The following is a 72,089-nucleotide window of genomic DNA, read 5'->3' as shown; positions in this document are numbered from 1 at the left end:
ACCTACACTGATCTGCCTCATTTTCCTCTCCTCAACAGGCAAATAGTGCAAAATGATCCAGAAATCATCAACCCTCAAGCCCTGTCTGTTCCTTCTTGTGCTAAACACAATGTTCTTCCCTTTGGTACGAGGGAGGTGACTTAACCTTCATGACCTGGTCATAGCTCACATCTTTCTAAAAGTCCTTCTAATCTCCTAACTACAGAATCACCAATTATCTTTTTTACTTTTCCTTTGTCCCAACTGCCTCTCACCGATGCCCCACTTGGGATGCCCTCCTTGATATCTCACTGTTGTTCAGGAAGACCCTGCTTTGAATCTCTACCTTCAACCACCTTCCAGTCACCATCTGGACCGTTGCAGTATTCAGGAGCTCCCCTCCACCTGTGACTGTAATAGCTTTCAATATAGAATCATACAGCGGACAAAAGGCCCTGGGCCCATTGTGTCTGCACCGACATAACTACCACTAAAAAGTGCACTAATCCCAATTTCCTGCACTTGTCCCATATCATTGAAGTGCTTGTCCAAATATTTTTTAAATGTTATAAGTCTTCTGGCCTCTATTACCTGCCCAGACAGTACATTCCACTTTCCAACCATCCTCTGAGAAAAAAGGCTTTTTGCTTCAAATTCCATCTGACTCTCCTGCCCCTTACCCAAAACTATGATCTCCTTGTGACTGAACCTTCAACCCAGGGAAGCAGCTGCTCTATATTCACCCTGGCTACATTCATAATCTCAGTCTTCGCTGCTCTAAATAAAACAACTCAAACCTGTATAGACTGTCCTTACACCATAGTTGCTCCATCCCAGGCAATATCCTGGTGAATCTTCTCTGAATCCCCTCTAGAGCGATCACATCTTTCCTGTACTCCAGCTGTGGCCTAACCAACACCCTGTATAACCCCCACCATTATCTCCTTGTCTTAACTATTGAAAGCTAGTACCTGGCATCTTAACCGTCCTAATCACGTGCTCTGCCGACTTCAGGGATCTCTGGACAAATACCCCATGATCCCTCTGTTCCTCTAAGCTAGCCAGTGTCCTGCCATTCGTTAAACACTCCCTTATCTTGTTGTTTCTTCCAAAGTGCATTGCTTTGCTCTCAGCAGGGTTAGATGTCATCTGCCACTGATCCGCCCATCTGACAAATCCATCTATATCTTTCTGCAACTGTGACCATCTCCTTCACTATTAAACACCCCATAAATCTTGGTCTTGTCTGCAAACTTGTTTAACATTTCCCCAGATATTCATCTAAACCATTTATGTATATAACGATCTATAAAGGGTCCCAGTACTGATCATTGCGACACACTGCTGGACACCATCCTCCAGCCTTCTACCACAATTGTCTTTTGTGTCCTATTACTAAGCCAGTTTCTGATCCATCTCGCCACATTTCATGACTTCCGCATGATTTAACCATTTTCCAAATCCCTGTTTAAAACTTTGGGGAAATCCATATAAATTACATCAACTGTACTTCTCTCATACACACACTTGATCATGTTTTTCAAACATTGTAACAAACTTGTTAGGCCTGACCTCCCTCTGATAAAGCCAAGCTGACTATCCTAAGTTAAAATATGCCTTTGCAAGTGGATATTCATTCTTTCCTTTTTTCAAATACCTTGCTACCAGTGATGCGAAACTCAATGGTCTATAATCTCCTGGTTCTTCTTTATCACTTCTTGAAAAGTGGACCATATTAGCTATCCTCCACCCCTCTGACACTGCTCCAGTGGCAGGACAGGAATTAAAATTTTGTGTCAGAGTCCATGCAATATCCTGCCTCGTTTTCCACAGCAACAGATTTGTCTGTTTCTAAGCCTGACAGAGCCTCCAATACCTCCCAGTTCCTATGTAAAACTGCGCAAATTCCTCAGAGTCACTTTACCTGAATTCCATACCTCTGCCCTTCCTTTCCAGAGTTACTCACTTCCCCCTTTCTACACAGCTCATCTTGTTCCCTCTTTCTGCCTGTGCTGCAAGTTCTTGTGCAGGTTCAGGGCCCTTTTTAAAAAGGTAAAAATGACATGTTATAGCAGCTTATGGGCCTACCTGCGTCCATTCGAACACTTTGTGAGATGTTGGATCTTCTTCCCTGTTTAAACATTCAGCAATGCTGGTGACAAGTGTTCCCAGATTCTGTAACAAATATATATCAATAGGAGAGGTAGACAGAGAATAATGCAGTGAGAATATTGCCGTGTTAAACAATAAAACATTCCTTCCTTTCCTCTCAGTAAATCAGTTAAACTTATGATGAACACTTTTGATCAGATTTTGTTTTGCATTCATTCACAGGGTGTGGGCATTGTTGGCTAGATCAGCATTTACTGCCCGTCCATAACTACCCAGACGGCAGTTAAGAGTCACCCGACATTGTTGTGGGTCGGGTGTCATGTATAGGTCAGACTGGATAGGATGGCAGCTCCCTTCCCTAAAGAAGATCACTGATCCAGATGGTTCTGACAAACAATAATGTTTCATGGTCACTAATAAGACTCTGAATTTCAGATTTTTATTGAATTCAAATACCACAAACTGCAATTGCAGGATTCAATTCAGAGACCCAGGACATTATCTGGGGTCTCTGGATCAATAGTCTAGCGATAATGCCACTTCCTTTTCTGTGACAGCGACAGTTTCATTGTGAAATCCTGTCAGTCCTACCGATCTCCACAACCCAGTTCCATGAAACAATGATGATCGACTAATGAAAAACAAAAGTTGGATGAATCACGTGACATTGACTGAGACAATGGAAATGAGAGCCAGCTGTCGAGCCAAACCTGCACAGTCCTCTTCAATTCAAATTAGGAACTGACAAGTGGAGACAAAATCCTGACTTCACTTTGGGGGCACCCTCCATTGTGCTGTGTGGCACTATCACTGTAGTAAGTAGGTTGGACTCAAAACAAATCCAAGAAATGAAACCTGAGAACCTAGAAGGCTTGTTATAGGTCACAGCATAGAAGAACTGCATTCAACTGTAATCTATAATGTCATGAACTGACAGATCTCTCACCATTCAGCTGTGGGACTAACACAAATGGAATGGAATGGAAACTCTACAACAAATCCACACCGACCCTCTGAATAGTAACTCACCCAGACTCATTCTCCTTTCCTATTATCCTATAATTTACCCCTGACTAATGCACTTAACCTACACATTCTTGAACACTTTGGGTAATTTAGCATGGCCAATTCACCTAACCTGGATTGTGGGAGACACCGGAGCACCTGGAGGAAACCCATGCAGACATGAGGAGAATGTGCAAACTCTACACAGACAGACAGTCACCAGAGGCTGGAATTGAACTTGGGTCCCTGGCGCTGTGAAGCAGCTGTGCTAACCACTGAGCCACCGCGATGCCAGGAGACCAGATCAGGAGACAAGAAACAGTAGTGAGAAATGAGATGCAAATCTGTTGAATATGAACCACACAACTCTATATCAAACAACAGCGCAGACTCCAAAACTCACATGTGTTGGATGAGCTCCACCTCAGTCTCATTGGTATCACCATCCTGCCAGGTCACACGCTGTCTGATCTCACTGGGATCTCCATCCTTCCCGGGTCACACTGTCTGATCTCACTGGGATCTCCACCCTCCCCGGGTCACACTGTCTGATCTCACTGGGATCTCCATCCTCCCCGGGTCACACTGTCTAATCTGACTGGGATCTCCATCCTTCCTGGGATCTCATCCTCCCCAGTGACACACACTTTCTGTTCTCATTGGTCACAAATCACACCACACCAGGTTACAGTGCAACAGATTAATCTGTAAATACCAGTTTTCGGAGCTAGCCAGCCACCTGATGAAGTAGCAGCAGTCCAAAAGCGTGTACTTGCAAATAAACCCTGTTGGACTATCAGCTGGTGTTGTGATTTTTAACTTTGTCCACTCCTACACCATCTCCGCAATAAATGCTAAAGATGCCCACACCCCTGAAAAGGGACGGTCGGTACTTTTTTTCCCTCCAGAGTTGAGAGTGTGGTGCTGGAAAAGCACAGCAGGTCAGACATCATCCGAGAAACAGGAAAATCAACGTTATCATCAGGAAGGACTTTTCCCTCCAAGCTGCAGTCGGACTTCCCGGACCAGTCTGTGTTTATGATACCATTATAGTATGACCACGTAGTCTCACTATAATCCTCTCAGAAAGAACATGAATCCCATTTCTCACCGTCTTCACGATCCACCCAAAAAACTCTAACCCACAGCAGCTCACACCAGCTCCCGGGTCTATGCACCAGCCCACGGTGCATGGGCAGGGCTTAGGTCAAGACCTTTTCTGTTTGGTCCATTATGCTGCCAATTACTATTATCTAACCAATTAAGAGTTAGAGGTGGGCCTTTCCCGTGCTCGACCTTGTGTTCTAATGATCTAATTGGTCATTGTTTGAAGGAGCGGGTCGGGGATTGGTTAACAATGTGGCCCCAAAACTTTCCTTTTTTATTCTCCGCAGATGGTGCCGCACCTGCTCATTTTTTCCAGCCATTTCTGATTTTGTTTCTTACTTCCAGCGTCTGCAGGTCTGAAGTTGTTTTTGTTGTGGGTTCAGTGGAGTCCAGAGTGAGGTCGAGAAAAGGATTGGCTTTGAAATTAGAAAATGAGAGATGGAATCATAGAGTTTTATTTTCAGCACAGAAACATGATATTCAGCCCATCACATCTGTGCCAATCATTAAATATCCTATAGTTTTCTTATGCTGTGATGCTGTAGGATCAACTAAATGATTTTGAAGTGGTCGTGATGGTTCACACCTGTACCATCCTTCAAGGTAGTGCATTCCAGATACTCACCACCCTTCAGGGGAAAGACTACTCCTTTAAATCTCCTGCCCCTTATTACTGATTCCACTGACCCACAATGGAAAAGTTTCTTCCTTTCAACCCAATCTATACCCCTCATGTTTTTGCAGACCACAATCTGGTTCTCTCACTGCCTTCTCTGTTCAAGGAAAACAACACCAGACTATCTGTTCAAAGCTGCAACACTTCAGCCTCATCAACATTCCGGTGAATCTTCTTTAGTACCTTCCAGTGCAATCCCATCCTTCCTATTGTGTGGCGAACAATACTTGCACACAGTGCCCCAGCTGTGGCCTAGCCATTATCTTATACAATTCCCTAGGGCGGCACGGTGGCACAGTGGTTAGCACTGCTGCCTAACAGCGCCAGAGACCTGGGTTCAATTCCCACCTCAGGTGACTGACTGTGTGGAGTTTGCACATTCTCCCCGTGTCTGCGTGGGTTTCCTCCGGGTGCTGCGGTTTCCTCCCACAGTCCAAAGATGTGCAGGTCAGGTGAATTAGCCATGCTAAATTGTCCGTAGTGTTAGGTAAGGGGTAAGTGTAGGGGTATGGGTGGGTTGCACTTCAGCGGGGCGGTGTGGACTTGTTGGGCCGAAGGGCCTGTTTCCACACTGTAAGTAATCTAATCTAAAAAAAACATCGTTGCAATTGTATTCAGTGCCTAGTCTCATAAAGGTAAGTATCCCATGTAGCTTTTTCACCACCTTCTAGATTAGAGTGGTGCTGGAAAAGCACAGCAGGTCAGGCAGCATCTGAGGAACAGGAAAATCGACGTTTCGGGCAAAACATGCTTTTCCAGCACCATTCTAATTTAGACTCTGATTTACAGCATCTGCAGTCCTCACTTTTGCCTTCTTAACCACCTTGCCTACCTGCCCTGCTGACTTCCTGAGGTCTTGCCATTTATTGTACACTTCCTTCCCTTGTTAGTCCTCACAAAATGCATTCCCCCACTTGTTTCAGGGTGAAATTCCATTTGCACAGCTCTGTAGTCTCAGGCTTTTGTCCCTGTTAATTACTACACTAATTTTCATGTCACCAGCAAGTTTGTATCAAAACCATTAATGCACATTTAAAGAAATTATGACTGGGGAAGCACAAGCAACCAGAATTAGAGGAACACAGAAATCTTGGAACACAAAAAATTGAAACCACTGGAAAATCTCAGCAGGTCTGGCGTCATCTGTTGTGAGAAATCAGAAACATTTCTGGTCCACTATCACTAGATTTTTAAAACAAGTATCCATACTTCACAGGAATCAGTCGATTGATTTTTTCTGAACTATTTCCAATGCAGGGAACTGGCCACTTCAATCAAGCTGGGGAAGGTGTTGTCCAAGTACCACCAGAACATTATCTGCCTCACCAGGTGCTCGAATGTTTTAGACCACTGCTACACCACTGTGAAAGATGCCAACCGCTCCATCCCCCGCCCTCATTTCAGGAACTCCAACCACAATGCCGTGTTTCTTCTCCCGGCTTACAGGCAAAAGCTCAAGCAGGATTCAAGTTCAGTGCTGGTCGGAGGAGGCAGAGAATCAACTCCGGTGCTGTCTGGAATCGGCTGATTGGGCTGTGTTCAAACAGTCCACATGTACCTTGGACGAGTACACCACCACCGTCACAGACTTTATCAGCAAGTTTGTGGCAGACTGCATACCGAGGAAGTCAATCCGGGTGTTCCCCAACAGGAAACCTGGATGAATCAGAACATACAGAACCTGCTAAAAATCAGGTGTGAGGCCTTCAGGTCAGGAGACCCACTCAAGTTTAAGGAATCCAAGTCTGACCTTCGCAGAGCCATTAAGACAGCCAAGAACCAATACTGATCTGAACTAGAGACCCAGACAAACACCTGGCAACTATGGCAAGGACTGAATGACATCACACGTTCGAAAAAGAGACAGTGCAAGATAGCAGGCGATGGCCCATCCCTCCCAGATCGTCTCAATGCTTTCTATGCTTGTTTTGAGCAGAACTTCAGCGGAGAGGCAACACCTATTCCGACAAGTCCTGACAAACCATCTCAACAATCACTGCATCAAAGATTAGAGCAGTTTTCCTTCGTGTGAATCCAAGGAAAGCGATGGGACCAGACTGAGAACCAGGCCGTGCACTCAGAGCAGGCGCAGTTCAACTGGCAGAGTTCTTCTTGGATACCTTCAACCTGTCCCTGCAGCAGGCCATGTCCCCGCTCTTCCAAGAGGGCCAACATCATCTCTGTGCCTAAGAAGGCTCATGCAGCATGTCTCGATGACTACCGTCCAGTGGCCCTAACTTCGGTGGGTCATGAAGTGCTTTGAAAGGCTGGTCATGGCATTAATCAACTCCAGCCCCCTTCGACTACTCTTGACCCACTCCAATTTGCCTACCTGACCAACAGATCCATGTCAGATGCCGTATCACTTGCCCTTCACTCCTCCCTAGAATATCTTGACACCAAGAACAGCTACGTAAGAATCCTACTCATTGAAGGCTGAACTGTAGTCAACACTATTATCCCCTCAAGGCTGATTACTAAACTTAGTGATCTTGGAGTAAGCCCCACTCTCTGCAACTGGATCATCAGTTTCCTGACACACAGGCTACAATCAGTGAAGTTTGGGGACAATATTTCATTGTCACTAACACTCAACACTGGAGCCCCTCCCCCCTCCCGCCCGGGGTGCATACTCAGCTCCCTACCATATCGCCATTTACAAGTTCGCTGACGACACCACCATAGTCCGTCGAATCTCAGATGGTGATGAAACAAACCACAGACGAGAGGTGGAAGACCTGAAAAAATGGTACACTGAGAACAACCGAGCTCTCAATGCTGGCAAAACTAAGGAACTTATTATTGACTTTCGGCAGGCTGTTCCTCATGCCCCCCCCTACACATTAACAGCACAGACATGGAATGAGTAGAGAGTGTTAAGCTCCTGGGAGTGGTCATCAGCAACAAGCTTTCTTGGACTCTTCATGTGGATGCACTGGTTACAAAAGCCCAACAACGTTTCTTCTTCCTCAGGCAGCTGAGGAAATTTGGCATGACGGCGAATACCCTGAACAACTTTGATAGGTGCGCCATCGAGAGCATTCTGTCTGGATGTATGGCAACTGTACCATTCAAGATCGGAGACGATTACAGAGAGTGGTGAACTCAGCCCAGACAATCACAAAGGCCAACCTGCCATCGAAAGAATCCATCTACCAGGCACGCTGTCAAGAAAAGGCCTCCAGCATTCTCAAAGATCCATCCCCCCCGGCAATGTTTTTCTACAACCTCTACCATCAGGGAGAAGGTACAGAAGCCTGAACACACACACCACCCGGTTTTGAAACAGTTTCTACCCTACTGTTGTTAGAATACTGAATGACTCACAAACTCTTAGCATTCACCTGTACCTGTGTTTTTGTTTTTGTTTTTGCAGCTGTTTACCTATTATTTATTTTTCTATGCTACTTAACTCTGTGACCTGTCTGTATTTCTTGCAAGACAAAGCTTTTCATTGTGCACGTGACAATACACGTGACACGTGACAATAAGTTCAAATTCAAATTCAGACACTCACCACCCTCTGTTTGAAAAAATTGCCTCTCTGGACCCTTTTGTATCTCTTCCATCTCACCTTAAACCTGTGCCCTCTAGTTTCAGGCTCCCCTACCTGGGGAAAGTGCAGTATTTCCCTTATCTATGTCTGTCACGATTTTATAAATCTAGATAAGGTGAGCCCTGAGCCCCCTACGCTCCAGGGAAAAAAGTCCCAGCCAATCCAGCATCTCCTTCTAACTCAAACCTTCAGTCCAGATAGCATCCTAGTAAATCTTTTCTGCACTCTTTCTAGTTTAATATTATCCTTTCTATTATCGGGCATTCAGAATTGCATGCAATACTCCAAATGTGGCCTCACCAACGTCCTGTACAGCTGCAACAAGATATCCCAATTCCTCTACTCACTGCTCTGACTGATGAAAGCAAGCATACCAAATGTTTTCTTCACCGCTTGGTCTACCTATGACCCCACTTTCAAGGACCTATGTACTCCTTGGTCTCTTTGTTCTCTAACACTACCTGTGACCCCACTTTCAAGGTGCTATGATCCTGTACCGCTCAGTCTCTTTGTTCTATAACACTCCCAAGGCCCTATCATTGACTGATTAAGTCCTGCCCTGCTCTGCCTTACCAAAATGCAACACCTCACATTTATCTGAATTAAACTCTATCTGCTACTCTGCAGTCCATTGGTCCAGTTGATGAAAATCTCGCAGCATTCCCAGATAACCTTCACTGTCCACAATGTTGGTGTCATCCACAAACTTACTTACCAGACCCTCCTAAATTCTCATCCGAGTCATTTTATGTAAATGACAAGTAACAGTGGACCCAGCACCAATCCCTGTGGCACAGGGCTCCAGTGTGAAAAACAACCCTCTACCACTATCCTCTATTTTCTACCATCAAGCCAATTTTGTATCCAATTGGCTTGATGGATCCTGTGAGATTTAACTTTACTCAGCAACCAACCTTATCAAAGATCTTGCTAAAGTCCATGTAGAGAACATCTACCACAATGCCCTCATCTACTTTCTTGGTCACCCTTCTACAAAATGTAAATTCATGAGACATGATTTCCCACGCAGAAAGCCAAGCTGACTATCCCAACTGAGTCCTTGTTTCTGCAAATTCATGCAAATGCTGTCTCTCAGAATCCCCTTGAATAACTTACCCATCACAGACTTGAGGCTCACCAATCTGTAGTTCCCAGGCATTTCCCTGCAGCCTTTCAGAAATAATGGCACAACATTAGCCACCCTCCAATCTTTGGGCACTTCACCTATGGGTCTCGATGTTACAAATATCTCCGTTAGGGGCCCAGTAATTTCCTCCCTAGCCTTCTACAATGTCCTGGGACACACTTCATCAGGTCTCAGGACTTAACTACCTTAATGCATTTTAAGACTTCCAGCACCTCCCCTTCTGGAATGCACTCTCCTTAAGACTTCGCTATTTATTTCCCCAAATTCCCGAGCATTCATAACTTCTTCAATGGTAAATACTGATGCTAAATATTCATTTAGGATCTCACTCAGCTCTTGTGGCTCTGCACATAGACAGCCTTGTTGATCTTTAAGAGACCCTATTCTCTCCCCAGTTACTCTTTTGCTTTTCATGTATTTGTAAAATCTCTTTGGATTCCCCTTTGCCTAGTGTCCTCTTTATGATCTCCTGATTTCTCTCTGAAGTGTTCTCAGACACCCTGTATACTCACTCAATCCCAGCTGTCTACACATGTCATATGCCTCCATGTTTTTCAAGACCAGGGCCTTGATAACTCTAGTCACCCAGGGTTTCCTATTGCTGCCATCCTTACGCTTCACTCGAATGCTGCCCCTGAACACTCATTAACTCACTTTTCAAAGCCTCCCACTTACCTGACATACTTGAGAGACAGCCTTTCCCAATCAACCTATTCAAGTTCCTGAGTAAGATCATTAAAATTGGCCCTGCCCCAATTTAGAACTTTAATTTGTGCACCAGATCTAACCTTTTGCCATAGCTATTTTAAAACTAATAGAATTATAGTCACTGGTCCCGCAGTGGTCCACAGCTAACATTTCCATCACTTACATTGATGTAGAGCCATCCAAATATTGCACGAGAACTTCTTCCAGAACACACTTAACAAGTTTCTCTCCATCCAGGCTCTGAACACTATGGCAGTCCCTGTTGATGTTAGGAAAATTAAAATCTCCTCCTATTGCAACCTTTTATTCTTGCGGCTATCTGTGATTTCCTTATATAATTGCTCCTCAATCTCCTGCTGACGATTAGGGGGCCTGCAGTACAATGCTATCAAAGCAATCTCCCCCTTTTTTATTTCTCAATTCTACCCTCATACAATCAGTGAATGAACCCTCAAGAATATCTCCTCTCAGTCTTGCTGTGATATTCTCCGTAATCAAGTTTTACCCTCTCTGATATTTGTAATATGTCCTGCCCAAAATGTTGATACAGAGCTAAAATCCCAGATAATGTTGGTGTTTATATCATCGTGATTTATAAAGGTAATGTAATTTGTCTATTTGATGATAATGGTGTATGTACCATGGAATTATTGGGGTTTATGTATGTTAGAAGTGGGAGCTTTAGTCTGGATCACAATGCAAATGCATCAATATGCTCTGGTTACATTTTCCATGTGGTTGAGCTGATCCTGGTGTTAATCTTCAATAATTAGTGTTGCATTCTAAATATGATTGTGTTGGGATTATATCTGGTACATTCTCAGGGTACTGGGAATGAAGGCGTCAGTCCATCAATTGTGCAGCATTCCTGTTTGGATGGGTCTCCTGAGAATCAGCGTTTGGGATATGTTGTTTCCATTTTCAGCACCAGGACTGATCCCAGCACCGACAGCCAAGGTCTATGGTGTGCAGAAGGCAAATGCAATTGATTGCTTGTAGATACATGAGAAGCAGATCTGAGTGTCACTCTCAACAGTCAGGAGATGCAGTCACACACCTAATCAGTCAGGGTTAATGCCCTGGTCATGTCCTGGGGATCTGGGTTTGAAACCTGCCATGGCAAATTAATTTGTAAAAAATAAAACTCTAGAATTCAAAGTCTGATGATGATCATGAATCCATTGCCTATTGTCAGGAAAGTTGGTCCAGTTCACTACTATCCTTAAAGAAGAATACCTGTCCTTACCTGGTCTGGCCTATATGTGACTCCAGGCTCACAGGAACATGGTGGACTCTTGACTGCTTTCAGGGCAATTAGGGATGGGCAACAAATACTGCTTCATCCAGCAACACCCACATCCCATCGCAAGTTTTGTAAAAATCCATGTTCACGAACAATTTGGATGTTCACGGCCAAGGAATCAGGAGCGGGATTTGCTGAGCAAACCATTCACATGTTCAGTCAAACGATCCTCATCCCCACTTACAGGTAGCTCTCCTATAATGTGGTGGTTGTGTTCCTGTAGAAATGGAAATAGAATAGAAATAACGGGGCATATGGGAAAAACAGGGTTGGGGCAAACCACCAGAAATATCAGTAAGAATCGAAACAAAATCAGTTAGCTCAGTCTAAGTTAATCTATAAATCATATATATTAATAAAACAAAACAGTAAATGTCACACTTTAACGCTAAAATCGCTGACTACAGCACTGTAGCTTTCACGAAGCTCTTCACCAGAAAGTGTGGGAGCCGATGGACTATGTGATCTCAACACGGAATTCCAGTCCTCCTCAAGGTCTTCCCGGTTTGAAATAAAGTTCCTTCTAAACATACATAGCAATTCCCAGTTGCAAGCTAAGTTGCAAGGTTTGCAGAGCTCATTGCATGTCTGTTTTAGCTGAACACTGAATTTGCATTTTGCAGACAGAGGATCCTGAGGCTGGATTTTGCTGTTTAGGTAAATGCTGGGGATGGGAATCGTGTAGCAGCGAATGGGAGCTCGCTTTATTAGAAAAAAAGCCCAGAGTTCACAAATCGCACTAAAACTAACTCGTGTTTAATAAACACGCGTTATAGGAGAACTACCTATATTACAATTACAATCCCCTCCTATTCAAACAACCTGGAGTCAAAATAACCAAAAGAGAAAATGCTGGAAAATCTCAGCAGGTCTGGCAGCATCTGTAAGGAGAGAAAAGAGCTGACGTTTCGAGTCTAACTGACCCTTTGTCAAAGCTAAAAAAAAGGAGAAATAGGGAGGTATTTATACTCGGCAGAGAGAAGGTGAATCATGGCTCCAGAAGCAAAGGTAGCAATAAAGCGGTGATAATGACAGTGCATAGAGAGATTATAGGGAGATTAGGAGCTGTGAATGACCAAGGCTGAAGCCTATGTGACAAAATATATGGGGGATTGGGGGGGGGAATAGGTGAAGCAGAGGCAAAATGGAAAACGGGGGAGAAGGGTAGCAAAAGGGGAAGAGGAGAGGAAAAAGATGGTGAGAGAGTGGGGAGTGAGAGAAAGAGAGACAATCAAGAAATAAGAGGTTATTATGGAGTCAAAATAATATGTACCACCATTAAGTAGTGAAGGGGATCAGCAAGAGATAAGAAAGTGAGAGTCCAAATAGAAAGTATAGGAAGAGAGGCAGTGGGAGAAAGAGAAACAAGGAAATGGGCTTCAGAAATGGAGAGCAGGAGTAAATGAACACGAGTCATAATAGACTCAAAATGTTCACTCTCTTTCTCTCTCCACAGAAGCTGCTGAGTTTTTACAGCAGTCTCAGTGTCTCTTTCAGATTTCCAACATCCGAGGTATTTAGAGTCATAAAGTCGTAGGGATGTAAAAACCGAAAGAACTGTGGATGCTATAAACCAGAAATAAAACAGAAGTTGCTGGGAAAGCTCAGCAGGCCTGGCAGCAACTGTGCAGAGAAATCAGAGTTAACGTTTCAGGTCCCAAATATTCCGCTTTTCTTATAGCAGGAGTGGAGGTACTACAAGGGAGGGAAACTAAGACGGAGAGAGATTCCAGAGGGAAATTGGGATAAATAGAGACTGAAAGAGAAAAGAGACAGAGGGAGAGAGAGAAAAAAGCAATGGCGACCTGTGAAATGTTTTCAGCAAGCAAACTGATATGTTCGAAAGCAATATTTTCAAGAGCTAATTTACCTCAATACAATGAGGAGGGGGATAAGACACGAGATTAATCGAATGGCTTCAGACATGTACAGCATGTCAGTATTGCAAATGCCAGTTCCATGTCATCAGAAAAGGGAGAGAGTGCAGGTGAATGGAGAAATGGAGAGATGATTCACAAAGAGAGCAGGAGTGTGACCGAGAGATGGACTGCCACAGACCATTGGGAGGTTAAGGAGAGCGGTGACTGAGAACAGATGAGACAAAGGCAGGAGGAGAGATTGAGAGAGTGAGTTATAGCGGGAGGGAGACAGAAAAGCAGCAAACAGGGAGGGAGGGATGGAGAAGTGAATTAAAATGTACAGAGAGAGAAATTGAAACAGGAACAGAGACAGAGGTTTTATTAAAAGCAAAGTGACGCTGGCTTGAAATATGACACTATTTCTTTCCATGATTTTTTCCCCGGAATGTTCTGCTTTTTAATTCCAACAGAGTCTTTAAAGAGATTCATCAACGGAAAATCACTCCTTGAAAGTTTTGCAGAAAATGAAAGATTCTTTATTTATGCATGACTCGATTCAGAGAGACACCTGCTTTAAGCAAAATTCAATCAGAAACAAATCCTTTCGTCTTCTTAAAAACTGTGTACTTTATCTTTCCAACTTAATTTTCCAGACAGTAAGCTGCCCGTGTCACTGAAATAATTGACATTAATTTGAAATACTCACTACATCCAGCACTGAATTTAATGAAGTACACAGATTTATGGCCAAACGTCCTTCCACTCTGCTTTGAATTCCTGACCTTATCAGAATTCCCAACAGTCAGTGACAGTACACTTTGCCTCAGGACTAACCTATGAGTGAACAGAGTCGACATTCTTCACTTTACTGAGTTTACAAACAGCAAACTCAGCAGCTTGCTAATAGGTCCATTAGCACTGACTCATGAGGGCAGTACATTTCAAAATGACGGCGCCATCACGGTCGGTCATGTTCGGGCTTCTGAACCATTCTGGTCCAGGGCAGCAGAATTCTTCTCTCTCTCTCCTCATCTTTTCTCTGTTTCTTTTCTTTCTTTTCTTTCTTCATCTTTGAGGCCAGAGCAGTGTTGGCAGAGTGATGGCTGCAGTGTCTAAGATGTGGATCAGGACACCTGGCGACAGCTGCAGTGCCCAGAGCAGTAGGCCGAGCCTGGACACATGGCGATGCCAGGAATGGGGATGCCTGACTGTGGTAGGCCTGAGGCAGAGACTATTGGAGGTGGCAGAGCCCAGAGCAGGGATTCCTGATTGTGGTAGGCCCAGAGCCTTGGTTGCTCGGTGATGTCTGGAGTGGGGACTCCTGGCTGCGGTAGGCCCAGAGTGTGGATTCTTGGTGGTGATGGTGCCCAGAATGAGGGCTCCTGACTGCAGTAGGCCCAGAGCTTTGCCTTTTGGTGGTTACAGTACCTGGAGTGGGGACTCCTGGCTGTGGTAGGCCCGGAGCCTGGACTCTTGGCAGTGTCAGCAGCGAGGCCAGGGTCTCCTGAGGCACCAGCGTCATCGTTACTGTACCTGAATCAGGGACTCCTTGAGGTGAGGAACACCTTGCAGCGACCTTGCAGAATTCCTGGAGTTGTGTTCAAGACTCAGTTTGAACAGAAGATGAACTCTATTTAAAAAACTGTTTTCAATTCTTTTTGTACCTCAAAATAACAGTGGATTATAGCAACAAAATGCTTTTCACTGTAATTTCCGAGATATATATGACAATAAATCATTCGGATTCAGACAGATGATTACTTTAACACCCACCTGTTCCCTGGCCAGCATCTCTGTCTCAGGTTTGTTGCAGTGTTTCAGTGAAGCTCAGCATCACATGGAAGAACTACAACCTTATTTTCTGCATGGGGACCCTGCAGCCCTCCAGACTCAATGTCAAGTTCAAAAACCTTACCTGAAAGATAATAGTGTGACAAGCTACACTGCACTTGCTTGAACGAATACAGCTCTAATAACTTTGTCATGACCTGCAAAACTCCAAACATGATCAGTAATTCTTCTACAACCGTAAAAACATCAGATTAAGCTCAATTATCAACACTAGGCCCAAAGCCTTGAATGTTATGACACTTCAAGTGTTCATCCACAAGCTTTTTCAAGGTTGTGTAGTTTTCCTCCTCCACCACCCTCCCATTTTACACACTCCAGTTTTGAGGGAAAATGTTTCCCTCAAATTACCTCTAAATCTCCCACGCTTGACCTTAAAATGATGCCCCTTGTTGTTGATCCTTCGACTGTGAGCTGCTGCCCATGTCCCTCATGATGTTATACACCTCTTTCAGATCCCCACTCAACTGTCTGTGTTCCAAGGAAAACAACCTGAGGTTATCCAACCTCTCTTCATCTCTGAATTGTTGTATCTCAGGCACCATCCTGGTGAATCTCCTTTGCAGCCCCTCCAGTACAATCCCATCCTTCCTCTAGCGTGGGAACCAGAACTGTACACTGTACTCCAGCTGTGGGCCTCACCAAAGCTCCAACATCAGGTTGTACCAGACCTTGGAGAGACCTCTTCTGGGATACTGTGTCCAGTTCCGGTCACCCGGTTATCGGAAGGGTATTTTAAGTTGGAAAGGGTTCTGCAGAGATTTATAAGGATGTGTCGGGTATGGAAGGTTTGAGATATAAAGAAAGGCTGGGACGTTTTTCACTGGGTTGTTGAGGGTTAAGCCATAGAAGGTTATAAAATAATCAAGGGTAGAGATTGGGTGAATTGGAAGGGTCTTTTCCATAGGATGTGTGTGGGTTGTCAAGATGAGGGGGTGCATTTTTAAGGTGAGAGGAGAGTGATTTGAAAAAGACACAATTAAATTCTTTACACAGAAGGTAGTTCCTGAGGAAGGGGTGGATGTGGACACAGTTACAATGTTTAAAGGACATTTGGATAGGGACATGATTCAGAAAGGTTTGGAGGGATATGGGTCAGAAGCAGGCAGGTGGGACTAGTTAGGTTGGAATTATGTTCAGCATGGACTGGTTGGACCGAAAGATCTGTTTCTGTGCTGGATGACTTGAAGACCTTCCTGGAGTTTGCTATAGAGTATTAACGTGGACCGAGGGTGGCTTAACAGAAGGAGAGCAGAGATTAGGAATAAACAGGATATTTTTGGATTGCTCAGTTGTAGCTAGTGGGACTCGAAGGTTCAGGACCTGTGTCACAAGCTATTTCTGCTCCATATTAATGACTGATCTTTGGGGACTGAGCTGTGGTTGTTTAATCATTGATTAGATTCAAGGCAGACAATTATGGAACATTCGGACAATTCCTGAGGAAAGCAGGAAAGTTGGGATGGCGGGTTATCCCTGATATTGATGGACCAAACAGCAAATGGGCGAGTGGAACTCTATCCCCTTTGTTCCCCTTTCTCCACACAAGTCCCATGATGTCCCTGCACAGTGCCGAAAGATGAGAGCTCATTCTTTGGAAAGCAGAAACATCTGACAGTATCTGACAGAGAAAACACTGTCTTCCCAGCTGGAGATTCCAACTCCATGGAATTAGGCCTGAGATTTGTGCAGAATTCAATACAGCAACAACTCCTAAAAGGAGCAGCCCTCATAGAGATAGTAAAAAAGTTAAAGGGTAAGTCTGCCGGTATTTTAGTGCCCTCTGGATTGTTGCTCCTGGGTGTGTAAAAGTGATTCCTTCTTCTCATCCACATTCCCTTCAAAGGAACACTGTGAAATCAGGATGTGAGAGGGAGCTTGCTCCTCTCAAACTCTAAGTTGACTTCGATTGCATCTGTTTGAACGTTTCCCTTGTGATACCTGCATCTGCAGGAGCAAAGGAATTCCTGCCGATCTTAACAGAGTCAACACAATGCCACAAACTAAAGTCACGGAGTCACAGAGGGTGTCCACAAAAAGACCCTGCAGCTCATCATGTCCGTGCCTTCTCAGAAACAGCTACCTAACTATTGTGATCCTGTTCCCCAGCACTTGGCTCACAGCCTTGTAATTTCTACACACTATACATCGACAACATCTTCAATGTTCTAAGGGTTTCTGCCTTTCCCTCCCAACAGGCTGTGAGTTCCATATTCCCAACACCCTCTGGGTGCAAGCATTTTTCCTCACAACCTCTTTTGCCCTTTACCTTAAACAGTTGTCTGTCTATGTCTTTGATAGAAACATAGAGACATTGGGGATAGATTAGATTAGATTCCCTACAGTGTGGAAACAGGCCCTTTAGCCCAACCAGTCCACACCAGCCCTCTGAAGAGTAACCCAACCAGACTCATTTTCCTGTGACTGATGCACCTAACACTATGGGCAATTTAACATGGTCAATTCACCCTAACCTAGACATCTTTGGACTGTGGGAGGAAACCCACGCAGATACGGGGAGAATGTGCAAACTTCACACAGACAGTTGCCCGAGACTGGAATCGAACCTGGGACCATGGTGCTGTGAGGCAGCAGTGCTAACCATTGAGTCACCGTGCTGCCCCATTATACACAGAACGGTGCAGCAGAGAAAGCTGTTGGAGTAAGACCAACGATCACTTCGTCCCTGGGTGGTCTCAAACCACCAACCTTTCAGTTAGCAGCTGAACACACTGACCAATTGCACCACAGAGACTGGATTGGAATAGCCATTTGATGCTTCCAACCTGCCCTACTGTTCATTTTGATCTTGGCTGATCATCCAACCAAACAGTCAGTTCCCATTTTCTCTCTTGATTCCTTTAGATCGTGTATCCGACTCTTTACCCACCAACACTTTCTATGCCTGCAACCTCCACCAGCACTCTCTCCCCCTGACCTTCTCAGACCTTTATCATGTCTGAAAAGTATTCAACTAGAAAGTTGTGAAGCAGATTACTCAAACGTTCAGGAATTGGAGTGTTATCTTTATATATCAGGTATCATGAGTTCCAATCTCACTTGCAAACGTTTCTATTGTTTTCATAGTCTACCTTTTTTGATAAGTGGTACTTGCGGACGTGTGAATAGTGTTTTACAACTGATAAACATTATCTGAACAGCACAGAAAGCACGCATATTCCACCATGAATATTTTCCCTCTCACTGCCTCTCTCCCTCTGCATGTCTGACATGCTCTCTCACATACACAAACACACACACACACACACACACACCGGAAACAGTCCTTCAGGCCATGATGACCATTTTCCCAAACTAAATTAGTTCCAACTGACTGTGCATGGCCCATATCCCTCCAAACATTTCTTACACATGTACCTATCCAACTATCGTTTAAACTATGTTGTAACAGTACCCACATCTACCACTTCCTCAGGAAGTTCATTTCACACATGAATCATTCTGTGTAAGAATGTTGCCTCTCATGTATTTTACTAAAGTCTTTCTCTACTCACTTTAAAAATATCCCCCCTTGTCTTTAAATCCCCAATTTAGGGAAAAGGCATTTACCATTCATCTTATCTATACTCGTCATTATTTTAAAAATCCCTAAAAGGTCACCTCTCAACCTCCTATGCTCCAGTGAAAAAATGTCCTTGTCCATCCAGCGTCTCCTTATAATTCAAACATTCCATTGCTGGTAACATCTTGCTGAATCCTTTCAGAACCCTCTCTAGCTTACTAAAATCTTTTCTACCTTGCCCCACCCTCCTCTCTGACCTATCACCTCCATCCCCACCCCCATTCACCTATTATGCTCTTTGCTACCTTCTCCCCAGTGTGCCCCGCCCCCCCGGCCACCTATTTATCTCTCCACCCTGATAAAGGGCTTTTGCCCGAAACATCAATTTTCCTGCTCCTCGGATGCTGCCTGACCTGCTGTGCATTTCAAGCACTACTCTGATCTAAACTCCGCTTCCAGCATCTGGAGTCCTCACCTTTGCCTAAAATCTTTCCTATAACGGGTTGACCAGAACTGGACACAGTACTCCTGAAGAGGCCTCACCAATGTCCTGTGGAGTCTCAGCATTACATCCCAACCCCTGTACTCAAAGAGCAATGAAGGCAAGTGTGCTAAATGCCTTCTTAATCACCCTGTCTACATGCGATGAAAACCTCAAAGAATTATGAACTTGAACCGGTAGGTCTCTCTGTTCTACTGCACTACCCAAGGTCCGACTTTGAGTTATATAAATCCTCTCCATGTTTGTGTTACCAAAATGCAATGCCTTGTGTTTATCCAAATTAAACTACATCTGCCACTTATCAGTCCGTTGATCCAATTGATCAATATCCCTTTGATAATCTTCTTCACTATTCAACAAACCACCAATTTTGGTGTCATCCACAAACTTACTGACCATGCCTTCTATACTCTCATCTAAGTCATTTATATAAATGACAAAGAGTGGAGCCAGCTCTGATTCTTGTGGAACACCGCTGGTCACAGGCCTCCAGTTCAAAAATGAACCTTCAACCACCACTCTTTGTTTCCTACTGTTAAACCAATTTTGTATCCAATTGTCAAGCTCGCCCTGACTCCCATGTGATCTAATTTTACTAACTCATCTACCATACTGAACCTTGTCAAAGGCTCTACTATTTTCAAGTAAGCAATGTCTACCATGCTGCCCTCATTGTTCTTCCTGGTTCCTTCCTCAAAACAATCCAATTTGCGAGTCATGCTTTCCTTTGCAAAAAACCGTGCTCCCGAATCATTCTCATCCTGCCTACACTCTCCTGCTCTCTGTTCCTATTTCCATTAAAGAGAGCAAATTTGATTATTCTAACAGTAATTGCAGTGCAAAGTGCATCTCAAACAGCATGCTCCATGAATCGCGTTCAGGATAAAGCGAGTGCAAAGGTTAGCAATTTACTGAGAACAATCATTCAGTGTCTCCGTGGAAAGTGTTACATTTAGTCAGCACGACCTCATTCGTCTAATGTCGTGAGAGTGAGTATTTAAACTTTACTTTTGTCTTTAGATATTGAGTGTTCAGTGCTGATTGGTATATTGGTAAAAGAAGGCAAAACAGTTCCCAACAGATATTTATAAGTGCTGAAAGATGAGTAGTTGGAATGAGGTGATGGTATCAGAGCTTTTCAGGATCATTACACTGACAGTTTCACATGTCCACATATCTGCAGTCACTACCCCATGTTGGACCTCCCCAGCTCACGCTCTGTGACCTTGAGAGTGGGTTGCAGATGCCAGGAGATACAATGTTCAACAAGTATCAGAAGACCCCGCAAGAAATAGAAACAGGACTAGGCGATTTGGCCACTCAAGCCTGCTCTGCCATTCAATAGGATCCTGGTTGATAAAGACATTCCTCACTTTCACGATCCTGCCCTTTCCCTGTAACCCTTGATTCCCCGACTGACTGAGAATCCATCTGTCTCAGCCTTAAATTTACAGGAGGACTCTGCCCGTACAGCTCTCTGTGGCAAGGAATTGCAAAGACTCACAACACTCTGTGAGGATTCATTCGTTCACATCACAGTTTTATTCCTGAGAAAGTGCTTCATATGGGTAAGAATGTGGAGAGTGACGGTAATAATGTGCTGAGACGGTAATAATGTGCAGAGTGAGGGTAATAATGTGCAGCGTAAGGATAAAAATGTGCAGTAAGGGTAGTAATGTGCAGAGTGAGCGTAATAATGTGGAGAGCGTGGGTGATAATGTGCAGAGTGAGGATAATAAAGTAGATAGTGAGGATAAGAATGTGCAGAGTGAGGGTAATAATGTGGAAAGTTAGGGTAATAATGTGGAGAGTGAATTCAATAATGTGGAGAGTGAGGGTAATAATGTGGAGAGTGAGGGTAATAATGTGCAGAATGAAGGTAATAATGTGGAGAGTGAGGGTAGTCATGTGGAGAGTGAAGGCAATAATGTGGAGAGTGAGGGTAATAATGTGCAGCGTAAGGATAAAAATGTGCAGAAAGGGTAATAATGTGCAGAGTGAGTGTAATAATGTCGAGAGTGAGGGTAATAATGTGCAGCGTAAGGATAAAAATGTGCAGAAAGGGTAATAATGTGCAGAGTGAGCGTAATAATGTGGAAAGTATGGGTGATGATGTGGAGAGTGAGGGTAATAATGTGAAGAGCGTGGGTGGTAATGTGCAGAGTGAAGGTAATAATGTGGAGACTGAGGGTAATAAAGTGCAGAGTGAAGGTAATAATGTGCAGAGTGAGGGTAATAAGGTGGAGAGTGTGGGTGATAATGTGGAGAGTGAGAGTGATAATGTGGAGAGTGAGGGTAATAATGTGGAGAGTGAGGGTAATAATGTGCAGAGTGCGGGTAATAATGTGCAGAGTGAGGGGAATAATTTGGAGAGTGATGGTAATAATGTGGAGAGTGAGGGTAATAATGTGCAGAATGAGAGTAATAATGTACAGAGAGGGTAATAATATGCAGAGCGAGTGTAATAATGTGAACAGTGAGGATAAGAATGTGCAGAGTGAAGGTAATAATGTGCAGAGTGTGAGTAATAATGTGCAGAGCAAGGGTAATACTGTGGAGAGTGAGGGTAATAATGTGGACAGTGAGGGTAATAATATGCAAAATGAAGATAATAATGTGGAGAGTGAGGGTAATAATGTGGAGCGTAAGGGTTATAGTGTGGTGAGTGAGGGTAATAATGTGCAGAATTAGGGTAATAATGTGGAGAGTGAGGATAATAATGTGCAGAGTGAGAATAAGAATGTGCAGAGTGAGGGCAATAATATGCAGAGCGTGGGTAATAATGTGCAGAGCAAGGGTAATACTGTGGAGAGTGAGGGTAATAATGTGTAGAGCGAGAGTAATAGTGGACGGAGAGGGTAATAATGTGCAGAGTGAGGGTAATAATGTCCAGAGAGAGGTTAATGCTGTGCAGAGTGTGGGTAAGAATGTACAGAGTGAAGGTAAGAATGTGGAGAGTAAGGGTAATAATGTGGAGAGTGTGGGTGATAATGTGCAGAGTGAGGGTAATAATGTGGAGAGTGAGGGTAATAATGTGGAGAGTGAGGGTAAGAACGTGCAGAGTGAGGGTAAGAATGCGGAGAGTGAGGGTAATAATGTGGAGAGTGTCGGTGATAATGTGCAGAGTGAGGGTAATAATGTGGAGAGTGAGGGTAAGAATGTGCAGAGTGAGGGTAAGAATGCGAAGAGTGAGGGTAATAATGTGGAAAGTGTGAGTGATAATGTGCAGAGTGAGGGTAAGAATGTACAGCATGAGGGTAATAATGTGCAGAGTGAGGCTAATAATGTGCATAGTCAGGGTAATGTGCAGAGTGTGGGTAAAACAGGGGAGGAAATAAGTGATGAATCACAGAAACGGAGTTCCCCATTTGTTTCAATCTCCCAGCTACCCGTGACGGTGAAGATAAAGATTGTTGACGGGTCAGACAAAATGCAGATCACAGCAACTTGTAACAGGGGCTGTCAAAAGCAGGAGGAGGAAGTAAAGCATCACGGATTCAGTGCTGAATGGGTGAATTAGCATTATAAGTAATATAGATCAAAAGGCACACGCAGTACATTTATTCATTTGTTTCAAGGTTAAAATTATGCAGATGCTGTATAATCTGGAAAACGTGTGGTTATCCATTTTGGTAGCAAAAATTGGAAGGCAGGTTATTATCTAAATGGCAATAGATTGGCAAAAGAGGGGAAGTGGAACGGGACCTGGGTGTCCATGTACACCAGTCACTGAAGTTAAGTACATAGGCGCAGCTGGCAGTGAAGAAGGTAAATGGTACGCTGGCCTTCATAGTGAGAGGAGCAGGGAGGTCTTGCTGCAATTGTACAGGGGCCTTGGTGAGACCACACCTGGAGGACCGTGTGTAATGTTGGTTTCCTTATCTAGGGAACAATGTATGGAGGAAGTGGAATGAAGGTTTGTCAGATTGATAGCTGGGATAGCACCACTGACCTACGAAAAGAAACTGGGTCAGTTAAGACTATACTTTTTAAAAATGAGGAAAGAGGACTAGACAGGGGAAACACAGGAAGGATATTCCTGATGACCCAAGGAGTCTGGAGCTAGGGATCACTCTTTAAGGATACAAGGTCGGTCATTTGGGACCAAGATGAGGAGAAATGTCTTCACCCAGAGATTGGGGAGCTTGTGGAACTCTCCGCCAGAGAAAGTGGTCGAAGCCAGAATATTGATTTTCATCAAGAAGGAATCAGATATATTTCTTAGGGCTTAAGGGGTCAAAAGGTTATCGGAAGAAAACAGGAACACAGGACTAAGTTAAATGATCACCCATGATCACATTGAATGGTGGAGCAGGCTCAAAGGGCTAAATGGTCTACTCCTACTCCTATTTTCTATGTTTCTACAATACCTGAAGCTGCCTTGAAAGGATACCGGAGAGGTCAAGAGAGAATCCATTCTAACCCCGTGGGTAGCCAAAACATAAGGAAGAAATAACCAAACTCCTGTAGGTCATTCCAGGACCTAGAAGCTAAACCAATGAAGGGGAGATTGAAGAATTATTACCTCAGGATTATCATGTCAATCATGTGCAAGTTGACATTGGGACAGATTGATGGAGTTGGACGAAAGAATGGGGCAGAAAGGATGGCTCCCATTTCATGGGTGCATGTGCCTTAACTAAGGGACGACAGGATTGTACCATTGAAATGGATTGTACTGGAGCTAGCTGGGGACTAAATTCACATCAGAAAGCACACTATCGGTGGTCACAAGATTTGGAGATGCCGATGTTGGACTGGGGTGTATAAAGTTAAAAATCACACAACACCAGGTTATAATCCAACAGGTTTAATTGGAAGCACTAGCTTTCGGAGGTTGTGGAGTACACAATTCTAATACACAGAATTTATAGCAAAAGTTTACAGTGTGATGTAAGTGAAATTATACATTGAAAAATACCTTAAATGTTTGTTAAGTCTCTCATCTGTTAGAATGACCCTGATAGTTTCACTTCTTTCATATGGAAATCACAAACAGTTTTTTAGAAGTTACATTCTCAGGTTGAAGGTTAGCCCCCTGTGTTCTGTTGTCTGTGCCAGACTGATTCTAATCTAAAAAATGAGTCAACAGAGTCTTATATGGATTCTTGCAGTTTTTGAGCAAAGTACAATGTCACTCTGCAAATACAAATTCACCCCAAGAGCGTATATGTGTATGTGTGCATGTGGGTTTGTGTGTGTGTGTCTGGGATGGGGGATTGTGAGTGTCTGTGAGAAAGAGTGTATATGTGTGTGTGAGAGTATAAAGGGGTCTAAGTCTGTGAGAGGGTGTATGTGTGAGTGTGGGAGTGTGTGAGTGTCTGTGTGTGTAGGAGTATCTGTGTGTGTAGGAGTATCTGTGTGTGTGTATATTGCAACGGTGGTCACCTGTAGCGTGACATGAACTCAAGGTCCTGGTTGAGGCCATCCCAATGGGTACCGAACGTAGCTATCAGCCTCTACTCAGCCACTTTTCATTGCTTCCTGTCCGAAAGTCCACATTGGTGGATGGTCACCCAATGGTCACAAGGGCTTAATGTTGATAACCAAATGCTCAGATGGAAACCGAAAGAACTGTCAATCAGAAACAAAAACAGAAAGTGCTGAAAAAGCTCAGCAGGTCCGGCAGAAACAATTTGAAGTGAAGAACAGAGTTCAACACACAAAACATAAGTATTTCAGGTAAATTAAAAAAATAACTAAAAGGGATTAAATAATTAAACAGACAACAAAATGTGAGCCGAACAGGTAGTCTGAGGTAAAATGAGAGTGTGGTCCCCCAGCAGATGTTCCTTACACAAACATACAAGGAGCAAACTGAGTGAATTGCTCACTGTAATAAATTAAGTAACTTGAAGGGCTTGGTATTGTTAGCCATTACTGAAACATGACTGTAAGAGCTTCTTGTCTGGGAATGAACTACAACCGGTTGAAAGTTGTCCAAAGAAGGCAGTGTGTTTGGTACGCAACATGGAATAGCCATAGTAACCAAAGATCATATCATTTCCAATGAAAGTGCATTGGATTTAGAATGGAGTGAGGCCTTTGCTTAGGCCCTTAAGTTGCTGCTGTGAAGTACAGAGATTCAGCAAGCAGGAAGCATGTTTTCAAAGAGACAGAGGGGGATTTAATTAGAACTCCTACTGTGTGAAAACAGGCCCTTTGTCCCAACAAGTCCACACTGCCCCTCCGAAGAGTATCCCATCCAGACCCATTCCCTTACATTTACCCCTGACTCATGCACCTAACCTACATAACCCTAAACACTATGGGCAATTTAACATGGCCAATTCACCCTGACATTTGGACTGTGGGAGGAAAGCAGAGCACCCGGAGGAAACCCACGCAGACACAAGGAGAATGTGCAAACTCCACACACACAGTCACCTGAGGCCAGAATCAATCTTGGGTTCCTGGTGCTGTGAGGTAGCACTGCTGACCACTATGCCACTGTGCCGCCCCAAACTTTCAATTTATATTTAGAATCAGTAGATTAGCAAAATCACAAATAAACAAGTGTGCCTAGGATATTTTCTGCAGCAACACTTTCTGTTTGCACAAGAGAGCAGAATGATAATTGCCTGCCAGCTGTGACATAGATTACAATTGCATTATCGTTTGATGGTAGGCCATTTAAGTGTCTAAGTACCTTATCAAGCAGTGTGTTTATTTTTGCTCAGTTTGTTCATGTTACAGAGTCTCAAAGATCTATCTTTGAAATGGGACAGCCAGTCTTCCAAGGAGCTAACACGAGGATACACAAAAACTTGCTTTGTTAAAAGTGTTATTTTCATTCTTTATAGATTCATGGGATTCAGGTGTGGCTAGAGAGGCCAGCATTTGTTGCCTCTTCAAAGTTGACCTTAAATCAAGGCAACACTCAGAAGATAAAGAGCCACGTTGTAGGGATCTGAAGTCACATGCAATTCAGACCAGATTTCATTCCCACATTCGATTTTGTTCACTCAGGGCCATTAGGGAACCACATTGGTTTGTACAGCAATCAATGAGGGTTGGCATGGTCCCCATTACTGAGATTGGGTGTACATTTATCAATATTAAATGGTACCATCAGCTGTGGGATTTGAACTCAGTGCATTAGAATGACCATCCGGGCTACAAGTCGGCCAATGTTAACACTTCTCTTTGAGCTGAACATCTAACGAAGTAAAGCGACATTACTACGATGCCAATCAATGATTTACATTTAACCTGGAAATGTAGAAAATAGGAGCAGGAGTAAGTTAGTCAGCCCTTCGAGTCTATCCCACCATTCGCTATGATTATAGCTGATCATCTGACTTTTCCTCATATCTTTTGATTCCTTTAGCAGCAAGAGCTGAATCCAGCTCCTTCTTGAAATCACACAATGGTTTGGTCTCGATTGCTTTCCATGGTAGTGGATTGCAAGGCCAGCAGCATATTTTTACAGTGACAAGCGAAAGGTTTGAAAAAAAAACGCATGAGGGGTAATAAATATTTTACACAGAGAATAGTTCATGTGTGGAATGAACTTGCTGAGGAAATGGTGGATGTGGGTACGGGGGTTACAACATTTAAAAGACATTTGGATAAAGTACATGAATAAGAAGTCTTTGGAGGGATATGGGATAAGTGCAGGCAGGTGAGATTAGTTTAGCTTGAGATTATGGTCGGCATGGACTGGTTGAACTGAGTTTTCAAGCTGTTTGACACTGTGACATTCCTCTTCATCACAGACCGAAATGGTTTACCCCAAATCTTTAAACTTACTTTATTTATTCATTTAAACAAACTCATATACTCCTTGTCCCACATCTTCAGCAAGATGCTCCACTTCAACTTCACAAGAATTTAATCCCATCATTCGTCTGTTGGCCTCCCAAATTCCACCTTCTGTGAAGTTAAGCTCAGCAAACAGTGAGTCAGCAGTTACCAATTTGCGCCTACTCTCATTCATTCATCACTGCTCACAGCGCCAGGGGTCAAGGTTCACTTTCAGCCTCGGACAAATGTCTGTGTGGAGTTTGTCATTTTTCCCTGTGTACACGTGAGTTTCCACCTGGTGCTCAGGCTTCCTCCCACGATCCAAAGGTGGAGAAGATTGGCCATGGTAAATTGCCTTGTCATGTCCAGGGATTTGCACGCTAGGTGAGTTAACCATGGATACAGAAGTCGGGTGAGGGCTGGGTTGGGTTGGGATGCTCTTTGGAGGGTTGGTCCAGACTCTGCAGGCCAAATGGCCTCTGTCCACACTGAGGGAGACTTGCAATGTGGAGAAAATCAGTGCCGAGCTGTCATGACTTCCATCTTCTAGGATGATGTGTGTAGATCGATTCCCCATCGTTTGGAGCGGATGTAGAAATCTCATAAAGGTGATTGGGTTAAAAAAAAGAACAGGGAAGCTTTCTGCTCTGTTGTAAGCCCATTGTTTTCTCTTCCCCCCAACTAGAATAATTTGAATAAGTCATCAGACATCACCATATTGAGTGACTTGCTTCTTACTCTGCTCACATTGGCCAGAATGCTAGTATTGTTAGGCTGTACAGACCAATGAGTCTCTCTATCTTCCAGCTCACGGCACAGACTGGATACAGAAGCACCTTGGAGCTTAACTCAGATTCCATGGCCCTGGTCTCATAACATCCAGCCTGATGGTGAAAGTCCAAAGTGCTCGATATTAATACTATTCTGCATCTAATATTACATGCTGTATCAACATTTCTTAGTACTTACAATACTTTCTCAGGTACTCCCTTGTGTGAAAACAAGTTGGAATAACACTTCCAAAGTATCTCAATATTTTCTACACAATGTTTCCCATCCTAGCTTGGGTCACAATTGTTACCTTCCAGCCAAAGCAAGCGTTTTATTTACTCTCGGCCTGTTTTTCATGTCATTTCCCATCTTAGTTCCATTGCTCATTGCCATGTCCAATCAACCCTTAATGAGATTTTTTTTTAATATCAACACAATGATGTCCTGAACAAGTCAACAGCAGCTGTACCTGAACATTATCCCACAAGTGTTTGCAATGTCTTAAAATGAGGGAAGTATCTCTATAGAGGGCATTTCCTTTTTTTTACCTCAGACCCATGAAGATAACATTCAAGGACGTCCATGAGAATTCCGCATAATTCGAGGCAAATGTTGAGCATCAAAGTCAAGCAGTATTTGACCTTTGCAAATGGCCTCTTCGAATGTCTATGCTTCGGGGGTGTCATCTTCGGCTGGGCCTCCCTGGTCTTTGTGCTGAAGAAGGAAGGCTATTTCTCCGATCTCTGTGACTCAGTCAGCAACATCAGCCACCATGGAGAGAGGAACAGTACTGGTAAGAGTGTGTCACTGAGCGTGTGCGGGAGAGACACCGAGTTTAAGGGAAAAGGACAGATGTGGGGAAGTGACAGCGAGACAGGGGGGATGAGGGTTCTCGAGGGAGACACAGGGTGATGAAGGGGAAAAGGGGGAAATCAGGAATTAATTAATTAGTTAATCCTTGCCTTAGACATGGTCCAGAAAATGATCAGCTTTGATGCTATGGACCAGACCAAACCCGCCCCCTCTCACAATGTGTCAAGGAATATCAACGAGATCCTATTTTACCTTATTTAAATGCAGGTTTTAGGCACTCTGTTCCTGTTGTAATTCAATTGGTCAAGCTACTTTATCAAAATAGACTTTATTCTTATACCACAGTTGAAATTCAAACAAAGAACTGTTCCAATTTTGCAGCATCCGATAAATAAACCCTTGGCAAAGGAAATACAACAAAACAGGTTTCCTCACTTATCTCACTCCTCCAGTCAAGGAGAGAGAACACCACCACCTTTAGGTTCCCCTCCAACATACTTAGCACCCTGACTTGGAAATACATCGCCGTTCCTTCACTGTCGCCTGGTCAAAATCCTGGAATTCCCTCCCTAATGGTATTGTGGGTCAACCCACAGCAGGTGGGCTGCAGTGGTTCAAGATGCCAGCTCGCCCTCACCTTCTCAATGGGCAAATGGAAATGGCAATAAGTGCTGTTCCAGCCAATGCTGCCACGTCCCATAAAATGAATAGATTTATCATAAATGGATCTAGCAGCTGAAAGAGAACTCGTGCTTTTTTTTACAGCAGCAGAGAGAGAGAGAGAGAGAGAGAGAGAGAGAGAGAGCGGTGTCCAGCAGCTTCAACTCCACAAACACTAATTTCACCAACTGAAAAGAAAAACTAGACTCTTGGGTCTGTGTGTAAGCCTGACTCCACCCGCCTTCTTCTGTCTACTTTAAAGAAAACCCAAAACTATTTTCTCTGCTTTCCATGGAACAGATACCTCTCCATGAGCTCTCTTCAAGTGAAGCAGGATAGAACTAATCCCTCTTCAAGGCACATCTCATCCCACTTGACGCTGACAAATCATACCATCTGACCTTAGCTTTCAATGGTATTTTGGTGGCTGCACCCATTCCATAAACATAATTGAGTTTACTGATGAACCAAGAATATAGCTAGAAAAGTCCAGCAACTACAAATTCTTCTGTAATAACTCCCTTCTTAACTCTCCAAAGTTGGACCAAAACCCCAGTTAGATGATATAGAACATAGAACATAGAACATAGAACAATACAGCACAGAACAGGCCCTTCGGCCCACGATGTTGTGCCGAACTTCTATCCTAGATTAAGCACCCATCCATGTACCTATCCAAATGCCGCTTAAAGGTCGCCAATGAATCTGACTCTACCACTCCCACGGGCAGCGCATTCCATGCCCCCACCACTCTCTGGGTGAAGAACCCACCCCTGACATCTCCCCTATACCTTCCACCCTTCACCTTAAATTTATGTCCCCTTGTAACACTCTGTTGTACCCGGGGAAAAAGTTTCTGACTGTCTACTCTATCTATTCCTCTGATCATCTTATAAACCTCTATCAAGTCACCCCTCATCCTTCGCCGTTCCAACGAGAAAGGCCGAGAACTCTCAACCTATCCTCGTATGACCTACTCTCCATTCCAGGCAACATCCTGGTAAATCTTCTCTGCACCCTCTCCAAAGCTTCCACATCTTTCCTAAAGTGAGGCGACCAGAACTGCACACAGTACTCCAAATGTGGCCTAACCAAAGTCCTGTACAGCTGCAACATCACCTCACGACTCTTGAATTCAATCCCTCTGCTAATGAACGATAATACTCCATAGGCCTTCTTACAAACTCTATCCACCTGAGTGGCAACCTTCAAAGATCTATGTACATAGACCCCAAGATCCCTCTGTTCCTCCACCTGACCAAGAACCCTACCATTAACCCTGTATTCCGCATTCTTATTTGTTCTTCCAAAATGGACAACTTCACACTTGGCAGGGTTGAACTCCATCTGCCACTCCTCAGCCCAGCTCTGCATCATATCTAAGTCCCTCTGCAGCCGACAACAGCCCTCCTCACTGTCCACAACTCCACCTATCTTTGTATCATCTGCAAATTTACTGACCCACCCTTCGACTCCCTCATCTAAGTCATTAATAAAAATTACAAACAGCAGAGGGCCCAGAACTGATCCCTGCGGAACTCCACTTGTAACTGGACTCCATGCTGAATATTTACCATCTACCACCACTCTCTGACTTCGACCGGTTAGCCAGTTTTCTATCCAATTGGCCAAATTTCCCTCTATCCCATGCCTCCTGACTTTCCGCATAAGCCTACCATGGGGAACCTTATCAAATGCCTTACTAAAATCCATGTACACTACATCCACTGCTCTACCCTCATCCACATGCTTGGTCACCTCCTCGAAGAATTCAATAAGACTTGTAAGGCAAGACCTACCCTTCACAAATCCGTGCTGGCTGTCCCTAATCAAGCAGTGCCGTTCCAGATACTCGTAAATCCTATCCCTCAGTACCCTTTCCATTACTTTGCCTACCACAGAAGTAAGACTAACTGGCCTGTAATTCCCGGGGTTATCCCTATTCCCTTTTTTGAACAGGGGCACAACATTCGCTACTCTCCAGTCCCCTGGTACCACCCCCGTTGCCAGTGAAGACGAGAAGATCATTGCCAACGGTACTGCAATTTCCTCTCTTGCTTCCCACATAATCCTAGGATATATCCCGTCAGGCCCGGGGGACTTGTCTATCCTCAAGTTGTTCAAAATGTCCAACACATCTTCCTTCCTAACAGATATCTCTTCTAGCTTATCAGTCCGTTTCACACTCTCCTCTTCAACAATACAGTCCCTCTCGTTCGTAAATACTGAAGAGAAGTACTTGTTCAAGACCTCTCCTATCTCTTCCGACTCAATACACAGTCTCCCACCACTGTCCTTGATCGGACCTACCCTCGTTCTCGTTCTCGTCATTCTCAGTGATATATTCTGTGGTTGATTAGTTTTTTTTGATGATATATTGTAAGGGCCTGGTGGTATTATCATTAGACTATTAATCCAGAGACGCAGGGAATATTCTGGGAAACCAGGTTCAAATGCCACCATGGCAAATGAATTCAATAAACTCCAGGGATAAGGGACTAATGTTGATGACTGTCAGGAAAAATCCATTTGGCTCACTGATGCCTGTTCAGGAAGAAGATTTGTCAGCTTTACCTGTAGGAACCAACTGACACATACTGCAATGTGGTCAACTCTCAACTGCCCTCTGGACAATTAGGGATGAGCAATAAATGCTGACCTGGCCAGTGATGTCCACATATTGTGAATGAAGTAAAATATATATATATAATTGGCTGGATAAGTGTAGCTACATTAACGTTCAAGAACACAATCACCAATCCATGCAAAATACCTTCTCTTGATCAGTACTGAAACCACTCCCAGAACACTGACTACGATTTTAGTGAGTGATGAAGTGGTGCTGCTTCAAGCACAGAATGTGTTTCCTACTCGCACTATCAATATAAAGTATAATATGGACTGCAACATTATCGAGGGATTTTGGCACCACACTGTATAGATGCATGAAACAGGATCAAACGCACTACAAGACAACGTGATTCCATGAATTGTAAGACTTGGATACTCAGAGCAGAGACACCACAGGTAGTTAGCCATCAGTCATACCTTCATAGTTCAAAAAAGCCCATAAGACAGGGGAACAGGAGTAGGCCATTTGGCTCATTGTGTCTGCTCCACTATTCAATGAGATTGGGGCTGATCTGACAATCCTTAACTCCAAATTCCTAACTAATCCCCATTACCTTGCATCCCCTTGCTGATTACAAATCTTGAATATACTTAACGACCCAGCCTCCCCAGGCCTCTCTGGTAAAGGTTTCTAAGAAGGTGAACAAACCTCTTCCCAATCTCTTTCCTCACTGTGTGAGCCCTTCCTCTGAGATGATGTCCTCTGCTCCTCCACTCTCCAAATTGAGCTGACCCAAATAATCCTCCTAAGAATTTTCTATGGTTTAATAAAGTCTCCTATCATTCTTCTATACTCCAGACACAAACATCTCTTTCCCCTGTATTCACCTAGTGAAATTTCTCAGGATTGCTTCCAGGGCCAGTATATCCTCCAATTTGGAGGATGGACCTGTTCGAAGTACTCCAGGTTTGGTCTAATAATTTTTTTGTTCCCTCATGGGCTTTGGGCATCGCTGGCTGGGTCAGCATTAATTGCCCATCCTGAGTTGCCCCCCTGAGAAGGTGGGGATAAGCTGCCTTCTTGAACCACTGCAGTCCATATGCAGTAGGCTGACCAACAATGTCCTGAGGGAAGGGGTTCCAAGGTTTTAACCCAGCGATAGTGAAGGAATGCCGATATATTTCCAAGTCAGGATGATGAGTGGCTCGGAGGGGAACATGCAGGGGCTGGTGTTCCCATGTACCTGCTGCCCTTATCCTTCTAGATGGAAATGGTTGTGGGTTTTGGAAGGTGCTATCTGAGGATCTTTGCTGAGTTTCTGCAGCGCATCTTGTTGATGGTACACACTGCTGCTACTGAGCGTTGGTGGTGGAGAGAGTGGTTGTTAGTGGATGTGGTGCCAAACACGCGGCTGCTTTGTCCTCGATGGTGTCAGGTTTCTTGAGTGTTGTTGGAGCTGCACCTACCCAGGCATGTGGGGAGTATTCCCCCACACCCCTGACTGGTATCTTGTGGACAGGCTTTGGGGAGTTAGGAGGTGAGTTACTTCCAGCAGGATTCCCAGCCTCTGAATGATTGTCAATAATTAAACAGCAATGAACATAATGTGAGGCCACATGATCTCTGAGTTGCAAAATTTTAAAGTTGAAGGTGAAGACACCACCTCCATGACTTGCCAACAGTCACACTGATAGCTCTCATTCCGACCCCTGACCAAAAGTATTGAAGTTATTCTTGGAACCTGAGCATGCGTAGACAGGGTCCTAGTGCTGGTACTAGAGGAGGGTTGTCCTGGGATCGGGACAACATGGAAGGGGAGCTGGATCGTCAGATGTGGGTGTGCCCCACTGTCAGAGGAAATCTCCTGTGGATGCACTGTGACTAGACAATCAGTACCAAGGACAGCAGTCCCGATGGAGTACAATCCTAACGCAGGACTGGAGAAAGATCTACACTGTCAGTGAGCTGGTTTTGAAGGCTTAGGTACCAGAGGGGCATTGCTCTGTGAGGGTTTAACCCTGAGAGAGCACTATTGAAGGAGCAAGCTTGAGGGAAGTTCCCATTGCCATAGTAATGAGGAAATACTGAACTATCTCTGGAACTGACTGAAACCTCATCTTTTATCTCAGCTGAATACAAGGAGAATGTTCAGCACATTGACAGAAATTCTGGAGCTGGTTATCCTCCATGTCCTGGCCCTGCAGTCTACATCCTAATTTATCACAAAAATGATTAGCTTTCAAAATGATCTCCGGTGAATTGGTGGATGAATTGCACTAGCAGTGGAATGATCCTTCTTATTAACTGTTTCTTGCTCATTGGCTTTTGCTCTCACTCGGTATTCATCAGCCTGGGGCTCTGACAGCTCAGTCAGCTGGCTTGCAATGTGTATGATGTCAACAGCGTGGGTTCAATTCCTGCACTAGCTCAGGTTACCATTTAGAATTCTCCATCTCAACCTAATCTCCTCACCTGAGAGCTTTCCAACCCTACGGTCTCCGTCTGTCTCTCTCTCTCTATAATGACAGAGCAGCCCCATGGTCCTTGCAGACTATGTTGACTTTCTCTTTATTCATCAACCTCTGTTGAACACATTCTCAATATTTTGTCTCACTGCCCTTTTCTGTGTCTTTGTCTCCTTCTGACGATCTTGCACGTTCTCAGGCATGTTTTCTGCTCTGTCTCTCTCCATCCGGCTTCTTCAATTTTTTTGTTGTCAGACTCTTTCTGACTCAATCACTCCTGTTTACTATTTCTGTCTTGATACCTTAACCTTTGTGTTGCTCAGCCTCTCTATCTTGCTCACTCTGGTCTCATGCTTTTCTTGATAGTTTCCCATTTTTGGCTTCACTTCACACATTTTGCCTCTCATTGCTTTCAACTTATTCTCTCTTCCCATGTTGTCCCTCCCCAACCTTGCTCTCCCTCCTTTTCACTCCCTCTCATTATCTCTCCACCTTACTTTGAACCAGTGGAATGTGATCTACAGGATCAGCACTTCGCCCTGGTCTTCACGCTGGCATCGTTCTCGCTCTCTTTCATCACCCTGCCCTGTGGGTTCCTGTTTGACTACTGTGGCACCATGGTGACACGATTCACAGCCATGTGAGTCCTCAATGTTTTCTCTGCCCGGGTTACCATTACTGTTTGATCGTATACTAGCTGCAGGGTGAACGAGGGGAGTTGGGTAGGACAATGAAAGATGGGGTGTTCATGCTAAATTGCCCTGCGGTGTTCAGAGGGTTTGATGGATTAGCCCCGGTAAATGGGATGTTATGGGGTGATAGGGTGGGATGCTCATTGGAGGGTCAGTGCAGACTTGATGGGCTGAAAGGCCTCTTTCCATTTTGTAGATTCTAGGTCAGAGAGTGAACCACAGTGGGGATGGGAGCACGAAGGTGTCTGGAGAGGCAGTGTCAAGGGCAGGCGGATGGAGAAAGAAAGGACAGAGGGTGAAAATGGATTGGAGGGGAGAGGCAGAAGTTGGAGCACAGCTTTTGGGGCACTTTCGGGGGAGGGTGGGCAGGAGGAGAGAAAAGTGGATAGATTTGGGGTCAGAACTGGGTGAGGCCAGTGTGATCAATAGTTGGAGTGAGGAGAGGAGGGGGTGGGTAATCCATGGGATGGAATGAACAGGAGTAAAGGAAGAATAAAGCCCCATTGGTGAGCACATCATTCTGAGGAAACAATCCACTTTGTGTAACAGTGTCCGAGATTGTGGGAAGGTGGGACCTGTACAAGAAGAACTGGAAGGGGACCAATGTCCTGGGTGGAAGTTTTGCACGAGTAGTTCGAGAGGGTTTAAACTAGTATGGCAGGGGGGTGGGAACCTGAGCTGTATACCGGAGATGAGAGTTGAGGGAGATGAGGCAATAGCAAGAGGTAGACCAGCTGGTGGGAAGGATTTTCCTGGAAAGGAACCAAGGTATCAGTTAAAGTGTGTTTGTTTTAACGCAAGGAGTATCAGGAATAAAAGTGATGAGCTTAGAGCATGGATCAGTACCTGGTGCTATGATGTTGTGGCCATTACAGAGACATGGGTTTCTCAGGGGCAGGAATGGTTGTTGGATGTTCCAGGGTTTAGAGCATTTAAAATAATAGGGAGGGGGGAAAAAGAGGAGGGGGTGTAGCACTACTAACCAGAGCGGGTATGACAGCTACAGAAGCTTCCATTGTCGAGGAAGATCTGTTTACCGAGTCAGCACGGGTGGAAATTAGGAACAGCAAGGGAGCAGTCACCTCTTTAGGGGTTTACTACAGGCCCCCCAAGAGCAGCAGCAGGGAGATGAAAGAAAGCATAGCTCGGCAGATTTTGGAAAAGTGTGGACGTAGTAGGGTTGTTGTAATGGGATTTCTTTAACTTTCCCAATAATGATTGGAACCTCCTTCGAGCAGAAAATTTGAATGGAGCTGTTTTTGTAAGGTGTGTTCAGGAGGGTTTCCTAACTCAGTACGTTGACAGGCCGATGAGGGGACATGCCATTCTAGACTTGGTGCTCGGCAATGAGCCGGGGCAGGTATCAGATCTTGTGGTGGGAGAGCATTTTGGTGATAGTGAACCACAACTGCCTCACATTCTACATAGCTATGGAGAAGGAGATGATTAGGCAAAATGGGAGGATATTTAATTGGGGAAGAGGAAACTATGATGCGATTAGACATGAGTTAGGAAGCATGGATTGGGAGCAATTGTTCCATGGTAAAGGCACTATAGACATGTGGAGACTGTTTAAGGAACAGTTGTTGCAAGTGATGAATAAATATATCCCTCTGAGACAGGCAAGAAGGGGTAAGATAAAGGAACCTTGGGTGACGAGAGCAGTGGAGCTTCTCGTCAAAAGGAAAAAGGTAGCTTACATAAGGTGGAGGAGCTAGGATCAAGTTCAGCTCTAGAGGATTACAGGCAGGCAAGGAAGGAGCTCAAAAATAGTCTGAGGAGAGCCAGGAGGGGGAACGAGAAAGGCTTGGCAGAACGGATGAGGGAGAACTCAAAGGCATTTTACACTTCTGTGAGGAATAAGAGAATGGTCAAAGAAGGAGTAGGGCCGATCAGAGATAGCATAGGGGATTTGTGTGTGGAGTCTGAGGACGTAGGGAAAGCCCTAAATGAGTTTTTTGCTTCTGTCTTTACGAAAGAAACAAACTTTGTAGTGAATGAAACCTTTGAAGAGCAGGTGTGCATGCTGAAATGGATAGAGATAGAGGAAGCTGATGTGCTGAAAATTTTGTCAAACATTAAGATTGACAAGTCGCCAGGCCCGGACCAGATTTGTCCTTGGCTGCTTTGGGAAACGAGAAATGCAATTGCTTCGCCACTTGCGAAGATCTTTTCATCCTCGCTCTCCACTGGAGTTGTACCTGAGGACTGGAGAGAGGCAAATATAATTCCTCTCTTCAAGAAAGGAAATAGGGAAATCCCCAGCAATTACAGACCAGTAAGTCTCACGTCTGTCGTCTGCAAGGTGTGAGAAAGGATTCTGAGGGATAGGATTTATGACCATCTGGAAGAGCATGGCTTGATTAAATGCAGTCAACACAGCTTTGTGAGAGGCAGGTCATGCCTCACAAACCTTATCGAGTTCTTTGAGGATGTGACTAGAAAAGTTGATGAGGGTCGAGCTGTGGATGTGGTGTATATGGACTTCAGCAAGGCATTTGATAAGGTTCCCCATGGTAGGCTCATTCAGAAGGTCAGGAGGAATGGGATTCGGGGGAACATAGCTGTCTGGATACGGAATTGGCTGGCCAACAGAAGACAGCGAGTGGTAGTAGAAGGAAAATATTCAGCCTGGAAGTCTGTGGTGAGTGGTGCTCCACAGGGCTCTATCCTTGGGCCTCTATTGTTTGTAATTTTTATTAATGACTTGGAGGAGGGGATTGAAGCAAGTTTGCAGATGACACAAAGGTTGGAGATGTCGTTGACAGTACAGAGGGCTGTTGTAGGCTGCAGTGGGACATTGACAGGATGCAGAGATGGGCTGAGAGGTGGCAGATGGAGTTCAACCTGGATAAATGCGAGGTGATGCATTTTGGAAGGTCGAATTTGAAAGCTGAGTACAGGATTAAGGATATAATTCTTGGCAGTGTGGAGAAACAGAGGGGTCTTGGGGTGCAGGTACATAGATCCCTTAAAATGGCCACCCGAGTGGACAGGGTTGTTAAGAAAGCATATGATGTTTTGGCTTTCATTAACAGGGGTATTGAGTTTAAGAGTCGTGAGATCTTGTTGCAGCTCTATAAAACTTTGGTTAGACCGCACTTGGAATACTGCATCCAGTTCTCGTCGCCCTATTATAAGAAAGATGTGGATGCTATGGAGAGGGTTCAGAGGAGGTTTACCAGGAAGCTGCCTGGACTGGAAGGCTTGTCTTATGAGGAGAGGTTGACTGAGCTCGGACTTTTTTCATTGGAGAAGAGGGGACCTGGTTGAGGTATTTCAGGTAGTGAGAGGCATAGATAGAGTCGATAGCCAGAGACTATTTCCCAGGGCAGAAATGGCTCACACGAGGGGTCATAGTTTTAAGCTGGTTGGAGGAAAGTATAGAGGGGATGTCAGAGGCGGGTTCTTTACACAGAGAGTTGTGAGAGCATGGAATGCGTTGCCAGCAGCAGTTGTGGAGGCAGGGTCATTGGGGACATTTAAGAGATTCCTCGACATGCAAATGGTCACAGAAATTTGAGGGTGCATACATGAGGATCAGTGGTCGGCACAACATCGTGGGCTGAAGGGCCTGTTCCGTGCTGTACTGTTCTATGTTCTATGTTCTATTGTGCATCTGGTATGAACTGGCCTACAGTGGCTCACTGGCCAGTTTTGAATGTTATTGTCACAAACATCAGCAAAATATTTGTGATTTAAAGGAATTCAGGAGGAACCTCCTAAAAAAGGTCAAGTCATGTCTCCACATGGCCATCTTGGTTTTATTTGGCCCTTGAAGGATTGTAGGTGGAGTCAAGGCCAGCATTTAACATCCATCCTTAATTACCCTTGGAGGGGGGGGGTGGGGGTAAGTGTGCATGTGGCTGGGTATCTGGGATTTTGTTCAGGTTGGGTGAAAGGGTACAAGGAGTACAATGTGGTGACGAGACAGCCTTGTATTTTATCACACTTTCTCCATCTCCCCAGATCTCTGTAAACCTCTGCCAATTTAATGATTGCCTTCTCCACTCCAGGTGAGTCGAACATCTTTATTTCCGTGCAGAGTCTTGGCAGATGGGTAACGCTATAAATCCAGTACATAAAGCCTGTTAATGATGATGGCCAGAACAGAAAGATGTCATTCATTCTCACCATATCCTACCAAGCTTTACAATATTCTAATGTTCCTTACTATCCTAAATGTTTACACATACCTGAATGACCACCATCGATTGGCATTCAGGCTTAGCTTGATTCATTTTAAATGCACGTATTGTTCATCTCAACTAGCTCATCGGTTAGCAGACTCCACAACATCCCCTTGCTGCGTTTCCCTTTTGGATTTATTGCTGTGTATTGCACATTAATGACCAACAGGTTCCTCAAGTCGAACTCAACCTCTGTCTGCTTTATTCAAACATTTCCAAATGCTAATAAGCTTGATGAGGGATCCTTCGATTCCCTGATGTCAGTGTCGGACAGGGAGAGATCATTTTGAAGTTGAATGAGGAGAATTGATGACCAAGTGAACATGTGAAGCACGGCTGATGATGAAGGGCTTAACAATCCAAGGACAGGATTGTGGGTATCATTAGAACACAGAGACTGGAGGAGGCCATTCAGCACCTCAAGCCTGTTATGCCATTCAATGGCTGGTCTGTGACCTAACTCCATATCTCTGGCCTATACCTCTTAATGCCTTTACGTGACAGAAGTTAAGTCACCAGGCATGTATTTTTCAACCAGTGCTGAAAATGCACTTATTACAGAAACATACAATCCCTACAGAGCCGATAGAGACCAGTCAGCCCATCAAGTCTTTCTCCACCCTCTGAAGGGCATCCCGGCTTATCCATGTAGCCCCACGTTTACAGTGAGTAATCCACCCAATTTGGACTCTTTGGTGTAATTTTTCAATGCCGCCAATCCACCTAAACTGCACACTTTTGGACTTTGGGAGCAAAGTACACGCAGGCGCGGGGAGAACATACAAACTCCACACAGATAGTCTCTTAAGACTGGAATCGAACCCGGGTCCCTGGCACTGCAAGGCAGCAGTGCTAACCACTGAGCCACTGCCGCAGCCAAAACAAAGCTGCATCGAGATTTGAAATCAGGGTCCCCTGTTTACATGGCAGGCACTTTAACCCACTGAGCTATGAAGTAAAATAACGTGACACTAAAACCATTCATTCAGTAAGGCACTGAGCCCTCCCTACAGCACTGCATCTCTGTGGGACTCCATTGTTCTTGTTTGTGAAGCTATTCTCAATGTTAGTGACAGTGAAAATTGCCTGCCCTTTCCCTCACATTGTTTCACTGCTCCATGTGATGGACCATCTTGGCTATAAAGTGTTAGCTGATGAGCTGAGGCTCCACATGCTTGCAGTAATGCAATTCCCCTTTATATCTCATCATTGTCACCCTCTGTTCCCTCACAGATTCTGCTATCCTGCTGTTCCCTGCAGCCTGCATGATCGCAGGTGGTGGAATCCTCTTCTTCACCACCAACATACAGGTAATGGCCAGTCATCTGGCAGAATCTCTACAGGGAGTGCTGTACTGTCGGAGACTCAGCATCAAGAAAAGCTCAGAGATTGCTGGAGAAACTCAGCAGGATCTGGCAGCATCTGTGGACAAAGAAACAGAGTTAACATTTCAAATCCAGTGACCCTTCTTCGTTACCCTATCTTTCAGCTGAGGGTGTACAGCACTGTTGCTGTCCATACTGAGGGAATGCCACATTATTGGGATTCAGTAACCACGCAATATCCACTATTATATGATCAGTATTCGAATAGTCTGACGGTGTCTCACAGGACAGTACTGAGGGGGTTATGTCTTGTCACTCTGTTCGGGAGCCTGTATTTGAGAGTCTAATATTGAGGGAGTGCTACAGTGCCTGAGGGTCTGTATTGAGTTACACCATTAGAGAGATTGACCATTGATTGTTCATCTCACAATGTGAAGGAACTTTCTGCCTACAAATTGGTTGCATTTCAATGATGTATGTTACCTAGGCCATCAGCAATCCTGAACTCTCCAATCCAGTATCTTCCCTCATTACTGACCAGGCAGCATTCCTGCAGTGCTGCTATTCTGATCAAGAAATAGCCCTTCAGTTCCTGAGACCGTGGGGAAAACCCTTACTTCCACACAGATGGTGAAGCACTTCTTCCCTATGAAACTCCCTCAATACTGCCGCTCCAATAGTGCAATGCTGAACCTTCACCATCTCCAATGCTGACTGGAAGTCAAGCATTTTGATTGGATGAATCTCCTTCGATGACATTATGTGCTTTTCTGAATGTTCTCAGTACTCTCTCCACAGTAGGTCAGCATTTATTGCCCGTCAGGCAGTTATTTGTCAACCACAGTTGGATAATTGTAGGCCACACCAGGTCATGACAGCAGTTTCCCAGATGGATTTCCCTCCCCTACTGACAATTTGGTCATCATTAGACCCTAATTTGGTCATCATTAGACCCTAATTTCAGGTTTTATATTGAATCCACCATCTGCTGTGGCAGGGATTTGAACCTGGCTCCCCACATCATGACCTGGGTCTCTCTGGGTTAATAACTCCACAAGGCCATTGTCTCCTGCTATTGGAGAGTAGCCCCTTAATCAAAGCCCTTTCTCGTGAATATTATTATCTCGGGGAGCCGAATGCATGTTGTTAGCATCAGTCAATAGGATTCCGTGACGTACTGCTAATAAGAGGGAGAATCAGTTCAGATCACTTAAAATATTAGGGCTGACTGACCTAATTTTGCTCATATAATTTAATAGTCTTATGCCAACAGCGTTGAAGAAATATAGCTCTTTCCATCATTTCTGTGTTTCTGTTCTGTTAAGCTCTGCTGTTAACAATTGGATAGTTGAGGGAAGTGAAGGGAATTGGAGCCATTTACTATGACTGGGTATGCCAATGATCTGTGGTGTTGAGGCCATTCCTGCTAGCTCACGAGGGCTGGACACTGTAAATAAATAACAGGAGGAACAGGAGGAGGCCATTCAGCCCCTTGAGCCTGCTCCGTCATTCGAAACAATCATGGCTGATCTCATCTCGGCCTCAACTCCACTTTCCTGCCTGCTTTCCATAACCCTTCAATCTGCTGCTCATTAAAAATCTGTCTGTCTCCTTACCGTCCAGGTTGCTATGGTAGCTCAGCACTGCTGCCCCACAGTACTAGGGACCTGGATTCGATTCCACCCTTGGGCGACTGCCTGTGTGGAGTTTACCTGTTCTCCCCATGTGTGCATGGGTTTGGTCTGGATTCATAGAACATAGAACATAGAACAATACAGCACAGAACAGGCCCTTCGGCCCACAATGTTGTGCCGAACTTCTATCCTAGATTAAGCACCCATCCATGTACCTATCCAAATGCCGCTTAAAGGTCGCCAATGAATCTGACTCTACCACTCCCACGGGCAGCGCATTCCATGCCCCCACCACTCTCTGGGTAAAGAACCCACCCCTGACATCTCCCCTTTACCTTCCACCCTTCACCTTAAATTTATGTCCCACAATCCAAAAATGTGCAGGTCCGGTGGATTGCCCAGAGTGTTTAGGGATGTGCATGCATTTGTCATGGGCAATGTGGCATTATTATGATGGGAGATGGTCTGGGTGATGCTGTCTCGAGGGTTGGTACAGCCTTGATGGGCGAAATTAGCTCTTCCTATACTGTAAGTATTCTACAAATTGATTCAATATCCCAGCATCCACTGCTATCTGAGGGAGTGGATTCCATAGTTTTACAGCCCCATTAGCAAAATCATTCCTCCTCATCTCCGTTGGAAATCAGCTATCCCTCATCTTAAATTGAGGCCCTTTCATTCTGGATGCCCCACATAAAGAAACATCCTCTCTCTGTCGAAACCATGTGAGATATGGTTCTCTCAGTGCAAGGCCGAGATTGGATCCATGCCCATCACTGTTCAGTATAGACTGCTAACTCCAAGAATGGTTTGCAGGATTACACACCACCCTCACTCCACTGATGGTTTCTGTTCTCTCTGACTCCTGGTTGGGAATCTATTTGGAAACAAACGTGCCACCGTCATCACACTCTACAATGGGGCTTTCGGATCGTCAGCAGCCATGTATCTACTGGTGAAGGTGAGGTGGGCAGTAAGGGAACAAACAGATGGAGTAACGTGCTGGAATCACATTCCAGAACAGACTTAGGAGAGTGTAGCAGGAGATAAAGTACTGACCTTACCCATCTTCCAGAAAACCACTGCCTTTCTTGTTTAATTCATTCATGGGATGTGGATATCACTGGCCAGGCCAGGATTTATTATCCATCTCGAGAGGACAGCTTTGAATCAAGAACATTGCTGAGGGTCTGAGTCTCAGGTAGGCCAGACCAGGTAAGGATGGCAGATTTCCTTCTCTAAAGGGCATGAGCGAACCTGATAGGCTTTTTCCCCAAGAATGGATGCATGGTCACCATTAGGCACATAATTCCAGATTTTTAACTGAATTCAAATCCCATCACCTACTGGGGCAAGATTTGAGCCCAGGCTCCGAGGTGGGTTTCCAGGTTAACAGTGCAGCGATAACACCACTGGGCCATCACTTCTCTCCCCTCTTCCTGTATCAGTGGAAGAGTCAGAAACCCTCATCACATTGGGCAAGTTTATCAATGTGCACTTGCAATGTTAAGGCTAAGGCCAGGTGTTGGAAAATGTGAAAGAACCAGTTTGATGATTGTGACCAATGCAGTTTCAATGGGCTGAAAGGCCTTTTCTGTATTGCAGATCCTCTGTGGTGTTCTTCCCATTGCCAGTGAGAAAGAGGCTGGGGGAAGAGGCTGAGGAGAATACATGGGTGTGAAAGGAACAGAGAATAGAACTGAGAGACAAGGAGGTTGCAAAGAAATGAAAGGTACTGCAAACGGGAAAGCCAAGAGGCAACTGACAAAGCAGTGGAAAGGGAGAACAGGGTACGAGAGAAGGCTGGAGATGCATTAGGTATTGAACAGGAATAAGTGTATCCTCCTGGTGCTCCAGTTTCCTCCCATAGCCCAAAGGTTAGATAGCTAGATTCGCCATAAGAAATTGCCCATAGTTTCCATGGATGGACAGGTTAGGTCAATTGGCCATGGAAAATTGTCCCATAGTGTTTAGAGATGTGCAGTTTAGGGTGGATTGGCCATAGGAAATTGTCTCATAGTGTCCAGGGATGTGCAGTTTAGGTGGATTGGCCATGGGAAATAGTCCCATAGTGCCCAGGGATGTGCAGGTTAGGGTGGACTGGCCATGGGAAATTGTCTTATAGTGTCCAGGGATGTGCAGGTTAGATGGATTAGCTGTGGAAAATGCGGGATTACAGGGGTACAGTGGGATGCTTTTTGGAGGGTTAGTGCAAACTCAGTGGGCCAAATGGCCTCTATTTGCATAGAACATAGAACATAGAACATAGAACATAGAACAATACAGCACAGAACAGGCCCTTCCGCCCACGATGTTGTGCCGAACTTCTGGCCTAGATTAAGCACCCATCCATGTACCTATCCAAATGCCGCTTAAAGGTCGCCAATGATTCTGACTCTACCACTCCCACGGGCAGCACATTCCATGCCCCCACCACTCTCTGGGGAAAGAACCCACCCCTGACATCTCCCCTATACCTTCCACCCTTCACCTTAAATTTATGTCCCCTTGTAACACTCTGTTGTACCCGGGGAAAAAGTTTCTGACTGTCTACTCTATCTATTCCTCTTATAAACCTCTATCAAGTCACCCCTCATCCTTCGCCGTTCCAACGAGAAAAGGCCGAGAACTCTCAGCCTATCCTCGTACGACCTACTCTCCATTCCAGGCAACATCCTGGTAAATCTTCTCTGCACCCTCTCCGAAGCTTCCACATCTTCCCTAAAGTGAGGCGACCAGAACTGCACACAGTACTCCAACTGTGGCCTAACCAAAGTCCTGTACAGCTGCAACATCACTTCACGACTCTTGAATTCAATCCCTCTGCTAATGAACGATAATACTCCATAGGCCTTCTTACAAACTCTATCCACCTGAGTGGCAACCTTCAAAGATCTATGTACATAGACCCCAAGATCCCTCTGTTCCTCCACCTGACTAAGAACCCTACCATTAACCCTGTATTCCGCATTCATATTTGTTCTTCCGAAATGGACAACCTCACACTTGGCAGGGTTGAACTCCATCTGCCACTCCTCAGCCCAGCTCTGCATCATATCTAAGTTCCTCTGCAGCCGACAACAGCCCTCCTCACTGTCCACAACTCCACCTATCTTCGTATCATCGGCAAATTTACTGACCCACCCTTCGACTCCCTCATCTAAGTCATTAATAAAAATTACAAACAGCAGAGGACCCAGAACTGATCCCTGCGGAACTCCACTTGTAACTGGGCTCCAGGCAGAATATTTACCATCTACCACCACTCTCTGCCTTCGACCGGTTAGCCAGTTTTCTATCCAATTGGCCAAATTTCCCTCTATCCCATGCCTCCTGACTTTCTGCATAAGCCTACCATGGGGAACCTTATCAAATGCCTTACTAAAATCCATGTACACTACATCCACTGCTCTACCCTCATCCACATGCTTGGTCACCTACTCGAAGAATTCAATAAGACTTGTAAGGCAAGACCTACACTTCACAAATCCGTGCTGACTGTCCCTAATCAAGCAGTGTCTTTCCAGATACTCGTAAATCCTATCCCTCAGTACCCTTTCCATTACTTTGCCTACCACAGAAGTAAGACTAATTGGCCTGTAATTCCCGGGGTTATCCCTATTGCCTTTTTTGAACAGGGGCACAACATTCGCTACTCTCCAGTCCCCTGGTACCACCCCCGTTGCCAGTGAAGACGAGAAGATCATTGCCAACGGTACTGCAATTTCCTCTCTTGCTTCCCACATAATCCTAGGATATATCCCGTCAGGCCCGGGTGACTTGTCTATCCTCAAGTTGTTCAAAATGTCCAACACATCTTCCTTCCTAACAGGTATCTCTTCTAGCTTATCAGTCCGTTTCACACTCTCCTCTTCAACAATACTGAAGAGAATTGTTCGTAAATACTGAAGAGAAGTACTTGTTCAAGACCTCTCCTATCTCTTCCGACTCAATACACAGTCTCCCACTACTGTCCTTGATCGGACCTACCCTCGTTCTCGTCATTCTCAGGTTTCTCACATACGCATAAAATGCCTTGGGGTTATCCTTGATCCTATCCGCCAAGGATTTTTCATGCCCTCTCTTAGCTCTCCTAATCCCTTTCTTCAGGTCCCTTCTGGCTATCCTGTATCCCTCCACTGCTCTGTCTGAACCCTGTTTCCTCAACCTTATGTTAGCCTCCTTCTTCCTCTTTACTAGACATTCAACCTCCCTCGTCAACCAAGGCTCCCTCACACGACCATTTCTTTCCTGCCTGATCGGTACATACATATCAAGGACACGTTGTATCTGCTCCTTGAAAAAGTTCCACATTTCCACCACATCCTTCCCTGACAGCCTATGCTCCCAACGTATGCTCCTCAAATCCTGTCTTACAGCATGGTAATTTCCCTTCCCCGAATTGTAAAATCTACCTTGTTGTGCGCACCTGTCTCTCTCCATAACCAAGGTGAAAGTCACAGAATTGTGGTCACCATCACCAAAATGTTCACCCACTAACAAGCCCACCACTTGTCCCGGTTCATTACCGAGTACCAAATCCAATATGGCCTCCCCTCTGGTTGGACACTCTACATACTGCGTTAGAAAAGCTTCCTGGACACACTGCACAAACACCGCCCCATCCAATCTACTTGATCTAAAGAGCTTCCAAACAATATTTGGGAAGTTGAAGTCGCCCATGACTACGACCCTGAAGCTTCTGCACCTTTCCAAAATCTGTTTCCCAATCTGTTTCTCCATATCTCTGCTGCTATTGGGGGGCCTATAATAAACACCCAACAAGGTGACTGCACCTTTCCTATTTCTGACTTCAGCCCATACTACCTCCAGAGGCAGATCCCCCTCAAACTTCCTTTCTGCAGCCGTTATACCATTTCTAATTAGCAATGCCACCCCCCCTCCTTTTTTACCACCCTCCCTGCACTGTCAGGATTCTGTGACTCTAGCAATGAGGAAGAGGTGGGAAGATTAGATGGAATCTTATGTGAGCTGTTAGTAATATGTATTTCATTTCTTCACATGCTGACACATCTTCTCTAGGGTTTGTACGAGTCTGGTGTATCCCTGAGATCCATGTTCATCTTCATCAGCTGCTTCAGCTCCATCCACATTTGTAGTACCCTTTTCCTGCTCCCACGGACACAAATTCCCAACCAGCTCCCAAAGGACTACAGCTATGGGTAAGTAGCACGGGAGTGTGTCCAAGTCTGCAATCTCAACGAAGGATTCGGCTGTTTTCACAAGATTCACTGGAAAGCCTCGAATCCAATTGGGGAATGTCCAGAGGGTGACATAGTGACTCAGTGGTCAGTACTGCTGCCTCATAGCACCAGAAACCCAGGTTCAATTCCACCCTCGGGCAACTGTCTGTGTGGAGTTTGTCTGTTCTCTCGGTGTCTACTTGGGTTTCCTCCAGGTGCTCTGATTTCCTTCCATAGCCAAAGATGTGTAGGTTAGGCGGACTGGCCATGCTAAATTGCCCCACATGTCCAGCTATGGTCCTATTCAATGGTGGAGTAGTATCAATGGGCTGAATGGCCTACTCCTGTTCCTTTTTTTGTGATGGATTGAATTTTCATTAAATCAGGATTGGACCCTTGAATCAACGCTAATGGAAGAATGGGGGAATATGTCAGTGCATGAGGTTACAGCTTCTGACTGAATACAGTGCTGCTGCTGTTGCGGGTCCACATTTTCTCCACGATGCCCAGTTTTCAGTGGCGCAGTCTGTTCAAATTGGTCATATTTTGTAACAGAAGGTAGCCTTGGTTCTTCCACATAAGTACTAAGCAGAGGCTGCTTGTATCTGCTTGTATCTGTACTCTGATGGGAGATGCCTCTGTTAGGTAGGTGGTCAGCTCAAATAGGTTTAGCCCATCTTGTTGCTACCACAGACTGAGTAAAGCAGTTGTGTTCTTTCGAGTTGAATATTGGGCTACCCTCTTTCCGGTGCACATTAAAGTCCTCCACCCAGACCGCATATGTGCCCTTGACATTGCTGTGTTCACCCCATTTGGAGTTCCACACAGACAGATCCCGACTTATCTGTCAGAATTGTCCCTTTCTGTCTGGAGGATCTTGAAGGAGAACCATTGCTGATGCTTTTGAATCTGTAGTCTCTACTGTTTGTCCTGTTTGGTTTTGAACTCTGCTGGTTTAAAAGTGGTCCGGAGTCCATGTGGGATATGTTGGTTACGGAGGCAGGCACTGAGGAAGCAAATGTGGCTGTAGTAGTGACTGTTTCAGGACATGGTTGAAGAGCTTCAGGGCAGAGGAAATGACCTGGGAGTTGCAGTGGGAGAGGGACTCCCTGAGATTCTTGTAGAGAGAGGAGGAAAACTTCTTCAAGGCAGGCATCCTTGCAAGAGGATTCAGAGTAGGGTGAGAATCAACGAGGTAAAAACAATGACTGCAGATGCTGGAAACCAGATTCTGGATTAGTGGTGCTGGAAAAGCACAGCAGTTCAGGCAGCATCTGAGGAGCAGTAAAATTGATGTTTCGGGCAAAAGCCCTTCATCGGGACTACAGGCAGAGTGCCTGAAGGGTGGAGAGATAAATGAGAGGAGGGTGGGGGTTGGGAGAAAATAGCAAAGAGTACAATAGGTGAGTGGGGGAGGGGATGAAGTTGTTAGGTCAGGGAGGAGGGTGGAGTGGATAGGTGGAAAAGTAGGCAGATAGGACAAGTCATGGGGACAGTGCTGAGCTGGAAGTTTGGAACTGGGATGAGGTGGGGGAAGGGGAAATGAGGAAACTGGTGAAGTCCACATTGATGCCCTGGAGTGTTCCATGGTGGAAGATGAGGCGTTCTTCCTCCAGGCATCGGGTGGTGAGAGAGCAGCAGTGAAGGAGGCCCAGGACCTCCATGTCCTCGGCAGAGTGGGAGGGGGTGTTGAAATGTTGGGCCACATGGCGGTGTGGTTGATTGGTGTGGGTGTCCTGGAGATGTTCCCTAAAGCGCTCTGCTAGGAGGCGCCCAGTCTCCCCAATGTAGAGGAGACCGCATCGGGATCAACGGATACAATACAGGATGCACAGGTAAAACTTTGATGGATGTGGAAGGCTCCTTTAGGGCCTTGGATGGAGGTGAGGGAGGAGGTGTGGGCACAGGTTTTGCAATTCCTGTGGTGGCAGGGGAAGATGCCAGGACAGGAGGGTGGGTTGTAGGGGGGCGTGGAGCTGACCAGGTAGTCACGGAGGGAACGGTCTTTGCGGAAGGCAGAAAGGGAAATATATCCCGAGTAGTGGGGTCTGTTTGGAAGTGGCAGAAACGTCAGCGGATGATTTGGTTTATGTGAAGGCTGGTGGGTGTAAGGTGAGCACCAGGGGCGTTCTGTCCTTGTTACGGTTGGAGGGCAGAGGTGCGGGATGTGGACGAGATGCATTGGAGGGCACCTTTAACCACATGGAAAGGGAAATTGCGGTCTCTAAAGAAGGAGGCCATCTGTTGTGTTCTGTGGTGGAACTATCCTGCAGTAATTAGATACCCCTCATTCGTTTGAACAAAATTATTTGGATTGTTCAATTGCGGCTGTATCTTCGATAAGCAGATTCCTCCCTTGTCTGGATAGGAACACTTGTACAAATTTCGGATTGAAATCGTTATCCCGAGCACAGGAGACTCCGAGCCAGAGGAAAATTGTAAGAGGTGGAGATGGAACCGTCAGGTGGACCCCCAGGACGTGGATGGAGGTGGAAGAGCCTGGCAGAGAGACATCTAAAATCATGCAACTGGACAGGGGAGACAGAATGGAAAAGGAGGAAATGCTTGATGGTTGGAAAACTCAGACCAAATCACGAGGAGGTTTGAAAACATGGGCTCTCTCTGCCTCCAATTCCTTCCCTCTCCCCTCCCTTCTCAATCCGCTCTTTTCCTTCCTCCTCTCCCTTCCACTGAGTCAGTGGGCCAGTGAGCGACAGATAGGGTTTAATGCAGATCAATGCAAGGGGTTGTATTTTGAAGATGAACACGGACTTACACAATTAATGTTAGGGCCGTGGGGAGTGTTGGTGAAAGATTCCCTACAGTGTAGAAACAGGCCCTTCGGCCCAACAAGTCAACACTGGCCCTCCAAAGAGTAACCGGACTCATTCCCCTACCCTATATTTACCCTGACTAATGCACCTAACACTGTGGGCAATTTAGCATGACCATTTCACTCTAACTTGCACATCTTTGGATTGTGGGAGGAAACCAGAGCACCCAGAGGAAACCCACACAGATACAGGGAGAATATGCAAACTCCACGCAGACAGTTGCCTGAGGCAGGAATCGAACCCAAGTCCCTGGTGCTGTGAGGCAGCAGTACTAACCACTGCGCCAACATGTCACCCAAAGGAGCCTCCCAAATAAAACTGATTGAAGTGAACCAGTTACACATCTCACGCATTGGCTTTCTGGAAGGGGTGGTTTTATTTGCCCCGACAAGTGAGGTTGAAAGATAAGAGTTAAACGTAGGGGAAAACTGAAAACCATATTCTAGCACCCACTTAGAAACGACAGGTCAGATTGTTTCTTATAAACACACTTCCCAAAATACATTGGCGCCCCAGATGCTTGTGACCACAATGTGGTTTCTCCATGTTCACCATTGCTGATATTAGAGTTTGATGTCAGAGCACAAACAATGGATTTCCGAGCTGAATTCCTAACACTTAATCCAATGTTGTTGCTTTTCAGCTGATGTTCATGTATTGTCACTCCAGTAACAGCCTCTGCACTCCTGCTCAATGTGCAGAGAGTATGGTTCACATGGAGCTGAGACTTCTCCCTTGCACGGGCAAAGAGACTGAGAAGTCCTGAGACGGAGGGAGCTCGCCCCCCTCCCTTGACAGCACCCATCAGCAAAATGTCACCTGCTCCAACTGAGTCAAAGCAGAAGTTAAACTCTTCACTCTACCCTGCATTCTTTCGCTGTCCATGAGATAGAGGAGCAGAATAAGGCCTTTCAGCCCATCATGTCTGCTCCACTATTCAGGCATGGCTAATTTGTTTCTCCATCCCAATCTCCTGCCTTCTCCCTGTAACCCTCAGTCCCCTTACTAATCTAGAGTCAATCCACCTCTGATTTGGGTGGCATGGTGGCACAGTGGTTAGCACTGCTGCCTCATAGCACCAGAGACCTAGGTTCAATTCCCACCTTGGGCTACTATCTGTGTGGAGCTTGCACATTTTCCCTGTGTCTGTGTGGGTTTCCTCCCACAGTCCAACGATGTGTAGGGTAGTGTTAGGTGTAGGGCAATGGGTATAGTCTAATCTTAATTGCACTCAATGACTTGGCCTGCACCGTTTCCTGTCGCAATGCGGGCCAAGATTGAAGTCTGAGAAAATTCCTTTTCATCTCAGTTTGAAAGGACCGTCCCTTCACTGTGAGGCTGTGCCCTCAGGCCCTCAACTCTCCTACTCATGGGAACATCTTCTCCACGTTCTGTCTATCCAGGCCTCTCAACATTCTGTACATTTCCATCAGATTCCTCCCCCCCACCCCATCTTTATCCTTCTCAACTCCATTGAGTACAGACCCACAGCCCTCAATCTCTCCTCACATGATAGGGTTTTCAGCTCCAGGATAAATCTTGTGAACCTCCTCTGGACCCCCTCCAAGGCCAACACATCCTTTTTAGATACGGGGCCCCAGACTGCTCACAGTAATCCAAATGCAGTCTGACCAGTGCCGAATAGAGCCTCAGCAGTACATCTCTGTTCTTGTATTCCTAACAGCCAACTGCCAACTGAACCTGCACATTAACCTGAAGAGAATCCTGAACTCGGGACTCGTAAGTCCCTTTCAGCTTCAGATTCTAGAAGCCTCTCACCATTTGGAAATAGTCTATTCTTTGATTCTTCCTCCCAAAGTGCATAACCTTACCTTTTCCCACATTACATTCCATCCTGTATTTCTTGCTCACTCTTCTAGGCTGTCCGTGTCCTTCAACAGCCTCCTCAACACTACCTGTCCCTCCACCTATCTCTGTATCATTTGCTAACATAACAACAACACCCTCAGTTCCTTATTCCAGATCGTCCATGTATAGCGTCAATAGCTGTGATCCTAACACTGACCTGTGCGGAACATCCCCTGTCACCAGATGCCATCCTGAAATTAGAGGGAGGAAACTCTCCTGTCCTCGGAAGGATATTGTGAAACTCAAAAGGGTTCTGAAAAGATTTACAAAGATGTTGTGAGGGTTGGAGGCTTTGAGCTATAGGGAGAGGCTGAACAGGCTGGGGCTGTTTTCCCTGGAGTGTCGGAGGCTGAGGGGGTGACCTTATAGAGGTGTATAAAAACATGAGGGGCATGGATAGGATAAACAGACAAGGTCTTTTCCCTGGGGTGGGGAGTCCAGAACGAGAGGGTATAGGTTTAGGGTGAGAGGGGAAAGATATAAAAAGTACCTAAGAGGAAACTTTTTCACACAGAGGGTGTTGCGTGTATGGAATGAGCTGTCCACCTGCGATGCCACTTTCAAGGAACTCTGCACCCCTAGTTGCCCAAGGTGGGAATTGAACCTAGGTCTCTGATGCTATGAAGCAGCAGTGCTAACCACTGTGCCACCATGCCACCCAAATCAGAGGTGGATTGATTCTAGATTAGTAAGGGGACTGAGGGTTACAGGGAGAAGGCAGGAGATTGGGATGGAGAAACAAATTAGCCATGCCTGAATAGTGGAGCAGACATGATGGGCTGAAAGGCCTTATTCTGCTCCTCTATCTCATGGACAGCGAAAGAATGCAGGGTAGAGTGAAGAGTTTAACTTCTGCTTTGACTCAGTTGGAGCAGGTGACATTTTGCTGATGGGTGCTGTCAAGGGAGGGGGGCGAGCTCCCTCCGTCTCAGGACTTCTCAGTCTCTTTGCCCGTGCAAGGGAGAAGTCTCAGCTCCATGTGAACCATACTCTCTGCACATTGAGCAGGAGTGCAGAGGCTGTTACTGGAGTGACAATACATGAACATCAGCTGAAAAGCAACAACATTGGATTAAGTGTTAGGAATTCAGCTCGGAAATCCATTGTTTGTGCTCTGACATCAAACTCTAATATCAGCAATGGTGAACATGGAGAAACCACATTGTGGTCACAAGCATCTGGGGCGCCAATGTATTTTGGGAAGTGTGTTTATAAGAAACAATCTGACCTGTCGTTTCTAAGTGGGTGCTAGAATATGGTTTTCAGTTTTCCCCTACGTTTAACTCTTATCTTTCAACCTCACTTGTCGGGGCAAATAAAACCACCCCTTCCAGAAAGCCAATGCGTGAGATGTGTAACTGGTTCACTTCAATCAGTTTTATTTGGGAGGCTCCTTTGGGTGACATGTTGGCGCAGTGGTTAGTACTGCTGCCTCACAGCACCAGGGACTTGGGTTCGATTCCTGCCTCAGGCAACTGTCTGTGTGGAGTTTGCATATTCTCCCTGTATCTGTGTGGGTTTCCTCTGGGTGCTCTGGTTTCCTCCCACAATCCAAAGATGTGCAAGTTAGAGTGAAATGGTCATGCTAAATTGCCCACAGTGTTAGGTGCATTAGTCAGGGTAAATATAGGGTAGGGGAATGAGTCCGGTTACTCTTTGGAGGGCCAGTGTTGACTTGTTGGGCCGAAGGGCCTGTTTCTACACTGTAGGGAATCTAATCGCTGTAAAAGCTCAGTAGCACCAGCTTTCGGAAAATAATATGTACAAGCCTTAGCAGTTCAGTGTTAAAGTGACAATTTCCTCCTCCCTCTTCTTGTTTTGGTTCCTCAGTAAGCAGACTGACGAACGCCTTTGCCATCACACAGATGAGCAGTGTTTTTTATGCCCCATAGAACGGCCTGATTATGGATCGACGCAAAGACAAAAGGAAACGAGCAGCCGTTTTCTCAGGTAATTCAAGTGTCCCTGTGCATTTCAGTCCCCATCCTCCATCACCCCCAGTTCTGAATACAGAAGGCAATTCATCAAATTGTACTCTGCACCCCGATTACGCCCAGTCTCAGATCATCCAGGTTTTCATTCTACTCAGAATGAGGGCATCACCGGCTGGGCCCGCATTTATTGCCCATCCCTAATTACCCAGTGGTCAGTTAAGAGTCATCCATATTGCTATGGTCTGGAGTCACATGTAGGCCAGTCCAGATAAGGTTAGCAGCTTCCTTCCCTAAAGGGCATTAGTGAGGCAGATGGCTTGTCCTTGATAATGGTTTCACAGTCAACACTAAACCCCTGATTCCACATATATATTGAATTCAAAATCCACGGTCTGCTGTGGCTGGATTCGAGCCAAGGTCTCTAGACAATAACTGGGGTCTCTGGATAAGTAGTCTATTGTTAATGCCACTAGGCTATTGCATTCACATAAAACATGGTGATCATTCCCATGTCTGGGTAATCCAGGTTTAAACACTCCGATCATTCCCACGCCCAGGTAATCCAGGTTTAAGCACTCTGATCACTCCCATTCCCGGATAATCCAGGTTTACACACTCTGCTCCCACTTTGATGCTGCTGTGCTGTGGTCTGAATGTTTCTCTTCCCCATAGGCAGGGATTGTCATCCCAGCTGGTTTGGTGATGACTGAGCTCTGATTCAATGCGTTTGTTTGTTTTGTTTTGCCCCCACCTCTTCATTCCACCTCTCCCCTCCCCCTCCTACTGCCCCCTCTGCTCTCCTCATCCTCTTGTCCCCTGCCCTCTTCCTCTGACCCCTGCCCCCTCCCCCTCCCCGCCCCAGCGGACTGTGCCACCTCGAAGAAGCTGGATGCCATGATGGCAGCTGTCCTCTCTCTGACCGTTACCGTCACACATGCCGTCCTGTTCGCTGTCTGTGCCACCATCCCTGTGCTCCAGGTTCAGTACCTGACCTTCATCCTCCAAGTGATCAGCCGCACTTTCTTGTATGGAGGGGACGCAGCATTTATCTCTCTCATGTAAGTCAGTGCCTGATTTCTCACCAGTGGCCCTAATGGCATTGTTGATTTTTGACACCCAGGTAGTTATTTGGGGACCCACGTTCAAACCCACCCATGGCCCTTGGTGGAATTTAAATTCAATGAAATAAAATCTGGAATAAAGAGTCTACCAATGATCGTGAAACTATTGTCGATTGTTGGAAAAACCCATCTGGTTCCCTAATGTCCTTTAGGGAAGGAAATCTGCCATCCTTACCTGGCCTGGCCTACATGTGATTCCATCCCCACAGCAATGTGGTTGACTCTGAGCTGCCTGTCCAGCGATGCCCACATCTCGTGAGTGAATTAAGAATTTTTAAAATTGCACTGAATGCAGTTGCACTGTTAGGATTGGTTCCTGTGCCCTGCATTCTCTCACTGGATCTTATGTCAGTGACTATGAGCAGAGACCCCTCTCAGGCGTGACACTATCACCTGGAAAGGATTCAGCTGTGGAAGAGATCAGAACCAGCTGCCAGGAAATGTCAGACAGTGAGTTCTGTGAAGGAATTCAGGGGAGAGCTCCTGACTCAACTAAAGGCCAGAATGTGAAGCCCACTATCATAATAAGTGGCTATTACATTACATTCCGAGGAAGGCTGAACAGACAGGGCAATATTTTGATAGAAGCGTGATAGAAGCGTGGGCCATTCAGCCCCTTGAGCCTCCTCCGCCATGCAATACAATTATGGCCAATCTTATCTCGACCTCAACTCCACACTCCTGCCCGCTCTTCAACCTGTTATTCATTAAAAATCTGTCCATCTCCTCCTTAAGCTTACTCAATGTCTCAGCATCTTGGGGAGTGAATTCCACAACCCTTTGAGAAAAGTAATTTCTCCTCGTGTCTGCCTTAAATCTTCCACTCCATATCCTAAAAGTATGGCCTTCGGTTGCCCCCATGAGGAAACATCTCCTCTACATCTGCCTTGTCCATCCCCTTTAGCATTTTATAGGCCTCAATTATATCTCCTCTCATTCTTCTAAACTCCAGAGAGTGCAGGCCAGAACTGGTATTACTCCATCAGGAAATGCAGGCGTCCCTTGTCCATCCCTTTAGGCCATTGGAGCTGCTCAGAGACAACCAGGTCAATGTGAGTTTGAGTCACAGGCCCACGTGTAGGCCACACCGTGTTAAAGATGTCAGCCTCCCTTGACTAAGCTGCAGCTATAGAACATAGAACATAGAACATAGAAAAATACAGCGCAGTACATCGCTGCTGTCACGGAGAGGAGCTGATAATACAGAAAATTTGTTTCAAAACAAGCTTTAAATTTGAGTTCTGTCACCTTGACATGACAGGATTTGGAATCATTTCTCAAAAGACAGCAGCAGCCTGGGTTAGGCGACCGCTAGCACCGTGCTATTACCGTGACACTGCAATTCTACTGAGGTGGGCATGGCTCAGTATCAGATGTGAATGAGGTGCCTCGTCTTATGCATAAACGCGAACAGCAACCTGTGCAGGGTGGAATACGATGAAGTTTTATTTGATATTCCCTTCCATCTCTCTCCTCTTGTGCAGGTTCCCTTCCTGCCATTTTGGGAAGGTCTATGGACTGATGCAAGCTCTCTCGGCTGTTATTTCGCTGCTTCAGTACCCATGCTTCACTTTGATCCAGGGGCCCTTGCACGGTGATCCATTTTATGTGAGTAACAGTTTGTAATGATGACTCAATTCGAAGTCAGAGATTGAGCTGGCAATGAAGATGCAAACGTCATTAATTTGGATGACGGAGAGTATCTCACCCATCTCCTGTGGTTCTGCACAAAGACAGACTTGTTGATCTTTAAGGGGCCCAATTCTCTCCCTAGTTATTTAATGTATTTGTAGAATCTCTTCTGATTCTCCTTTACATTTTTTCCAAAGCTAGCTCATGTAGACAAGGAGGAGGCTGGAAGCAGGTCAGGTAGATTAGATTCCTTACAGTGTGGAAACAAGCCCTTCGGCCTAACAAGTCCACACTGACCCGCCAAAGCGCAACCCACCCAGACCCATTCCCCTACATTTACCCCTTCACCTAACACTATGGGCAATTTAGCATGGCCAATTCACCTAACCTGCACATTTTTGGATCGTGGGAGGAAACCGGAGCACCCAGAGAAAACCCACGCAGACACGGGGAGAATGTGCAAACTTCACACGGTCAGTCGCCTGTGGCGGGAATTGAACCCGGGTCTCTGGCGCTGTGAGGCAGCAGTGCTAATCACCGTGCCATCGTGCCACCCACGATGGTAGCATCAGGAGGTGGTGAAGTCAACAATTCAGGTATTATCCTTCTTCAGCTGTCTTATGTCTCATTTTGCTCTCCTCATTTCCTTCTCAAGTGTACTCCTACTGTCCGTGTACTCCTACAGGGATTCACTCAATCCCAACTGTTCCTTTTTCTTGACCAGAGCCTCAGGGTAGGCTGAGCTGTTTTTCCTGGAGCGTCAGAGGCTGAGGGGTGACCTTATAGAGGTTAATAAAATCATGAGAGGCATGGGTAGGATGAATAGACAAGGTCCTGGAGTGGGGGAGTCCAGAGCTCGAGGGAATAGGTTTATGGTGAGAGGATAAAGATTTAAAAGGGAGCTGAGAGGTAAGGTTTCCACATGCGTGCATGGAATGAGCTGCTAGAGGAAGTGTTCAATGCAGATACAATTGCAACTTTTAAAAGATATTTGGACAGTTACATGAATAGGAAAGCTTTAGAGGGCAATAGGACAAATACAGTCAAATGGGATTGGTCCAGTTTGGGAAACGTGGTGGGTAAGGACGAGTTGGGCTGAAGGGTCTGTTTCCACATTGTATGACTGTGTGGCTAGGGAGATTTCCAGGGAGAGAGAGAGCATGTGAGCAAGAGAAAGGGAGAGAGAGAGAGAAAAATACTCTGACACAGACATGTTGACACACAGAAAGACATTCCTCAAATGGAATTTGCGATGCCTCCACTATTGGATTGGTTTCAAAGTCGAGGTCATCCCCAGATCTTTAAGAGTCCTGAATCTTTGGAAAGTCTAAGTAAAACCATCAACACACCCCATAAAATTAAAGTAAAAACACACAATAACAAATCACAATGTAATGCATGGGACATACTTTATTTGCAGTATCAATATCACGATAGATCACAGTATTTGAAATATATAATTCTTTTGCTGATTTATCAAGAGTGCCAGCTGATAAGGTGCAGGTTAAACCCACGCTCATATAGTAGCATGTGCCTGTGGGACTGTATACATCACTGGGCAGATGAGAAATAATGTCGAGTGTTTAATGGACGTGTGTAAGAATGCACTTGAATGCAGTCACAAATGAGGAAGCGGAGTTGTTTGAAGAAAGTTCATATTGTTCTCTTTGGGACAGAGAAGCTAAAGAGAAGACTTTATGGGGCATATGAAAACTTGGAATATTTTGACAGGGAAAAAGTGAAGAAGCTGGTGACAGTGATTCCATATCAATATAAGCAGGACAACAATTTCAGATGGTGAACCAGAGGTGACTTGGTGGTACATCTGTTCAAAGAATGAATGATGATGATTTGGAATTAATTGGAAGGGGATGAGAGTTATAATTGCAGGATTCAAACAAGGACATGATAAACACAAGAAAAGTTGTGACAACTGAAAATTTCAGTACAAATCCCAACAATTCGGGGCCGGGGGGGGGTAAGATTGTACAGTGGAGTCCGGTAGATAGTTCTTTCAAAAAACAATCCGAGGCATATTGGGCAGATCGCCCAGCTGTGCTGTAATAGGCAAATGTTTAGAGGGAAATAGGCCAAATGCGGGTGAATGGAGTGAGTTTAGTTTGGGATACCTGGTTGATGGGAACTGTGTGAGATGACTTCAGACTGGAGATTTGCTCTCTCATTTTATTTTTCTTGTTATTGTGAACGTACGGGGCAGCTGAATCTTGGATTCATCGCCATGCTAATGCTAGCGTACATCCATCCTGTAAACGTCTACCTCCACTGCCGACAGGAGAGTCAGAGGGGAAGCACGTGCACACATCACTGGGTAAACTCGCAGCTCGGGAAGGATGACGGGCAGGAAAGATTGGGATAAAGTGCTGTGCATAGATCATGGTATTTGCTGGGCAGACAAGGGTATTGTGCAGATGGGCAGATGGCCACCATAATCAGCATGAGAATGAGCACTACAAGCAAACAGTCTCTGCATCAATGTCAGCAAGAGAACAGTCTCTCCACTAACATCAGCAAAACAACAGTCTCTCCATCAATGTCAGCAAGACAGCAGTCTCTCCATCAACATCATCACGACAACAGTCTCTCCATAAACGTAAGCAAGAGTACAGTCTCTCCATCAAGTCAGCAAGACAACAGTCTCTCCACCAACATCAGCAAGAGAACAGTCTTCCCATCAACATCAACATCAACAAGACAACAGTCTCTCCATAAACGTAAGCAAGAGTACAGTCTCTCCATCAAGTCAGCAAGACAAGTCTCTCCACCAACATCAGCAAGAGAACAGTCTCTCCATCAACGTCAGTAAGAGAACAATCTCTCCATCAACATCAGCAAGACAACAGTCTCTCCATCAACGTCAGTAAGAGAACAATCTCTCCATCAACATCAGCAAGACAACAGTTTCTCCATCAACATCAGCAAGACAACAGTCTCTTCATCAACATCAGCAAGACAACAGTCTCTCCATCAACATCAGCAAGACAACAGTCTCTCCATCAACATCAGTAAGAGAACAATCTCTCCATCAACATCAGCAAGACAACAGTCTCTCTATCAACATCAGCAAGAGAAAGGTCTCTCCATCAGCGTCAGCAAGACAACAGTCTCTCCATCAACATCAGCAAGACAACAGTCTCTCCATCAACATCAGTAAGAGAACAATCTCTCCATCAACATCAGCAAGACAACAGTCTCTCCATCAACATCAGCAAGACAACAGTCTCTCCATCAGCGTCAGCAAGACAACAGTCTCTCCACCAGCTTCAGCAAGACAGCAGTCTCTCCATCAACATAAGCAAGACAACAGCCTCTCCATCAACGTAAGCAAGACAACAGTCTCTCCATCAACATCAGCAAGACAAAAGTCTCTCCATCAGCGTCAGCAAGACAACAGTCTCTCCATCAACGTCAGCAAGACAACAGTCTCTCCATCAACGTCAGGAAGAGAACAATCTCTCCATCAACATCAGCAAGACAACAGTCTCTCCATCAACATCAGCAAGACAACAGTCTCTCCATCAGCGTCAGCAAGACAACAGTCTCTCCATCAGTGTCAGCAAGACAACAGTCTCTCCATCAGCTTCAGCAAGACAGCAGTCTCTCCATCAGCTTCAGCAAGACAACAATCTCTCCATCAACATAAGCAAGACAACAGTCTCTCCATCAACGTAAGCAAGACAACAGTCTCTCCATCAACATCAGCAAGACAACAGTCTCTCCATCAACGTCAGTAAGAGAACAATCTCTCCATCAACATCAGCAAGACAACAAACTCTCCATCAACATCAGCAAGACAACAGTCTCTCCATCAACATCAGCAAGACAACAGTCTCTCCATCAACATCAGCAAGAGTACAGTTTCTCCATAAGCATCAGCAAGACAACAGTCTCACCATGAACATCAGCAATACAACAGTCTCCCAATCAACATCAGCATGAGAACAGTCTCTCCATAAACATCAGCATGACAACAGTCTCTCCATCAACATCAGCAAGACAACAGTCTCCACGAACATCAGCAAGAGAACAGTCTCTCCACCAACATCAGGAAAATGAAGGAGCTGGTCATTGACATGAGGAAGTGGAGTGGAGAGCATGCCCTATCTACATCAATGGAAATTCGACATGGTCCTCAATGCCTTACCAATGTTTATAGGTGCACCTCAGATAGTATCCTATCATGATGCATCACAGTGTGATACGGCAACTACTCGTCCCAAGACCGCACAAAACTACAGAGAGTCATGAGCCCAGTACATCACACAAACCAGCCTTCCTGCCATTAACTCCATCTATTCATCCCACTGCCTTGGAAAAGCAACTAACATGATCAGAGACCCCTCCCACCCCAGTTATGTGATCTTCCACCCTCTTCCATTGGGCAGAAGATACAAAAGTTAGAAATCCCGTACAAACAGATTTAAGAACAGCTCCTTTCCTGTTGGTATCAGACTTTTGAATAAACCTCTCAAAATATTACAGTCTATCTCGCTCTCTTTCTCTCTCTGCACCTTTTCTGTGGCTGTAACATTGTATTCTGCACTTTGCTCCATTACCCTGATGTCCTTTCTTGTGTTATGACCTGCCTGAATAGCACATAAAACAATAGTTCTCACTGTATCATGATGCTTGTGCCAATAATAAATCGAATCGAAGATTCTGTGCAGAAACATCACGTTTGTTTTCTTTGGATTGCATTTTCTTCACAGCAGGAGATCCACAAAACATCAGAGTGTTGGTTGTGAGGACACCAACAGTGCAGACTCTATGGCTCCCTCTGGAGACATGGACCAGGATTGTCATTTCAGATTTTAATTGCAGAGCAGGACTTGACTCTGAGAGGAACATCCAACATGACTCTACAATGCCCAACTTCAAGGCATTTTTACAAAATGCATTGTTGCAAGTTTCATTCATAACTTTTCACGATCTCAAAGCAGTACCTCAATTGCCCATGAACATGCTGCAGCTACATGGGTGCCCAGTTATGTTTATAAACATTGTTTTTTGTGTGATAACATATGACAAGCAGGACTGTGCAATGGTTTGACTGAAGACTCCTTGCTATCAAAACCAGTGTCACACATGACTGTGACATTATAGTAACACCATGTTTGATTGCTTCAAATGTTTCCCCAGACGTGACCAATAAATTATTGCACTGACAGCAAACTGATTAATTGACATGTTCACCATTGTCTGAAAGAGAATTGAGTTTGTCCTGATTATCAGGAAGAGCAAATTGCCCAAAAGCAGGGCAATAATGTTGCAAATCCAATGTTTTCAATCCAGATTCATGGTAATATATTGGAAAATATACTTCATTCCACATAATGAAACCCCAAAGACAAGGGATAACAAGGGACCTGAACCTAATATAACTCCCTCCAGCTGCTATCAGTTCTGCTGGGCATTTCCAGAATTTTTTACTTCTTTTTCCATATTTCGATAGTACCTTCTTATTAGCTTTAATGTTGTGTCCGTGTTGGGAGGAAAGTTTAGAGTTTGTTAGTTTATCTCTCCCACCTGTTAGAAACTTGCTCTGTTATCAATGCCATCCCTCTACTGTTTCAAGTTGAAGAAGAGGCAGGATCTCATCCAAATTAATTTTTATTGACTCATGGGATGTGGGTGTGGCTGGCTGGGCCAGCATTTCTTGCCCATCTCTAGTTGTCCCCTTGCGAAGATGGAAGTTGTCAGGAGTTTGGAAGGCGCTGTCTGAGGATCGTTGGTGAATTTCTGCAGTGCATCTTATAGATGGTACACAGTCCTGCTACTGAGCGCTACTGGGTGGAGGGAGTGGATTCTTGTGGATGTGGTGCCAATCAGTGTCAAGCTTCTTGAGTGTTGTTGGAGCTGCACCAATCCAGGCAAGTGGGGAGTATTCGATCACACTCCTGACTTGTATCTTGTAGATGGTGGGCAGGCTTATGGGGGAAGAGTGTCAGGATTGCGATTTTGCTACCAGAAAGGGAATTTCATTCCTGCAGGTCACTGCTGAAGATAAGTCCACCATTCATACAAAGGGAATCACTCACTCTGTACAGAATGGGACACTTATAAATGTTGGGATCACGATTAGGATGATTGGAGATCTGGAGAGATGTCTGATGGAGAGATGAGAAAGTGATGCTATCGAAACACAGAGAGGGTGAGAAGGATTAAACAGAAAGGGAGAGGGGCAGCATTAGAGTGAGGGCGAGGAATAGGAAAAGTAGTGTGAAAGTCTGGGAAATGGGAGATGAGATGGAAGAAGAAGACAGAAGAGAGAATGAAAGAGAAGCAGCAGCAGATGAAATGAATGGCAAGAGGAGGAGATAGCAGACACACAGACTCTCACATGCACACTCAGGCACACATAGAGACAGATACCCACACAGACCCAAACATACTCTCACATACACACAGAGGCAGACAGGGATAACAAACACTGACACACAAACACATAGACACTGACACACAGAAACAGTCTGTCACACACACATATGCATACTATCACAGAGACGCACACATAGAGAGATATAAACACAGCCAGACAGACACATATTCTCATATTCACACACAAACACACACACAAACGGTCACACAGACATACACAGAGTGATATACACAGACATACAGACACACATGCATACACACACTGTCACACAAATACACACACAGTGATATACACAGACATACAGACACACATGCATAAACACAGTCACACACAGTGATATTCACAGACAGACACACACACGCGCACACACACACATACACACTAACTGATGAGTAGCTCAGATATCTGTGTTGTTCATCAGCTCATCTCCTTGTCTCTAGACCCCAGCTTGGGGCGTATGTATTGTTCCTCTTGGTTGGAGCTCCTGTCTCCAGGTTTAAGGGATGTCATAGAGTCAGAGAGATGTACAGCATGGAAACAGACCCTTCGGTCCGAGCTGTCCATGCTGACCAGATATCCCAATCCAATCTAGTTCCACCTGCCAGCACCCGGCCCATATCCCTCCAAACCCTTCCTATTCATATACCCATCCAAATTCCTCTTAAATGTTGCAATTGTACCAGCCTCCACCACATCCTGTGGTAGCTCATTCCATACACGTACCACCCTCTGTGTGAAAAAGTTGCCCTTAGGTCTCTTTTATATCTTTCCCCTCTCATCCTAAACCTATGCCCTCTAGTTCTGGACTCCCCCACCCCAGAGAAAAGACTTTGTCTATTTATCCTATCCATGCCTCTCATAATTTTGTAAACCTCTATAAGGTCACACCTCAGCATCCGACGCTCCAGGGAAAACAGCCCCAGTCTGTTCAGCCTCTCCCTGTCGCTCAGATCCTCCAACCCTGGCAACATCCTTGCAAATCTTTTCTGAACCCTTTCAAGTTTCACAACATCTTTCCGATAGGAAGGTGACCAGAATTGCATGCAATATTCCAACAGTGACCTAACCAATGTCCTGTACAGCTGTAACATGACCTCTCAACTCCTGTACTCAATACTCTGACCAATAAAGGAAAGCATACCAAACACCTTCACTATCCTATCCACCTGCGACTCCAAAGCTATGAACCTGCACTCCAAAGTCTCTTTGTTCAGCAACACTCCCTAGGACCTTAGTGTATAAGTCCTGCTAAGATTTACTTTTCCAAAATGCAGGCCCTCGCATTTATCTGATTTAAATTCCATCTGCCACTTCTCAGCCCATTGGCTCATCTGGTCCTGTTGTAATCTGAGGTAACCCTCTTTGCTGTCCACTACACATCCAATATTGGTGTCATCTGCAAACTTACTAACTGTACCTCTTATGCTCACATCCAAATCATTTATGTAAATGACAAAACGTAGAGGGCCCAGCACCGATCTTTGTGGCACTCCATTGGTAACAGGTCTCCAGTCTGAAAAACAACCCTCCACCACCACCCTCTGTCTTCTACCTTTGAGCCAGTTCTGTATCCAAATAGCTAGTTCTCCCTGTATTCTATGAGATCTAACCTTGCTAATCAGTCTCCCATGGGGAACCTTGTCAAACGCCTTACTGAAGTCCATATAGATCACATCTTCTGCTGTGCCCGCATCAATCTTCTTTGCTACTTCTTCAAAAAACTCAATCAAGTTTGTGAGACATGATTTCACACACACAAAGCTATGTTGACTATCTCTAATCAGTCTTTGCCTTTCCAAATACATGTACATCCTGTCCCTCAGGATTCCCTCCAACAACTTGCCCACCACTGACGTCAGCTCACCTGTCTATAGTTCCCTGGCTTGTCTTTACCACCCTTCTTAAACAACATGTTTGCCAACCTCCAGTCTTCCGGCACCATGTGTGTAGGTTAGGATTACCAGAATGATGGATCCAATGTTCCCCTTCATCAAAATGAAGAGAAAAGTTAACAATAATGAAATATCCCAGCAATTCAATCTTGATCTTCCTTTCATGAAACAGTTGAAAGATACAGAGTAGGAGAACACCATCTTTTCTATGTATTTGTGCTGCAGTTTCCAAAAGGATATCCAATTTGTCCCAGTCCCTGCGAGGTTTTGCTTTCTATCATTTCAAACCATTTCACTTTCAGTTGGCAGAGCACAGTGGCTCAGTGGGTAACACTGCTGCCTCACAGTGTCAGGGATCTGGGTTCAATTCCAACAGTCCAAACATGTGCAGGTTAGGTGAATTGGCCATGAAAAACTACCCTTAGAGTGTGAACCAGGCATTGGAAATGTGAGCAGATGGGGTGGGTCGGAGTGGGATACCTGAGCTATTCATCAGTTAGTATTGACTCGATGGGCTGAATGGCCTCTTTTTGTACTGTAGTGAACTGACATTGAATCTGTATCTCTTATTAGTTTAAATAATGTATTTGGGGAGATAATGTCTTAACCCTTCCTTATGGGAGAAAATAAGGACTGCAGATACTGGAGATCAGAGTCGAGAGTATGGTGCTGGAAAAGCACAGCAGGTCAGGCAGCATCTGAGGAGCAGGAGAGTCGACCTTTCATGCATAAGGTCTTCACCAGGATGCTTCCTTGTGCTTGTTTCATCTTAAACATGTCTTCTCCTAAAGTCATTGAGGTCTACAACACAGAAGAAGGCTCTTCAGCCCATTAAATCCATATTTAGGTGAATACAACCACCTAACTATTCCAATCCGATTTCCCAGCACAGGGCCTATAGCCTTATCTACCTCTGCATTACATGTGCACATCGAAATATCTCTTCACTGTGATGAGTGTTTCTGCCTCTCCCATCTTTAACAGGCCGTGCGTTGCACATTCTTACCACCCTCTGGGTGAGAAAGTGTTCCCACATCCCCTTTAAACCACCCCTGCCCCTTACATTAAATCAAGGTCCTGGTTCATGGATCCCTCAGTCAAAGGGGAATATTTCTGCCCTATCTATGCCCCTCATCATTTTATCCATCACAATCCTGTCCCCTCTGTCCAATCTCTCTTCATAACTGGGACTCGACAGCCCAGGGAACAGCCTGGCAAATTTCTTGCTATCAGCCCTGCTGACAAGTTGTATTTGTTTCTCTTGATTGTCTGCAAATAATCTTATGATGATTTCAGTGAAGTCTTTTCTGAAGGTTATTTGTCTTCAGGAAACAACACCACATCTCCTGCCTGACCCAGAGTGAACTTCCCCTTCCAGGGAATTCGTGTCAATCTTTGCAGTTTTGTTTGACTAACCATCACAATCTTCCTAAATTAAACACAAAATCCAAATGTCATAAATGAGTTATTCACAACGAGCATAGCTGCTCTCTTCTAATTCTGTGTCTCCAACATGATATTTCTTTTCAAGTGCGGGACAGATGATAAAGAGGGTGTGAGATCAGTGACACATCTGTCTTCACCTTTTGGAAACTAGAAGGGACTTCTTTTTTGATCCTATTCTGAAATAGCAGCATCAGAGACACTTCACTCATTCCCCTGCTCACCTGATTTATCCCTTCATCTCTCTCTCTCTCTCCCTTTCTCATTCTTCCCCCCCTCCCTCTCTCTTTCAGATTTCTGCCTTTCTCCTTCTCTCTATCCACCCTCTCACTTCTCACTCCCTTTTCCTTCTGCCCCCTTTCACGCTTCCACTTTCCAACCCCTTCTCCCTCTCACCTCTCTCTCATTCATCATTTCAGCAGCACCCTCTCTTCTCATCTCCCTCGCTTTTCTCGCATTCCATCCTTCCCTCTCCCTTTCTCTTCTCTGTCACTCTCTCCTCTCTTTTCCATTTCCAAACCTCTTCTCTCTTTGTCCTCGCCCTCTCAATCACTAATAAAATCTCTCTCCCCAACCCCCTCCCAACTCATGTGTCTCTCCTCCCCATGCTCATCTCTCCTCTATGCCTCTCCTCTCACCCCCTCTCCATTTCTCTCACTCTACATTCTCTAATTCCAATCTCAATCTTTTCTTCTGCTCCATCTCTCTGCTTCTCTTTCTTCATCCTGTATCTCCCCGCACTCTCTGTCTCTTCACCATCCTCTGTCATACCACCCTCGCACTCTGAGACTAATGGTTCAGAACATGCCTCATATTTGCTCCATATTTGACCTTTGGCTTTTTGAGGAATATTTGCAGGGGCGACCTGAACATATTGATTGGTGGTACACACTCACAAAGAGAGGGTCATTACTCGAGGGTCCCTGGATCAGTGTGAAGCCAGGCTACTAAAGCAGTGAAAGAAATGCTGAGTGAGTCAGCCATAGATTTTCCCGAAATGGTGGAAAGGGTGCCTGGAGGCAACAAGCAAGAACAGAAATTAAGGAAATGAATTGGAGTATGACATTGAGCAAGATGTGCAGTATCAGCGTATTATAGAATCATAGAGACTTGCAACGCCACAAAGGCTATTTGGCCCATCAAATCAGTGCTGGTCAGAAACCAGCAGCTACCTATTCTAAGCCTACTTCCTAGCACTTTCGCTCATACCTTGTATACCTTGGCATTGCAAATGCACATCAAAATCCTTCTTCAATATGATGAGGGTTTCTGCCCCTCGCACCCTTCCAGGCAGTGAGTTCTACATTCACACCACCAATTTCCCCACATTCCCTTGAAGCCTCCTGCTCCATCCCTTCAATCTGTTCCCTCTGGCTATTGATTCCTCAATCAAAGGGAAACGTTTCTTCCTGTTTCTTCAATCTATGCCCCTCATGATTTTATACACCTCAATCCTGTCCCTCTTCCGTGTCCTCTGCTCCAAAGAATACTATCCCAGTCTGTCCATGATTTTATACACCTCAATTCCGGTACTAGCAAAGTGTGAAGACCAAGCCAGAATACCAAGCAGAGCGGTAGACGTGATCTATATGGACTTCAGTAAGGCGTTCGACAAGGTTCCCCATGGGAGACTGATTAGCAAGGTTAGATCTCATGGAATACAGGGAGAACTAGCTATTTGGATACAGAACTGGCTCAAAGGTAGAAGACAGAGGATGGTGTTGGAGTGTTGTCTTTCAGACTGGAGACCTGCGACCAGTGGAGTGCCACAAGGATCGGTGCTGGGCCCTCTACTTTTTGTCAATTACATAAATGATTTGGATGTGAGCATAAGAGGTACAGTTAGTAAGTTTGCAGATGACACCAAAATTGGAGATGTAGTGGACAGCGAAGAGGGTTACCTCAGATTACAACAGGATCTGGGCTGAGAAGTGGCACATGGAGTTTAATTTACATAAATGCGAGGTGCTGCATTTTGGGAAAGCAAATCTTAGCAGGACTTATACACTTAATGGTAAGGTCCTAGGGAGTGCTGCTGAACAAAGACACCTTGAAGTGCAGGTTCATAGCTCCTTGAAAGTGGAGTTGCAAGTTGATAGGATAGTGAAGAAGACATTTGGTATGCTTTTCTTTATTGGTCAGAGTATTGAGTTCAGGAGTTGGGAGGTCATGTTGCGGCTGTACGGGACATTGGTTAGGCCACTGTTGGAATATTATATGCAATTCTGGTCACCTCCCTATCGGAAAGATGTTGTGAATCTTGAAAGGGTTCAGAAAAGATTTGCAAGGATGTTGCCAGGGTTGGAGGATCTGAGCTACAGGGAGAGGCTGAACAGGTTGGGGCTGTTTTCCCTGGAGCGTCGGAGGCTGAGGGGTGACCTTATAAAGGTTTACAAAATGATGAGGGGCATGGATAGGATAAGTAGACAAAGTCTTTTCTCTGGGGTGGGGGAGTCCAGAACTAGAGGGCATAGGTTTAGGATGTGAGGGGAAAGATATAAAAGAGACCTAAGGGCAACTTTTTCACACAGAGGGTGGAATGGAATGAGTGTATGGAATGAGTGTACGTGTATGGAATGAGCTACCACAGGATGTGGTGGAGGCTGGTACAATTGCAACATTTAAGAGGCATTTGGATGGGTATATGAATAGGAAGGTTTTGGAGGGATATGGGCCGGGTGCTGGCAGGTGGGACTAGATTGGGTTGGGATATCTGGTTGGCATGGATAATTCAATGACTCTATAACTGCCAATTACAACTATACACAGTACTGTAAGCAATACTACTCTCAATGGGGTTATGATCCCTCTGCTAGCTACAGCTATGGGTACCCACAATATAACAGCACTGAAACACCACCAGCAACCTGTTTCCTGATCACAGAAATGCCACAACTGCCTGAGTTTCAGCAGAATCCCACAATTACCGATGAAATTAAAGAGGAGTCTGTGGAAGATGCAGATCCCAAGTTGAATATTGATGAAGTTAACAAACAATTCATGGAAGAAAGTGAAGAACTATATGACTCTTTAAAGAATTGTCACTGGCAACCCCTGGTTACAATCACATCAGTGATTCCCACTAGAACATAGAACATAGAACAATACAGCACAGAACAGGCCCTTCCGCCCACGATGTTGTGCCGAACTTCTATCCTAGATTAAGCACCCATCCATGTACCTATCCAAATGCCGCTTAAAGGTCGCCAATGAATCTGACTCTACCACTCCCACGGGCAGCGCATTCCATGCCCCCACCACTCTCTGGGTAAAGAACCCACCCCTGACATCTCCCCTATACCTTCCACCCTTCACCTTAAATTTATGTCCCATTGTAACACTCTGTTGTACCCGGGGAAAAAGTTTCTGACTGTCTACTCTATCTATTCCTCTGATCATCTTATAAACCTCTATCAAGTCACCCCTCATCCTTCGCCGTTCCAACGAGAAAAGGCCGAGAACTCTCAACCTATCCTCGTACGACCTACTCTCCATTCCAGGCAACATCCTGGTAAATCTTCTCTGCACCCTCTCCAAAGCTTCCACATCTTTCCTAAAGTGAGGCGACCAGAACTGCACACAGTACTCCAAATGTGGCCTAACCAAAGTCCTGTACAGCTGCAACATCACTTCACGACTCTTGAATTCAATCCCTCTGCTGCATGAAGTCATTCAGAAATGCTATTTCAATTTCCGTTGCATGTTGAGCAGATTGACCATGTGTCTTACAAAGTATATTGAAAATAAACTGCACTAAAATAAAAAAAACACCTCAATCCTGTTACCCTCCAATGTCCTCTGCTCTGTGGAATACAGACCCAGTCTGTTGTGATTTTATTCCTCAACCCTGTCCCCCTTCAGTCTACTCTGCTCTATGGAATACAATCCCAATCTGTCCAAATTCTCTTCAGAACTGAAACTCTCCAGCCCAGGCACCATCCTGGGAAATCTCCACTTTCCAGTGCCATCAGGGACAGATAATTCATCTCATCATTAGTTCCACATAAACGACTAACCACATCTTTTCAACTCATCCGGTCACTGAAACATTTACATTCTCATCTGTTTTTCTGGCGTCCCATAAATGCAAAGCTTCTGTTTTGTAATGAGTTTTATAATCATCCCCCTCTCTGGCTGAAGACTTTGCCTTTTCCCTCAGTCAGATATTCAAAGGATCCCAGTTTCAAGTGATTTTTTGAGTAGAGGCTCCTTGCATAGATTACAATGATGGCAGTCTCAAGAATCAACTCATCTCATAGAAACCCGACAGTGTGGAAGCAGGCCATTCCACTCATCAAGTCCACACTGACCCCTGAACAACATCCCATTCAAATCCATCCCACTACCTTATTTCCCATAGTTGAAAAATGTAGTGCTGGAAAAACACAGCAGGCCAGGCAGCATCCGAGGAGCAGGAGAATTGACATTTCGGGCATAAGCCCTTCTTCATGCACTTCCCATGCTGAACCCACCTAGCCTTCACATCCCTGAATAATTTAGCATGGCCAATTCACCATAGCCAGCAGTTATATCCGACATCATTTCCCGTTATATCCTACATCAACCGTGTTCTTAAAATGTAACATCTTTATTAGAATGCTTACAGTGTGGAAACAGGCCCTTCAGCCCAAAATGTCCACACCAACCCTTTGAAGAATAACCCACCCAGACCCATTTCCCTTTGATAACTGCACCTATAACTTTGGACAATTTAGCATGGCCAATTCACCTGGCCTGCTTATCTTTGAACTGTGGGAGGAAACTCACACAGACACAGGAAGAATGTGCAAACTCCACGCAGACAGTCACCAGAGAGTGGAATTGAACCCAAGTCCCTGGCACTGTGGGGCAGCAGTGCTAACCACTGAGCCACCATGCACCTTGGGAGAGCAGAACTGAATGTGAACCCTCTAAATTCATTCCCATGTGTGAGACAGGTATCATACTTCAGATAACGAGGTATTCCCCAATTTGTACCACAATTCAGATCCCAATGTACATCCAGATATTCATCTGATGGCCCCTCTCATCTCTCTCTGGGTGGTTAGCACTGCTGCCTCACAGCGCCGGAGACCCGGGTTCAATTCCCGCCTCAGGCGACTGACTGTGTGGAGTTTGCACGTTCTCCCCATGTCTGCGTGGGTTTCCTCCGGGTGTTCCGGTTTCCTCCCACAGTCCAAAGATGTGCAGGTCAGGTGAATTGGCCATGCTAAATTGCCCGTAGTGTTAGATAAGGGGTAGATGTAGATGTATGGCTATGGGTGGATTACGCTTCGGCGGGGCGGTGTGGACTTGTTGGGCCGAAGGGCCAGTTTCCACACTGTAAGTAATCTAATCTAATCTAATCAGTCTGTACCAGCCCTCTTGAAGAGTGTTCAACTCCATCCCTGTAACCCCACACGGGGTTTTTAACATGGCCAATCCCCCAACCTGCACACCTCTTGTTACTATGGTGCTATTTTACAGCATGGCCAATCCACCATAACCTGCTCATCTTTGTACTGTGGGAGGAAACCGGAGCACCTGAAGGAACCCACGCAGACATGGGGAGAACGTACCCGAGGCTGTCC

At 45.2% G+C, this 72,089-nt stretch overlaps 1 pseudogene; it reads left to right on the top strand.

Annotated features, from left to right (window-relative positions):
• The first annotated feature begins 28,424 nt into the window (after window positions 1–28,424).
• On the top strand, window positions 28,425–59,164 carry LOC140492437 (equilibrative nucleobase transporter 1-like; annotated as a pseudogene).
• The last annotated feature ends 12,925 nt before the right edge of the window (window positions 59,165–72,089 follow it).

This window comes from Chiloscyllium punctatum, chromosome 21, assembly GCF_047496795.1.
Source record: "Chiloscyllium punctatum isolate Juve2018m chromosome 21, sChiPun1.3, whole genome shotgun sequence".
Classification (NCBI taxonomy): domain Eukaryota; kingdom Metazoa; phylum Chordata; class Chondrichthyes; order Orectolobiformes; family Hemiscylliidae; genus Chiloscyllium; species Chiloscyllium punctatum.
This window is presented reverse-complemented; position numbering and strand designations above follow the sequence as displayed.